This window comes from Odontesthes bonariensis, chromosome 22 (genome assembly GCF_027942865.1).
Source record: "Odontesthes bonariensis isolate fOdoBon6 chromosome 22, fOdoBon6.hap1, whole genome shotgun sequence".
NCBI lineage: Eukaryota > Metazoa > Chordata > Actinopteri > Atheriniformes > Atherinopsidae > Odontesthes > Odontesthes bonariensis.
The window spans coordinates 981,598-1,049,624 of NC_134527.1; the positions used below are offsets into that span (position 1 = coordinate 981,598).

Consider the following 68,027-nt stretch of genomic DNA (forward strand, 5'->3'; position numbering starts at 1 on the left):
TGTTATGACTTTTCCTAAAGGGACCCCATCATTAGAAAAAGTCATTCTTTATTTTTGTTTATGTTTCCATGTGGGCTGTACACCACTAGGGTACAAAGATTGTCTTATGGGTCATTTTTGACCCGTGAATTATAAAAACATTTAAACAGCAGAAAAAAGTTCACTGTTTTTTTTCCCTTTCAATATAATTAATTCAAAAGTAATTACTTCACATTTATATAATAGCAATAATAAACCTTTATTATGTAAAAGAAAACTGAGAAAACAAGAAAACTGTTGGTCCAACTGACAGTTGGTTTGTGGTAAAAAAAAAAAAAAGAAAGTGTAATCCTGGAAACTGGTGATTGTCTTTTTGTATTGTGTAACAAAAAATACATGATAAAAAATGTATTGAGTTGAGTTGAATAAATAAATAACAGGTGGTTTCATCATACTAAATAGATTTTGGATTTAAAACTCAAAGTTGCTTTATTTTGGGGCTTTGGTAGGGCGGGGCATTTCTAACCCGTAGCCTCCCCAACAGGCTGCCCAACATCAGCACGCACTCCTCCGTTACTCACCAGGAAGTAGTTGGTGACGGTTCTCATGCGTTTGTGCGCCAGAATAATCCAAATCACCACCAGGTTTCCGACCACGGACACCGCGACGATGCTGCAGTAGGCGGCGGCCCAGAGCGCGACCCGCCAGCCCGGCTGGACGAACTGGTTGAAGCCGGCGCTGCAGTTACCGGACGCGTCGGTTCCGTTACAGCCGGAGGTGTCCGCGTCCGTGTCCGTGAGCGGGTCCATGTTCTGGGCCTCAGCGAGTCTGGGTGCTGGGGGGGCTAAAGATAGACCGGTGTCCTGTTACCGGGAGAATTCCTCTCAGAGGAGCCGCGCCTGGAAAAATGGAGCAAGCTCACTGTTAAGCGAGCGTTTTACGCGCGGTGGAAGCGCGTGCCAGAGGACACCGTGGCACCGTCACCATCCACTGAGGCGCCTCAGGCTGTACCCCCCCCCCCCCCCCCCCCCCTCCCAAACACACACAGACTGGCATTGTCCATCCAATATCACCTGTGTTGGAATTAATTCTGCAGCCAGCTGATCTGCAGCATTATCTATAATAATAATATATTTCATCTCAGCAGGATTAGTTCTGGGTCAGTCTGATGATACTGCTTTATATAATGTGATGGGAAAATAAGGTAAAAGGAGGCAGAAATCAAGATTAAACCCAACATTAATATAGCTAAATATCGGGGAAAACCGACCAGCTGTATCCACATGGAAAACAGATATTATACTTTTTAATCTAAAGATTTACAGACTCTCCCTTTGGGTGAAACTTCATTCACTGTGTTTGAATGCGTTTTTAATGTGTTTTAACGCGTTTTACTGTGCTTTTGATGTGTTTTAATCCGTTTGAATGTGTTTTAATGCGTTTTTAATGCGTTTGAATAGGTTTTAATGTTTTAAAGCTCTTAGATGCTCCAGACACTAACTGATGGGAGCTGATACTGAAGGCTACACTCAGATTTTCCACCACTGTATTTAGAAAGTATATCACAGTCTTGTTTATTCATTACATGCTTCAACTTTTGATAAATACCAGCACCTTTTGACATTTTGAATAGCCAGAACAACATGATTAAACATCTCATGCTCAGTGGGTGACTTACAGTCTATAGTTTAAGCTCAATGAGTTTGTGTTTTCTGTCACCAGTTTGTGTCCTTCTGAGCCAAACTGCATGTCAGCCGATCAGAGTGGTGGAAAAACAGATGAAAGGGAGAGTTTTTGTCTCTCTGCAGCTCATCTGATCAAAGCCATTAGAGTCCACAGCAGGGAGAAGAGGAATTCAATCTCATCCGTCACCTGCTCCCTCACAGCTGCTGAATCTCCCTCTGCTCGTCAGCACTCATGTTCCAACAAGTGATGGAAACACAAAGAGCGGCAGAATTCACCCGAGAATAACGGAGGGCCTCCTTCATTTCTGTTTATCCGGCTCAACAGCTGGTTCCAGAAAACTCAAATTAAAAAGGTGAGAACGTGTTAATGCAACGAGGAGGCTGCGACCTGCAAAAGTTCTGGAGACGCCTCACCCACAGAGTCTGTGGCCTGATCAGACACCTTTCCCCGGCTTTCCTTTCCTTTCCCCGGCTCATAGCTGATGCTCATCCTGCATGAGTTTAGCTTCTAACAAACCCAAGTTATGAAGTTATGCAATAGGCCCTCGGGAACTCGGGACCACGGCCCTCAGTTCCTGGAACCATTTCAGCTCCTTCTCCTCAGCTGGGTCTGTTCTGGGTTCTATAGAACGCATCTGACGGAGGTGTTTGGTGGTTGGTAGCTCCGCCCCTTGTCATGTTGTCAGGCTGAAATGTTTCCTCATATGACACAACCATTTCGGCCCATTTCAGCATGTAAATGCAGGACTGATTTGATCTAAAATGCTTCCAAGCTACACATAAAACATCCTGATGAATTCGGTGATCCTGACTCCATCCTGAACGACTGTTTTTAAAAGAAAACAATGAACATTGGGCTTAAAATGAAAGCGAAATAATGAAATATTTTGGGAAAGGACAGATTAAACATTGCCTTTGATCTCATTTCAAAGGATAACTTCCTTTGTTCTTTAAGGTTTTGCTTCAGAGAGCTCACAGAGGAGAAAACCTTTGGCCCGAGGCGTCTTCTGTCCACATGTAGCTTCAGATAAGAGGAAGTGTGAGCGAAGCCAACCTGACACGGTCACATCTGATTACTCCAGAGGACTCTTCAAACACAAGATGAATCCTTTTCTATCAGACGTGCAGATGTGATGAAGCTCTGCAGCAGACGTTAGCTCCATGTTGTCAATACATTAGATATCACACTATAGCATTTGGATTTATATGTCTTTAATGTATTATTTCCCCAGTATTACAGGATGGTGACTGTAGTTTCACTGTGGGAGCAGAACATATATAAAGTTAATTTCCAGCATCATTTATACAGTAAATACAGTAAAATGCATTAATTATATGGAATTCATTTAAACTTAGTGAACACTTTGACTATAAACACCTTGGATATCAGTGATGCTTCAGGCCAAAGTCTGAATCAGCACGTTTACATGATGATAGAAAACACAGAATTCTACTGTTAGTCCCACTGAAACTGTATTTTAATATAAATGTAAACAGCTGGACTCACATGGACCAGGATCCCCCACAGAGAGAGGTACAGGCAGCAGGAGGTCCGGAAGCTTTTCTCTCTCAGGCCACAAGAATCTGGAGTCAAACAAACATTCAACCTGCAGCCTGTAACTAAATGTACCAATGATGGAGGGATGGATAGATGGATGGATGGTTGGATGATTGGATGATAGATGGATGATTGGATGATAGATGGATGATGGATGGATGGATAGATGTTGGATGATGGATGGATGGTTGGATGATGGATGGATGGTTGGATGATAGATGGATGGATGGTTGGATGGTTGGATGATGGATGGATGGTTGGATGATAGATAGATGGATGGTTGATGGATGGATGGTTGGATGATGGATGGATGGTTGGATGATAGATGGATGGATGGTTGGATGGATGATGGATGGTTGGATGATAGATGGATGGATGGATGGATGGATGGTTGGATGATGGATAGATGGATGGTTGGATGGATGATGGATGGTTGGATGATAGATGGATGGTTGTATGATAGATAGATGGATGGTTGGATGGATGATGGATGGATGGATGGTTGGATGATAGATGGATGGTTGGATGATGGATGGATGGTTGGATGATGGATAGATGGATGGTTGGATGATAGATGGATGGATGGATGGATGGATGGTTGGATGATAGATGGATGGATGATGGATGAATGGTTGGATGATAGATAGATGGATGGTTGGATGGATGATGGATGGTTGGATAATAGATGGATGGATGGATGGATGGATGGATGGTTGGATGATAGATGGATGGATGGATAGATGGATGGATGGTTGGATGATTGGATGATAGATGGATGGATAGATGTTGGATGATGGGTGAATGGTTGGATGATAGATGGATGGATGGTTGGATGGTTGGATGATGGATGGATGGTTGGATGATAGATAGATGGATGGTTGATGGATGGATGGTTGGATGATGGATGGATGGTTGGATGGATGATGGATGGATGGTTGGATGATAGATAGATGGATGGATGGATGGATGATGGATGGTTGGATGATAGATGGATGGATGGATGGTTGGATGATAGATGGATGGATGATGGATGGATGGTTGGATGATAGATAGATGGATGGTTGGATGGATGATGGATGGTTGGATGATAGATGGATGGATGGATGGATGGATGGATGGATGGATGGATGGTTGGATGATAGATGGATGGATGGATAGATGGATGGATGGTTGGATGATTGGATGATAGATGGATGATGGATGGATGGATGGATAGATGTTGGATGATGGATGGATGGTTGGATGATGGATGGATGGTTGGATGATAGATAGATGGATGATTGGATGATAGATGGATGATTGGATGATAGATGGATGATGGATGGATGGATAGATGTTGGATGATGGATGGATGGTTGGATGATGGATGGATGGTTGGATGATAGATGGATGGATGGTTGGATGGTTGGATGATGGATGGATGGTTGGATGATAGATAGATGGATGGTTGATGGATGGATGGTTGGATGATGGATGGATGGTTGGATGATAGATGGATGGATGGTTGGATGGATGATGGATGGTTGGATGATAGATGGATGGATGGATGGATGGATGGTTGGATGATGGATAGATGGATGGTTGGATGGATGATGGATGGTTGGATGATAGATGGATGGTTGTATGATAGATAGATGGATGGTTGGATGGATGATGGATGGATGGATGGATGGTTGGATGATAGATGGATGGTTGGATGATAGATGGATGGATGGATGGATGGATGGTTGGATGATGGATAGATGGATGGTTGGATGGATGATGGATGGTTGGATGATAGATGGATGGATGGTTGGATGATAGATGGATGGATGATGGATGGATGGTTGGATGATAGATAGATGGATGGTTGGATGGATGATGGATGGTTGGATGATAGATGGATGGATGGATGGATGGATGGTTGGATGATAGATGGATGGATGGATAGATGGATGGATGGTTGGATGATTGGATGATAGATGGATGGATAGATGTTGGATGATGGGTGAATGGTTGGATGATAGATGGATGGATGGTTGGATGATGGATGGATGGTTGGATGATAGATAGATGGATGGTTGATGGATGGATGGTTGGATGATGGATGGATGGTTGGATGGATGATGGATGGATGGTTGGATGATAGATAGATGGATGGATGGATGGATGATGGATGGTTGGATGATAGATGGATGGATAGATGGTTGGATGATAGATGGATGGATGATGGATGGATGGTTGGATGATAGATAGATGGATGGTTGGATGGATGATGGATGGTTGGATGATAGATGGATGGATGGATGGATGGATGGATGGTTGGATGATAGATGGATGGATGGATAGATGGATGGATGGTTGGATGATTGGATGATAGATGGATGATGGATGGATGGATGGATAGATGTTGGATGATGGATGGATGGTTGGATGATGGATGGATGGTTGGATGATAGATAGATGGATGGTTGATGGATGGATGGTTGGATGATGGATGGATGATTGGATGATGGATGGATGGTTGGATGATAGATGGATGGTTGGATGATAGATAGATGGTTGGATGATAGATAGATGGATGGTTGGATGGATGATGGATGGATGGTTGGATGATAGATGGATGGTTGGATGGATGGATGGATGGATGGATGGATGGATGGTTGGATGATAGATGGATGGATGATGGATGGATGGTTGGATGATAGATAGATGGATGGTTGGATGGATGATGGATGGTTAGATGATAGATAGATGGTTGGATGATAGATAGATGGATGGTTGGATGGATGATGGATGGATGGTTGGATGATAGATGGATGGTTGGATGATAGATAGATGGATGGTTGGATGGATGGATGGATGGATGGATGGATGGTTAGATGGTTGGATGATGGATGGATGGATGGATGGATGGATGGATAGATGGATGGTTGGATGATGGATGGATGGTTGGATGATAGATGGATGATAGATGGATGGATGATAGATGGTTGGAAGATGGATGGATGATTGGATGATGGATGGATGCTTGGATGATGGATGGATGCTTGGATGATAGATGGATGGATGGATGGATGGATGGATGGATGGATGGTTGGATGATGGATGGATGGATGGATGGATGGTTGGATGATGGATGGATGGATGGATGGATGGATGGTTGGATGATAGATGGATGGATTGATGGATGGTTGGATGATAGATGGATGGATGGATGGATGGATGGATGGTTGGATGATGGATGGATGGATGGATGGATGGATGGATGGTTGGATGATAGATGGATGGATGGATAGATGGATGGTTGGATGATGGATGGATGGATGGATGGATGGATGGTTGGATGATAGATGGATGGATGGATAGATGGATGGTTGGATGATGGATGGATGGATGGATGGATGGATGATAGATGGATGGATGGATAGATGGATGGTTGGATGATGGATGGATGGATGGATGGATAGATGGATGGTTGGATGATAGATGGATGATAGATGGATGGATGATAGATGGTTGGAAGATGGATGGATGATTGGATGATGGATGGATGCTTGGATGATGGATGGATGGTTGGATGATAGATGGATGGATGGATGGATGGATGGTTGGATGATAGATGGATGGTTGGATGATGGATGGATGGTTGGATGATAGATGGATGGATGGATAGTGAATGGTTGGATGATTGGATGATAGGATGATGGATGGATGGATGGATGGTTGGATGATAGATGGATGGATGGATGGATGGATGGATGGATGGTTGGATGATAGATGGATGGTTGGATGATGGATGGATGGTTGGATGATAGATGGATAGTGAATGGTTGGATGATTGGATGATAGGATGATGGATGGATGGATGGATGGTTGGATGATAGATGGATGGATGATGGATGGATGCATGGATGGATGGATGGTTGGATGATAGATGGATGGATGATGGATGGATGGATGGATGGATGGATGGATGGATGGATGGAAGGATTATAGATGGAGGGATGATAGATTGATGGATGGTTGGATGATTGATGGATTGATGAATGGATGATGGATAGATGGATGAAAGATGGATGGTTGGATGATTGATGGATGGATGATGGATGGATGGATGGATGGATGGTTGGATGATAGATGGATGGATGATGGATGGATGGATGGATGGATGGTTGGATGATAGATGGATGGATGATGGATGGATGGATGGTTGGATGATTGATGGATGGACCTTTTTCTTGAAAGAGATCCCAGGTTCAGATTGGTGGATCTAGTTTGTTTAGGTGAGTAATCCGGCAGGCGCAGGGTTACACTGGATGAGCAGCAGGGATCTGTTACTCCTCCCTCTGCTGGAAAACAGAGGAGCCACCTACTGGTGACACTCAGTACTGCAGGTGAACAGACAGCAGAGGAGCCACCTACTGGTGACACTCAGTACTGCAGGTGAACAGACAGCAGAGGAGCCACCTACCGGTGACACTCAGTACTGCATGTGAACAGACAGCAGAGGAGCCACCTACCGGTGACACTCAGTACTGCATGTGAACAGACAGCAGAGGAGCCACCTACCGGTGACACTCAGTACTGCATGTGAACAGACAGAAGAGGAGCCACCTACTGGTGACACTCAGTACTGCATGTGAACAGACAGCAGAGGAGCCACCTACTGGTGACACTCAGTACTGCAGGTGAACAGACAGCAGAGGAGCCACCTACTGGTGACACTCAGTACTGCAGGTGAACAGACAGAGGAGCCACCTACTGGTGACACTCAGTACTGCAGGTGAACAGACAGCAGAGGAGCCACCTACTGGTGACACTCAGTACTGCAGGTGAACAGACAGCAGAGGAGCCACATCCAGCATGGCTGCATGAAGCTTTTCTTTTCTACATCATTTTAAACTGGACATTTGTGGTTTTTGGACTGCTGATCATATAACAGGAGACGTGTAAACTAATTTAGCTTTCACCCTGGGGAGGTGCAACTGAAACTTTTCAGATGATGGCAGATGAGATAAACTATTCATGAACGCATCATTTAACGTGATCCGGCTCTTATATTTTACAGGTTTAAACAGATTAAAAGGCTGCTTCAACCATACAGAGGTGAGAGCTCAGGTGTTATTTCCTGCCTGACCTGCAATCATCACATTTCAGAAGATGGAAACAACAGATGTTTGACTTTTTGTTAAAAAATGACTTCTCAGGGGTGGTTGGTGGCGTAGTGGGTTAAGCAGACACCCCATGTATATAAACTATATTCCTCGCTGCAGCCCCGCATCGGACGGCCCTGTGCTGCGTGTCTTTCCCCCTCTCTCTGCCCCCTGCTTCCTGTCTCTCTTCAACTGTCCTATCTATTAAATATTAAAGGCATAAAAGCCCAAAAAATAATAATAATTAAAAAAAAAATGACTTCTTTATGTTAGTTATTGAAAAGTTCCAGAATAATTATGAACGTCTGAAAAAGAAACGCAGCTGTCAGGTAGGGTGGGAGGAAGGATGCAGAATTCTTTCAAAAAAACAAAACTTGATTTATTTTCAAAAAAGGTTTTAACAAAAAGCCGGATATCAAAAACTAAACTGACAAAAATAAAACATGACTAAGGTTAAACAAAACATGGCTATGGCAATGAATACAAGAAAGGTACTTAACTGAAGCGAGTGACAAATGAGGATCTGGCCCTGAACATGGAAAAACCGGGAGACTAAATACTGTGGAGGGTGATTGAGTGCAGCTGAGGGGGAAAACAGGTGAGGGAAGTGAAGCTGATGGCAGGAGAAAGAAGGCATGTTAAGGCAGAACTAAAATGACAACCTGAACCTAAAACTTAACAAAACAAAGACGTGGTAAAAAATAAGAACTAAACACAAACTAAAAATGTGGCAAAACTCCTCAGACATGACAGCAGCATTAGTTCAGGGTTGCCAACTCTCACGCATCTGCTGTGACACTCTGTCACGATCCGTGTTTGGTCACCTTGTTCTCTCCTGTGTTTTTGGTTTTCCCTGGTTAATTTGCCCCAGATGTTTTGAGTTCCCTTGATTACCCTCATGTGTATTTAAGTCCAGTTCTGTCCCTTGTTCCCTGTCGGATTATTGTACGTCTCCATGTGCTTCAGTTCGGTGTATGTTTGCTCCCTTTTCCTTGGATTATTGTTAATAAAATACATTCCTTTTCCACAACGAGGAGTTTCCTGTCGCTTTTGGTTCCTACTCACCCACACACCGTGACACTCACTCTTTCAGACTTAGTGTCACGCTCTCACACTTAACAAAGAAATCTCACGCTAGATCATTTTTTCTTTCTGTGTTGGTTTTTTTCACTCTCGTTCTATAATTTCCGAATGCTTAAACTCCTGATTGGACCACAGCAGAGTGTCTAATCCCTCTCTGATTGTTGATTCGCTGGAAACGGCTTGTCATCACATCAGTCGGTACGTCAGTGACGTCGGTCTGCCAAGGCGAAATCTGATTGGTAACTAGTCACCTTAAAATCGACTAGAATGGAAGAAATTGCATTTAAGAAATGCTAAATTTTCTAGAGGAAGGCCCCACACTCTGCATGATTGCATATTCATAAAATGTATACATGTATCTACATCATATCTACACAGATATATATATATATATATATATATATATATATATATATCTGTACTGTGGAACAACTTCTGAGATGTGTCGCGAACTGACCCGCTGAAATCTCACTCCAAGGTTTTTGGAAAAGTTGGCAACCCTGATTAGTTTCAGTCTCATAAATGATAAAAAAGTAAAAAAGTAAACACTCTCACACGGCTCAGGACCTGCAGCCCGTCACAGTTCTTTAATTATCCTAAAGTTTCGTGGTCTCTGGGCCTCGCATGCAGCGATAACCTGAAGTACACGATGCTCTGCGAACTCTCCGTGCACAGCTGTACTCTCCGTGCACAGCTGTACTCTCCGTGCACAGCTGTATTCTCCGTGCACAGCTGTACTCTCCGTGCACAGCTGTACTCTCCGTGCACAGCTGTATTCTCCGTGTCTCAGTGACATGGTTTGCATTTAAACTTCAGAAATATTTTTTTTGTAAATATGTTTTATTGATTTTCTGGAATTTTTTACCCCACAAGAATACAGCACATGTACACGTTATTTCCATTTACACAGGACACAATGTTCATCAGTTACATTGGCCAATTGAGTTTGGATTTAAAATTCAATTAAGTTGCTTTATTTTGGGTTTTGGTAGGGCGGGTCTTTGTTGACCCGTGGGACAAAGGGGAGTAAACACAATGTTAAGACCGCACATAGGGTTAATAAATAGGCCTTGTATTCCAAAATGTTTTCTAAATTGAGCCCAAATTCTTATAGAATGGTTAATGAACCTAAGTGATATCGCCATGATGGGAGTTCTAATTGCCCCCAGTCTGCCATTCCTGTGATTGGTTTACCTTCAAGCCAGGAGATTAACTTTAGAAAGTTGCATGCCCAATAATAAAATAATAAAATAATAAAAAAAGGAAATTTGGCCATGCTAGCCTAATGCTAGCCTAATGCTAGCCTCTAGTTTTTTGGTCTTTGGAGGTGGATCTTAATGTTACGTCTGGGTTTACTGCCCCATATGAAAGACGTAATGACTTCATCAAGCGTTTTAACCCTTGGATGCATGAACGACCGATTCCTACACTCTTCCATGAGTGGGCTCAAAAATGACCCCAATTAGAATCAATGGGCCTCATGCAATGAATTTAAAAAATGTCTTTCATTTTTCGTTAAAGGTGATTATATTTATTATATTTGAGTCAACAAAAAACTGATTTTACATTTAACAAGTTTATTTATAACTTTTTTTTTTACAAGAAATAACATCAAAAATCTTTAAAAATGATCAGAAATAATCCAATGACATAACAAGAAATTAATAGAAATGAAACTGACATGATGGAATACCTGATGGCAGCTTTACAGTCATCTTTGGTCAATTAATAACACAAATATGAGCTCTTGAAAGAGTTTTATGGAACATTGTTTGTGTATTTGTAGGTCATTTGATTTGATATTTCAATTGCATTTTATCATATTCACCTTTTTTCCACAGACTGTTTTCCTCTACTACCAAACACGTTTTAGTACTGAATTATCAGTGTTTCCATCCAACAGTATTTAATATTCAAAGATAAATGATTGAAGAAGAAAAGAAAAGAAAAGAAAGGTCAGCCAATAAATATTAATGAGCAGCGTGTGTAATTGTTTCGGAGGTATATTTCATGCAGGTACTTTTTTCCTTATTTTAACAAACTTGGCCCTATAAGTAGACTATTCTGATTACACAAAACTGGGAAATGTTTACATCTATTTCTGAAGAACGTCTGAATTACTCACTTGAAAATCGGGTGTGCCAAGAATTTTGACCGTGACTGTACAGTCTCAGGGTACGTCATAAAAAAAACAAGTTTTGGATGCAAATGTGTGACATAAGAAGAGTTTTGTGGGCCGCTTCAGAATTTTTTATTTTTTTATTTTTGAGTGCCACTTCAGATCCAGATTTCCCCTCGCAGGAGTACGCATATTTTCTTCCAGGCAGGAAGCCTCTTATTTCTATCCTTCTGATTATTCTTATTTTGTTTCATTTTACTGCATTGTTATATCTAGATAGTCGTTATCATTTCTTCTAACTTTTGTTTAGAGCCAGTCAGGTTTCAGCCACAGTCAGACTCCGCCTCCAAGTTGACTGAGCCAGTCAGATATCATTTTTGACCCCGCTTATGAAAAACTGGGGTAGTGACACAAAAACTGCAATTTCTTAAAATGTATAAAAACATTTGAAGAAATTCAAATGGCCTCAAGTCACAAACATGTTTTATGAGGAATACCTGGAATATGGAAGCGTAAAAACTTTTAATGTCAGAGATTTTGAAGTCATTTTTGACCAAAGGGTTTAAGAAAGATTTTTTAAATAAAAGTCGGGATGTTTTGGAATAAATAACTTCAGAACTCCAACAGCAACACTTCCTTCATATGGAAGCATTAAAAGCTAAAGTTCAGGCGGCTGTTATTTAGCACAATAATCAGTAAATGTACATCAATAGTTTTCTCATTATAGAAAACTAAGGAAAATGTGAATGGATCCCGATTGACTGAATCGATCTGCCCCCCCCCCCCACACACACACACACACACAGAGTCCCATCCAACACTCGATACTCAGCATGTGTTTGCAGTGGCGTATCGAGCCTGCCTGTGTTCAGTTGCAGCATTTCGCTCCACAGATTACCTTCAGAACAGCAGTTTGATCAGTTTTATTCTGTATTTTCTGCTCTTCATCCTGCAGTGAGACCCTCAGCTTCATCACTGGCAGCAGGTAAGACGAGACCACTGAAACACCTGCATGTTCACATCAGTTTCTGACCTTTGATCTGTCTGAAATGGGAATAACAGCTAGCTTCTCCGCGTTAACATCTGTGTAATAATCCCATCTGTGTAATAATCCCATCTGTGTATTAATCCCATCTGTGTAATAATCCCATCTGTGCAATAATCCCATCTAATAAACACATCTGTGTAATAATCCCATCTGTGTAATAATCCCATCTAATAATCCCATCTGTGTAATAATCCCATCTGTGTAATAATCCCATCTAATAATCCCATCTGTGTAATAATCCCATCTGTGTAATAATCCCATCTGTGTAATAATCCCATCTGTGTAATAATCCCATCTGTGCAATACTCCCATCTGTGTAATAATCCCATCTGTGTAATAATCCCATCTGTGCAATAATCCCATCTGTGCAATAATCCCATCTGTGTAATAATCCCATCTGTGTAATAATCCCATCTGTCCTCAGCAGAAGTTTGGGGACATGTAGACTTTAGAAAGCCGTTTTCTTTGGTTCTGATGCTTAATTTGGACCATGAATCATCGGTGGAAACAAAATGGTTGAATCTTTTGTTTTTCTTTGTTTAAGGCGAGACAGGTGAATAGGGTAATATTTTAAAATAATAGATATCAACATGAAACTTCCTCAGTTGATTACTTATACAAGAATGAAAAGAAAATGTATTACAAGTTTTAGAAATGTGAATGTTTAATTATGCAAATTAGGCATTATCTCATTAAATATGCGCACATTTGCATATATTTCCTGAAGATAGATCTGAACATATGATAAAGCCAGGTGCAAAATTCTGTTTTCATTTTGTTTACACACAAAGTGAAAAGAAAATTACAGAGGGATTTCAGGATATCTGCTTTAATTTCCTAGGAAATCAAAATATGCTGCCCATAGCCTAAAAAACATCAATTGTCGCCATATTTTTTTATTATAATGTCACATAAATGAGGCCAGGAATGATTTATCAACAAATCCTTCTGTATTTATCTTCAGAATACTGCTAAGTGTATAACTGGAAAGTTTGGTGTGAGTAGGTGCTCCATAGGCTGAGATACTGATACTGGGAAAATACAAAAAACTGGTTTTGAGAAAACGGCATTTAAAGATTTAAATAGTAAATTTTGGTAAATTTGGGCGAAACGTACTGCCGCGATTAAACAAAATGTGATGAAATAAATATTTAAATTTATGTTTTGAAATAACACATATTGAAGGAGCAGGCGGCTGCTTTGTATGAACTGACCTCAGATCAGCTCAAAGTGACTCTGTTTCAGGAAGGTCACGTGCACTGCTGCCACCTGTAAAAGTAAAAGTGGGATTTACTGGCTCCAGACTTTTATTTGTTAGTTCATAAACCTTAAAATGAAGACAGGATAACATATCAATATGATGAAAGGATGCATTCTGTGGCATGAAATGCTCAGTTTAGTTCCCTGTTACCATCTCTTATGCTAACGGTTCGGTTTTGACCCGTGTTTTAATTTAGTTGTAAAATACACTAAAACAATTATCTAATAATCCAATTTGTTTCTCATCTCTTGGTCACCTTGTTAGGCTTCCTTATCCATAAAAATATTGGTTTTAGTATTTTTGGTGTGGGCCCTTGTTTTTGTCAGTATACCCCTCAATTTCAATTTTAAAAAAAAATGGGTTAGGGTTAGGCAAAATGAGCTGGCTGTCAGTGTGTTGGCTGACAGTGAACTTGTGATATCAGTTTTGGCTCTAATTATTGCTTTATAATCTTATTTTTATAACTGGGTCGAAACCGACCCTAACAACACAAAGGTCTTAATTTTAACTAGAGCATTTTATAATTTAGTGAAAACAGTTTTTTTTTGTTGAAATAGAGGTTCCTGACAAAGTCATAAAGCAATAAACAAATTTATATGGTTATTTTATGCATTTAAAACCTAAAAACGGGTCGGTGCCGACCCTAATTAATAACCCTCATTGTAATAATTATGATTCCAATTAATTGAATTCCAATTGGCTTGAATTGGACTGTATTATTTAAGTACCTTGAGATGACATTTGTTGTATTTGGCGCTATATAAATGAAAATGAATTGAAAATTGAATTGAATTTAACACAAGACAAAGGTTAAACAGTGTTGCAGTACCTCAGACGCCCACTAGGTGCTGTCTCTGACTTCAACAAGACTCCCATTCAAAAAACATCACAAAATGCCAAGTTTGTGGATTTTATTAGAGTTTCCGTGTGGTCTCATTAGCACGATTAGCTCGTGATCAGTGTGTTTGTGGTCCAATCCGGTCAGAAATTCCAGTTAAGACCCGCTGGACCCCAGTTAATGTGTTTGTGTGGCATTCAGAACCAAGTTAAGGGACTCGTGCAGGTGTCACAGCACCAGTGCAGAAAGGTCTACAGGTCTCAGGTCCAGACAAAAATAAAAACCAACCTGATTATCTTTTATTATTATTAAAATGATGCACCACAGCCTGCAGGTTCCAGATCTCAGGCCTAAACCCGGTCCCTTCTGGCTCTAAAAGTCCGATAAGTTAAGATAACTATGGCTGCCAGTTTGAACCGGTTGTTAGGGTATCTGCTCTTTACGAGCTTTTACTAAGTCATTTATAACTAATAACTAATTTAAAATAATTTATTTTAACAGTGACTGCTGAGTTCTTCTCAAATTGATTGTTTTTTTTTATTTATTTGTTTATTTAGTCATTTATTATTATTATTATTATTATTATTAGTCAGTAGTAGTATTTTTACTAGAATTGGTATTATTATTGTTGTTGTTAATACAATCATTGTAAATATTTAAAAAAAAAAAGATTTGAGCTATTTGAATTTCCCCCATTTGGGGGATGAATAAAGTATTTTTCTATTCCATAAGCACCAAACTTCTGCTCCACTTAAAACAGCCGGTTAGCATTCTTCTTCTATGTAAAGAATCTTGTAAAAAAAAGCACATTTTTACCAGATTAAATTGTCACTGCAAAGAAAATCTTTCAGCATATTTATTTAGGCGTATTTATTCAGGGCCCATCATGAAAATAAGCCTTTAAACTCCAACATTTGTCACATGTAAGCGGCAGTCCTCCTGCTGCCTTTGAGTTGTCACTCAGCTTTATTTCAGCATGCATGATATGTTTGATAAAAGCTCTTCAAACACTTTGAAGGGGACGTTTCTGTTTTGGTGGCCTGCAGGTTTGCGGCTGCACAGATTAGCAGAATAAAACCCAATTTGGTGATAATCCCAAACATTACAGCTGAAAAATGTCCAGTATGTGCTGAGAACGCTTCCCATTAGCCCGTGTGTGCGTCGGCCGTGCACATGAGTGCATGTGCATGACTGCACTCATGTGACTGTCCTTCACAGTTACTGATCAGCTTTCAGGAACTGGAAAGCGATCTGAAATGACATGTATCGATCCGCCCTGCAAACTTCCCCCAAATCCGCTTTAAAAAGGAGAAACCTGCGTCATGAAGGGATCCACCAGCTGATGATCCACGTCTGTGTCGCAGGAAGTTCCAAAAACAGTTTGACAGGGACAATAATAACAATAATAATCATAATTTATTTATATAGCACCTTTCATACACAAAATGTAGCTCAAAGTGCTTTACAAATAATATCAATATACAAAGTAAATAAAGTAAAATAACTACAAGAATAACAAAATAGAGTACAATAGAACATGTTACGGGGGGGGGGGGGGTAATTTAGATATAAATTAAAGATAAAATACTAAAAATAGAAAAATGAATTTACCAATAAAATAGAGAAACAATAAATGTAATATATAAATAGTAATAATAATAATAATAGTAGAATTTATAAAACTAGTAGAAGGCGAGGGTGTATAGATGTGTTTTTAGCTGCTTTTTAAAGTTTGTAATATCTGTTGACTGGTAGAGAGTTCCAGATTTTTGGTGCTTAAAAACAGAAAAAGCAGCTTCACCTGTCTTTTTGTATATTTCATTTTAGGAATATTTAAGAGGCCAACAGTTAAAGTGTCCTGAAGCAGGTGATTGGAAATCTGATTCGGTCCCATTCGGTTCAATTCATTTTTATTTATATAGCACCAAATTACAACAAATGTCATCTCAAGGCACTTATATAATAAAGTCCAATTCAAGCCAATTGGAATTCAATTCATTGTAATCATAATTATTTATAAAATAAGCCGATTCGTTCATATAGAGCCAATTCAAAAACAATTTCCTCGCTAAGGAAACCAACAGATTGCACTGAAACTTGTCTTCAGTCCAATCTCCCGTCCTGAGCGTGCCTGAGGCGACTGTGGAGAGGAACCACTCCCTTTGAACAGGAAGAAACCTCTGGCAGAACCAGAACCAGGAAGGGTGGCCATCAGAACCAGACTCAGGAAGGGAACCAGAAGCCAAACTGGCAGCTGGTTCCACAGAGAGGGGCCTGATAACTGAAGGCTCTGCCTCCCAAACTGGCAGCTGGTTCCTCAGAGAGGGGCCTGATAACTGAAGGCTCTGCCTCCCAAACTGGCAGCTGGTTCCACAGAGAGGGGCCTGATAACTGAAGGCTCTGCCTCCCAAACTGGCAGCTGGTTCCACAGAGAGGGGCCTGATAACTGAAGGCTCTGCCTCCCAAACTGGCAGCTGGTTCCACAGAGAGGGGCCTGATAACTGAAGGCTCTGCCTCCCAAACTGGCAGCTGGTCCCACAGAGAGGGGCCTGATAACTGAAGGCTCTGCCTCCCAAACTGGTAGCTGGTTCCACAGAGAGGGGCCTGATAACTGAAGGCTCTGCCTCCCAAACTGGCAGCTGGTTCCACAGAGAGGGGCCTGATAACTGAAGGCTCTGCCTCCCAAACTGGCAGCTGGTTCCACAGAGAGGGGCCTGATAACTGAAGGCTCCGCCTCCCAAACTGGCAGCTGGTTCCACAGAGAGGGGCCTGATAACTGAAGGCTCTGCCTTTCCACTTCTGTGATGGTAGCCTTAAAGGGACATTTCGCCTCTTCTGACATGAAGCTGTGTAACATCCCATATCAGCAGCATCATTTCTGAACATCTTCTTACCCCCTGCTGCGTCCTGTGAGCAGAGTTCCAGCCTCGTTTTGGTGTTGATGAAGGTAGTCCGGCTAGTTGGCTGGGGTTTAAAAAATAAAGCGTTTTGCTTCTCATTCATATAAGGTAAACACAAGAAACTTGTGCTAAAGAAAAAAATGGACCAGACTTCTATAGAAATAAAAGAGGTAAAGATAAGTAGGATTGGGATTCAAACCCTGGTAGGGAGTAATGAAAGTATAGAGGGTGCCAGAGGTGGAGGCAGGACAAGACACACCAGCAGATTCAGCAGACAAACTCACCTAAACAGTCTTACAATCACTAAAAATGCCAGCAAAAACAAAGCCATACAAGCCAACTCACCCAAAATGGCCGCTTGGCTTCAAAAGGCTCACATGGGCCACATCCTCCACTTAAATATCCTGAAATGTCTTCTTTGCTTCTTCCAAAAGTGTGTTTACTCTAAGTGCTCCCCCTGCTGGGCCCCCAGCCCCCAGACTTTTTCCTGGAGAACGATTTTGTGTTGCAAATGTATTACTCTTTTGAACGCATATTGTTTTGAGAAACAGACTTTTACAATAATAAAATAAATAATAAAACAGGGGTGGTCCGTGGCGTAGTGGGTTGAGCAGGCGCCCCAGGTTCGAGTCCCGCATCGGACGGCCCTGTGCTGCATGTTGTTCCCCCTCTCTCTGCCCCCTGCTTCCTGTCTCTCTGAACTTTCCATTAAAGGCAAAAAAGCCCCCAAAATTTATTTATTTATTTTTCAAAATTAAAAAACAAAAACTGCGTTAATGCGTGATCAAATATTTATCGGCGTTAAATAATTAATGAGTTAACGCGATAATGACGAGTTAACTCGCCCAGTACTAATTGTAACAAATTGAATGGAGATGAGAACATGAAACATGTTGGGTTCACACTCTCTGTAATGATTTAGATAAGAGAAATTAAAAAGTACACGCTGTCTGATGTTTGCTGGTTTTCTGTAGCTTTTAGTCACTGTCTGCAGGATACAGTTGCATACTCCATCCAGCTTAATTTAGAGGTTGTATAAGATATCTGATCTTAAACAGAACCTCTGGTTTGCATGAGATGACCCATCCAGCAGCAGTTTCACAGTAAAATGACCCATCCAGCAGCAGTTTTACTGTAAAATGACCCATCCAGCAGCAGTTTTACTGTAAAATGACCCATCCAGCAGCAGTTTTACTGTAAAATGACCCATCCAGCAGCAGTTTTACAGTAAAATGACCCATCCAGCAGCAGTTTTACTGAGTTCATGTGGATCCCGGGTGTCTTGTGTGGTTGTTGGTTCTGCTCTCAGCAGCAGCCCCGTCCTGAAAGGCCGGCCTGGTTTGTTTTCCATTGACTTTTCCTTCCGTCATGCATCGAGCTGTTGAAGTTTTGGTGGCACATGCGTTTCCATGTGGGCCTGCAGGTCAAATGATACAGTCAGAGCTACTGTAGAGCCAGGATTCCCCGAGCCGATGAACCGATTGCTTTAGGTCCATGGTGAGAAAAGGCAGCGACCACTTCCTGTTCTCTGTGTCTGTTTCAGGATGGACCATCATGACTGGCAGCAGGGACGGAGCAGAGGCCACCGGCACTGTGAGGAGGAAGATGGTGAGCTCTGCTTTCTGCTTCAGAAACATCTTCAGCTGTAACTCTGTATGAACTACAGAGTCAGGATAGAGCTATCTGACTACCTGCACTGAATAAAACAACTCATAAGATTTACTTAAAAAACCCTTTGGAAGTATTAAAAACCCATGGGGGATCGGGGTGTTTCCCACACCCCCACTTTTACAGCAAGATGATTTCACCTTTTTGAATTTTCAATGACCAAATAAAGTTTTAACAAATCATAAAATGTATTTTAAAGACTCTGTACCCTCTTTAGAATAATTCTATCCAGATTTGAGCAGTCTAACTAATGTAGTTTCCATAAAGGACATAGTTTAGGGCGATCAAAATGCTAAAAAAAAATACAGTAAAATGGCCCTGTTCTGCATTTTCACAAATCAGAAAAAGGTTTCACAAATCCCAAACAAGGCTTTAATGAATCTGTAGCCTCTTTAGAATAATTAAAGCCAGATTTGAGCAGTGTAACTAATGTAGTTTCCATACAGGACCTAGTTTAGGGTGATCAAAATGCAAAAAATGCAGTGAAATGGCCCTTTATGCCCATCCATTTAATTCGGGAATCGGATGCCAACTTCAGCATCGTGTCTATGGGCTTGATGTGGCGCTCATGTGCCCCCCCCCCCCACATTTAAAATCACTGCTCCACCCCTGATTTGCACCCAAATGATTTAAGTAATATTTAATGCTGCGATATCAAGTAAATGTTACTCACCATAAAACATAACAGTTTTGAAGATATTAAGTAACATTTACTTAATGACATCTAAGTTTTAAGTTATATTTATTTAAACAAATGAAGTAAAGTCTACTTGTTTTTCATAGGCAGGAACATAATTTTACTCAAAATTTTAAGTAAATTTTATATATCTGCAGTATTTGCTGTTATGAAGTAACTTAGTAGATTTTAACGATACACTTTCAGAGTAAAGTTTATGTAGTATTTCTAGGTTTATGTACATACAACTATTAAACATTTAAATTGTATGAGGAAACCTGAGTAAAACTTACTCTTCCCCCATAATTCATGTATTACGTTAATAAAATGTTTAATTTCACTTAAGAAGCTCGAGTTCTTCCTGAATCTTAAAAATACAAGGTAGAGATTATGACAGTTTTTCGGTGTCTGTCCATCAGCCAGTCAATCCAAGCTGAATAGTGTGCCTTTAAAGGTTCAGGATGAGCAGCGTTTTGCCTGATTAAAACATCTGCAAACTTCTGAACTCACAGCTAACATCAGCGGGAGTTATTGAAGCAGCTTCCTTTACTTGTCATTGACATTAAACATTTATATAATGCCTGCCTAGTGGCTAATCTGGCACTCCCCTGCACAGAGGATCGATCCATTGACCAGTCAGGGCTGACAGGGCCGTTCAGAACGGGGCCCTTAAAGGGGCCCATGTGTGTCAGACCGAAGGCACAAAGCAGGCTGCAGAGATTAAAGGAACATTTCAGGAAATAGTGTGAAACACACTCATGCAGGAAGGATCCAAACATTATCTGGGTCTGTTAGCTTCTGGTCGGCTTGGTTTCAGTCGGACCAACATGTTTAGATGTGTCCTTCATTTCCTTTGTACATGGGCCGGTTCTGCCCGGTTCTGCCCAGGTGGAGGTGAACACATCCCAGAAGGATGTGAGACCACCCTAACTGATGTTCTGCACCTTAACCTTGTAGCACCCAAGCATATGAATAATCGTTGAAAAAAATCATTTTGGCTCTTCTTGCATCTTTTTGGGTGGGAATAAACCAATATTTTTGGATTTTTTGGAATTGGGCTATTTTTTTTAATCATTTTAGGCAATGTTGCATATTAGCAACTCTGGGCTTTCCTGATTAATTTTGTTTACAAAACAAAGTCAATCTCTGCAGATTGTTTGATAAAAAAGGTATAGTGAAAGTTCACCAGTAACTGCTGCTACCACAATAAAATGTATATAATAGAGCTTTATTGAACATTCTTAATACAAAGTGCGGAACGCAACCATCATAAACTTTCCATTCAACAACAAATCAAACAGATTTCACAGATCTTTGTTGTGAGAAAGTGAAGCACATATAAAATGCAAAACATGTAATGTAAATAAAAATGTGCACATGAAGCTGATAAAAAAATGCAAAAAAATAATGATAATAATACAATTTGGAGAGCTGAGCTCCCATTAGCGCTGTGAAAGGTGGACAAAGCAGAGCACACCAAACGAGAGCAGAAGGAACCAGAACAGAGCACCGCAGAGCAGAGTGTAACTCACTGAGCCAAGAAAATGATGCTGTGACAACTGTCGGCACATAAAATGTAATGTAAAAAATATTACACATGAATGTAAATTATGTATGTCAATTTAAAAAATCAAATAATGTAATATAAATAAAAATATAAATAAAAAGATAATGTAAATAAATAATGTAAATAAATAAAAAGCTTGTTGCATATCTGCAACTGTGGGTGCTACAACATTCAAGATGAACCCTAACCCTACCGGATCTGAACCCTCTAAATGTTTCCTCCCTCAGATGCCCAGCCGTACTACATCGGCGTTCCGGTTTCCCGCCGACGGAAAAGGCGCCGACATCACTCCTACGCCAGCGACCCGGACCGCGACTCCAGACACATGCACTACGACCACCACGCACAGCACGAGCACGCCCACCAGGGGTATTACCCCGAGAGGCAGGAGCCCTCCGACGAGGACGAGGGCAACATGGAGCACCTGGACCTCACAGGTCAGAACCGGGTCCAACTCACAGCTTTAATCAGTTCTGCTTCAGTTCTGCGCAGGGTCAGAAAAAACTACCAAAATTCCTGTTTCCCCCATAGATGACAAACAAACATCAATAAGCTCAATGAGAGTCGTGTTGTTGCAGCACCTGAAAAACAGCCCAAACAATTACCTACAATAACGCTTAATGAAGTCTCTAGAGCCAAAATCAATAAAAAGTGCCGTATGGCATCAGTAAAATAAAGTGCTGGCATGAACGTGACCTTTAGGTCCTTCATCTCGTTGCCCTCGACCTCTTCATGTTCCTGCTCATCGTCAGTGGGCCGATCCTCCGACCTTTCTTCAGTTGGCCCTGGGGTGGCCTCTCCAGCAACGTTTTTGTCATAGCTGCGGTGGCTACTTCCACTTGCACTAACACAAGCGGCACCACGACTGGCAGCAGCAAACAAATTGTCTATTTTAAAACATTTGGCAGCGTCGGCCTGAAGGGCTTTTTGCTTTTTGTCGCGGATCTTCTCCGCTCCCCCTTTCCTCTTCTTGGAGCCTCTGTCGTCCTCCATAATAATTTAGCCTACTCTGATCATTTAAAAAAAAAAATTTTTGGGGCCTTTTTATGCCTTTAATTATAGGACAGTTGGAGAGAGACAGGAAGCAGGGGGCAGAGAGAGGGGGAAGACATGCAGCACAGGGCTGTCCGGTGCGGGACTGGAACCGGGGCCAGCTGCAGCGAGGACTGTAGCCTCTGTACATGGGACGCCTGCTCAGCCCACTACGCCACCGACCGCCCCGAGTCTGATCATTTTTAAGTAAAACATAGATGATGCCTAATGGCGGTATGGACAGATCCCCTTGAGGGATGGGGGCAGGGGGTGCAATCGTAACACGCACCTGCTTCTGAACTTGTCCTGAAGAGCCATGGTCTGTGCAAAAATGTATACAATACATTACGAGCCACAGGGCCGTTAACGGGCTGCTAGCAAATGTAGACCAGATAAATACATTTAAAAATCGGCCCACCGGGCCAGTCCGAGCCTGCTTCTGCGTCAGTTCTGCAGAACCCATCCTCTGTAACCTGTGTGCATGCAGACATGTTTCAGATGATAGACGGCGACGGTGGAACCAACAGTCGGATATAAAAGTGATAACGAGCAGTAACTCAGGGATGTGTTAACTTGTTCTGTCGAACAGGAACGTTCCACCAGAACAAGTCCACCTGGTACCGGATTTAACTTCACCCAAAGCCAAGTGTTGGGTCACAGAAACACCAGAATGTGTCCACAGCTGACGCAGTCCTGGTTCTGGAGGCCCAAAGCTGGAGAGCAAACCCCAGATTTACGTTCTCAGGAGCAGCTTCTGAGCTTTCCTGGAGAATTCCTGACTTATTCAACACTTTCTCACTCTGAGAGGCAGCTGACTCGCTCTGATGTTTGCTGCCGGGCAGATTATCCACAGATCTGCCTGCGCTCACAGCGTGTGCACGTATGTGCTCAGTGTCCTGCAGCATGGTCCCCGAGGGACCATGAAGTCTGCAGCCCGTAAGCTGCTTAGCCGAGCAGCTCCGGGCCGTGCGTGAGCACGGCGTGCACGTGCTTTTTGAAGTGCCTGGAAGTGTTTTCTGTTTTTAAAGTTCATTCCATTCAGGATTCGTAAAAATATGTAGAGTAAGCTGCAAAGATGCAGAGCTGCAGAGCTTCAGAGCTGCAAAGATGCAGAGCTACAAAGCTTCAGAGCCTCAGAGCTTCAGAGCTGCAGAGCTGCAGAGCTTCAGAGCTGCAGAGCTTCAAAGCTTCAAATCTTCAGAGCCTCAGAGCTGCAGAGCTTCAGAGCCTCAGAGCTTCAGAGCTTCAGAGCAGCAGAGCTTCAGAGCTGCAAAGATGCAGAGCTTCAGAGCTTCAGAGCTTCAGAGCAGCAGAGCTTCAAAGATGCAGAGCTTCAGAGCTTCAGAGCAGCAGAGCTTCAGAGCTTCAGAGCTTCAGAGCAGCAGAGCTTCAGAGCTTCAGAGCTTCAGAGCAGCAGAGCTTCAGAGCAGCAGAGCTTCAGAGCTTCAAAGCTGCAGAGCTTCAGAGCAGCAGAGCTTCAGAGCTTCAGAGCTTCAAAGCTGCAGAGCTTCAGAGCAGCAGAGCTTCAAAGCTTCAGAGCTTCAGAGCAGCAGAGCTTCAGAGCTTCAAAGCTTCAAAGCTGCAGAGCTGCAGAGCTTCAGCTTCAGAGCAGCAGAGCTTCAGAGCTGCAAAGATGCAGAGCTTCAGAGCAGCAGAGCTTCAGAGCTGCAAAGATGCAGAGCTTCAGAGCTTCAGAGCTGCAGAGCTTCAGAGCTGCAGAGCTTCAGAGCTTCAAAGCTGCAGAGCTTCAGAGCTGCAGAGCTTCAGAGCTTCAGAGCCTCAGAGCTTCAGAGCTTCAGAGCTGCAGAACTTCAGAGCTGCAGAGCCTCAGAGCTGCAGAGCTTCAGAGCTTCAGAGCTGCAGAGCCTCAGAGCTGCAGAGCTTCAGAGCTTCAGAGCTTCAGAGCTTCAGAGCTGCAGAGCCTCAGAGCTTCAGAGCTTCAGAGCTGCAGAGCTTCAGAGCTGCAGAGCCTCAGAGCTGCAGAGCTTCAGAGCTTCAGAGCTGCAGAGCCTCAGAGCTTCAGAGCTTCAGAGCTGCAGAGCTTCAGAGCTGCAGAGCCTCAGAGCTGCAGAGCTTCAGAGCTTCAGAGCTGCAGAGCTGCAGAGCCTCAGAGCTGCAGAGCTTCAGGGCTTCAGAGCTGCAGAGCTTCAGAGCTGCAGAGCTTCAGCTGCAGAGCTTCAGAGCTTCAGAGCTTCAGAGCTGCAGAGCCTCAGAGCTTCAGAGCTTCAGAGCTGCAGAGCTTCAGAGCTGCAGAGCCTCAGAGCTGCAGAGCTTCAGAGCTTCAGAGCTTCAAAGCTGCAGAGCTTCAAAGCTGCTGAGCTTCAGCACTGTTGGAGTGCTCAGTCAGCAGGTGGAGCAGCCGTGGAGCTCTCAGCTTTTCCGGTGTGTGAGCAGCTGCTCTGTGGTGTGTGTCAGCCCTTAAAGCTGCTGGCACTTTGCTGCTCGGGAGATTTTCCTGGATTTCTAGCACAGAAGACTTTGTCTTAGCAACAGAAAGGTGCTTTAACCGCACGCCAGTCGTACACGGTGGGCTGAAATAACCGCGGAATAATCCCGGAGAACACGGCGTCTGAGCAGAGAGACTCATGGGAGAAGCTGTGGAAGTGAGAAACTTCTGTCCACTCATGGTGGGACGCTCCGTTTAAATCAGAGGACAGGAAGCAACAGGCCTGTTTTCCTCCCAAAGCAAACCCGAGGACGTCCCTTTAGGTGGCCTGGACCTTATTTCAGCGGGTCAGAGAGGATCCAGGGAGCATGCAGAGCCCACAGGGCTACGTGCCCTCCATCAGAGCCTCCTGCTGGACCTTACCTGGCTCCCAAATAGGTAAAGACGGCAGAAATGAAGAAGAAAAAAGAAAGTAAATGTTTGCGCGCTTTATGATTTTAATGGCTGTGTCACCCAGAAGACATTTAAAGAACAGCATCAATGATAAAATGATAAAAGTCAGTTAATTAGCAACAATATGTACAAATTATCATCGTATAGATAATAGGGCCGGGCAACGATTAAAATGTTTAATCTAATTAATCACATGATTTCCCTGATTAATCACGATTAATCTCATTTGAACGCCAAAAGTAGCATATAGCTTTTAGCATTTAGTTTTATTTTAAATGTGAATCACAACATTTGAAACTAGTTGATCACAGACTTTTACAAAATAAAAGCCTCTGAGCGACAGACTTACAAAGGCACAAAAGCCCCCCCCCCCCCAAAAAATGCATTAATGTGCAATAAAATATTTATCGCCGTTAAATAATAACGAGTTAACTCGCCCAGCCCTAATAATTATGTGTCAGCAAACGTGGATCATCACCAGCACAGCTACTTTACTTCAGTTTGAGTCTCCAAACCAGAAAATATCAGATCTGCAGCTGCTGAGGACTTCACACTTTTACCACCTGCCACTTCTAACAAATGATCAAATATATATATATATGTGTGTTAATATCTCTACATATATATATATATATATATATTTGTTAATATCAATATATAATATATAATCTATATATAATATCTTTTATCATATTTAAAGGCAGGACTAGCGTGGAGAACACACGTTTAAAAGCACACATGCACTCACACGGGGTGGGATGCTCCTCCGGGCTCAGGATGTTAATGGAGATTATTGATCTGCAGAGTAAATTTAGAAAAAGCAGTCAGCTGATAGATCATTAGAGGGCCGGCTGCTGTTGGGTTGTTATAGATGCGTAACAGGGACTGTTTAAATTAGACATCACATTTCCTGCTTCTTCCCTCATCTTCAGCCCAGTCCTTGTACCTGAGCATCTTCAGAGGAATGTGTTTTTTCTTTGTTAAGCCACTTAACTCTGAGCTGTGAACCATTCAGGCAGGAAAAAGGCTCCTAACTCAAGGGATGAACCAGTGCTGTGTCCACATTTTAAACTGGATCTTTAGGCACTTTGTTCCCAGCAGCCTGTCACAGAGACACATCATTTGTTCCCATTTCTTTAGCTGCATCTGTGAAAAACAGCTTCATAGTTTCAACTTTTTGTACATTTGCGTTAAAACTGCTTTCAGTTACCAAAAGAATCAAATTAATATAAGAAATTCAGTTTAAAAAAAATCCTAATCCCAAAATAATGAACGTTATCGCGTCTAAAAGTAGGAAAAAAACAGACAATAATAAGAATTATATGTTATTCAACATCAAGAAAAAGTAAATAAGATTCAATTTAAAGCTCAAAAAGGAATATAAGATATAATCTAATTACTAATTATGGAACAATTAATATAAATTAAATGATCAAACTGTTTTATGCCACCAGAAATGAATAATCTAGAAGCTCTTTGTGGGTTTTAGACTGGAATTAAGATTTGTTCCCATTTCTTTAGCTGCATGTGTGAAAAACAGCAAAGATAACACAGTGTGACAGACAGAAAACAGGATTTCTGCAGCAACAAGGTGATTCCCAAAGAGCTGTTAGCTGAAAACTTGGCATATCTCAGCATGGTGTGCAGTGTGTCCTTAAAACATTTGAGGAAACTGGACAAAAGAAGAAGTGTCAGGCCTAAAGAAGTGTCTCCAGCAGCATTGATAAAGCCTGAACATGTGTTTTTTCAGTGTCCCCTGCTGCAGAGCGGCTGCGACACATACTGGGGGAGGATGACAGCACCCCCACACCCACCATATTCACTGAGATGGACACACTACAGCACGAGGGGGACGAGTTGGAGTGGAAAGAGTCTGCCAGGTATGCACACACACATGCGCAGCAGTGTCAGGACTTTCATTAGTTTAGGATTTGGGGTCACTTTTAATCGGATTCAGAGGTTGAAGGTTGGGTTTGTGACTTCAGTAGCAGGACTATAAAGCTGCATGTGACTGAGGCGGTGGGCATTATGTAACAGCATCCGGCTGCACAGGACCTGGACAAATCCATCCTTTAACTGTTGTCGTAAACGGGGTCTAACTGGCTAAATTCAAGCTGTAAAACTGTCTGATCTGGTTTGTCTGTAGGTGGGTGAAGTTTGAGGAGAAGGTGGAGGAGGGGGGAGAAAGGTGGAGCAAGCCCCATGTCTCCACCCTGACCCTCCACAGCCTGTTTGAGCTCAGGACCTGTCTGCAGACAGGAAGCATCCTGCTGGACCTGGAGGGATACTCCCTGCCCCAGATCGTGGGTGAGTCGTCTCTGCATCAGTATCTGCACATGTAAACAGGAAGTAGCGTCTGTAAACAGGAAGCAGCGTCTGTAAACAGGAAGTAGCTTCTGTAAACAGGAAGTAGCGTCTGTAAACAGGAAGTAGCGTCTGTAAATAGGAAGCAGCTCCTGCAAACAGGAAGTAGCTTCTGTAAACAGGAAGCAGCGTCTGTAAACAGGATGTAGCTTCTGCAAACAGGAAGTAGCTTCTGTAAACAGGAAGTAGCGTCTGTAAACAGGAAGTAGCGTCTGTAAATAGGAAGCAGCTCCTGCAAACAGGAAGTAGCTTCTGTAAACAGGAAGCAGCGTCTGTAAACAGGATGTAGCTTCTGCAAACAGGAAGTAGCTTCTGTAAACAGAGAAAGACTGGAAGGGATTCTCATATTTCTCAGAGATTAAGACACCTTTCCAGCCACTGAACCACTGCTCAGAGGCAGATGAAGCAGATGAAGCAGGAACCCTTTAAAGTGGATGTAAAAAGGAAGCAGATTCTGTCAACAGGAATCAGCTTTAGGAGGTAGCTTTTGTATACAGGAAGTAGCTTCTGTAAACAGGAAGTAGCTTTAGGAAGTAGCTTTTGTAAACAGGAAGTAGCTTCAAGAAGTAGCTTCTGTGAACAGGAAGTAGCTTCAAGAAGCAGCTTCTGTAAACAGGAAGTAGCTTCAAGAAGTAGCTTCTGTAAACAGGAAGTAGCTTCTGTGAACAGGAAGTAGCTTCAAGAAGCAGCTTCTGTAAACATGAAGTAGCTTCAAGAAGTAGCTTCTGTAAACAGGAAGTAGCTTCTGTAAACAGGAAGTAGCTTCAAGAAGTAGCTTCTGTAAACAGGAAGTAGCTTCAAGAAGTAGCTTCTGTAAACAGGAAGTAGCTTCTGTAAACAGGAAGTAGCTTCAAGAAGTAGCTTTTGTAAACAGGAAGTAGCTTCTGTAAACAGGAAGTAGCTTCAAGAAGTAGCTTCTGTAAACAGGAAGTAGCTTCAAGACTGAACTGCTGCTCAGAGGCAGATGAAGCAGGAACCCTTTAAAGTGGGATGATGCTGCATGCATCCACAACAACAGGCCGCCCTCGTTGCTCTGAGATAACTGGGCTGTGTCCTCTCCCTCCAGAGGAGATCGTGGATCGGCAGATAGCGGACGGCCTGGTTCCTCCAGAGCTGAAGGAGAAGATCATCTTCGTGCTGCTCAGAAAGCACCGTCACCAGACCAAGAAGCCGATCCACCGCTCGCTGGCCGACATGGGGAAGTCCAACGCGTCCTCCAGTGAGTGTGTGTCCGCCGTGCGCTCGCCTTCATTCACCAATCAGCAAAGTCTAACTGTACATCCTAATGTTTTCTGCTGTGCTGATCTGTTTGGCCTTTCCTGGTGAAATCACCTCTTCTGCTCACTGTCTTCACATCTGCTGCTGTTGCTCTGTAGGCCATAGTCCTCAGCTTAATCTGAATCGTAACACTAGTACAGCTTCTGGGATCCACCGCTCCACAGAAGACCTACGCGCTCGGCAGTCAAGCAGCCTTGGCCGCCTGAGTGAGTGTCAGCACACCACACAACACACACATGCAGTACATGCACTTTTTAAGCTTTATCAACACACAGAAGTGCATTAAGTACTGTGTTTCCCCATTTAAATCACAGTATTAACTGAACTGTAATGTGTTGAGGCTACACGTTGTGAAGCTGGTTAAATATTGATCTTTAAAGGTGCCATGGCATGAAAATAAATGGAGGCTTTTATATATTTGTATAGGCTTTAGTGTTCCCCTAATACTGTATCTGAGTTTTTTTCCCCAAAATTCTGCCTTGGTGCAGAATTACAGCCAGTCCCAAAAATGAGCTTTCCTTAGGATCCTCAGAATGAGCTGTTTAGGGTCTGCAGCTTTAAATGCAAATTAGGAGGAGAAAGGCGGGGCAAAGATTCATGTAGCGCGAGTCATTTCAATCAGGGGAAAGGCAGATATCGTGCGCGCCATAACACCAACAGCAGGACGGCTATCAAAACAACAAATAAGTACACAACACTCGCGTTACAGTAAATGAGGTGTCCACTCGCATTCCTCATGCTATTTACCGTTACATTAGCGACAGTGACCGAGCTATTAGCTGCAGAGCTAACGACACAGACAGACTGACCGTTTTGACTCTGGAACCATGAATGAATCATTATCCTGATGAAATGCACTGAATTTGCGGATTCATTCTTCTTCAGGAAGCTTGAAGTCGGGGGTTTTGGTCTAAAATGAGCGAGCTAACCATCTCATGGGCATGCAAACACCTCCAACAGCCCAGTTGATGCTATTAGCTGCATAGCTAACGATACAGACACTTTCTTGTGGTAACAAGCTATGTAACTATACTGTACATACAGGAAAGCAACACAATTATAGAGCGTTAAATTACTTACTTGTCCGAGGTCTGTAGTTGGGCCAAAGAGAGTTGGTACTGATCCAGGGTTCATTTTCAGACGTTCGGCAATGAGCAATGAGGTGGCCAAAGAGCTGTGGGCGGGGAAAGGCAGTTTTGGCATAGCCATATATGGGCTCTGGGGGGAAATAACCTCAACGCCATATGAGGCAGCTTTCCCGATCAGGCCATCTGCATGGTCACATTACCAAAGGCGGAGAATCATTTCCAGTGCATGGTTTAGGTCTATCGTAATTTTCAGCCACTGGGGGACCGCAGGCAGGCTAGAGGAACTCATATTAATGTTAAACAACCTTAAAAAAGTGAAAATTTCATGCCATGGCTCCTTTAACGGAGGACCGTGGCGCTCTGAAGCTCTTCCTCTCTGGTTGGAATAAGATCAGGACTGAATTATCTGGTGATTTGGGCAGAAAGAAGCTTGTTTTGTGGTGACAGCCGCTCAGTCATTGGCTGTGTTCGAAACCGCCTACTTCATACTACATACTGCATACTACATACTGCATACTGCATACTGCATACTACATACTGCATACTACATACTACATACCAAATACTGCATACTGCATACTACATACTGCATACTACATACTGCATACTGCATACTGCATACTGCATACTACATACCAAATACTGCATACTGCATACTACATACTACATACTGCATACTACATACTGCATACTACATACTGCATACTACATACTACATACTTGCAAACTGCATACTCAATGATCAGACAGTATGCAGAGTGTTTACCAACAATGCATTTCGCTCCTGCCCGAGCCGAAATCAGCCGGCCTGAAGCTGATTTCCCTTAAGCTCTAAACTCTGTAAACTTTAGCAACATTTGAAACATTTTCAGGAGAGAAAGTAGTCGTTTAGATCCCCAACGTGTTGAAAACCTGACAAAATACCGGCTATTTACAATTTTGTTCCCACGAATTCGGCGCTACTAAAGCTAGCCGCAGTGAGCAACGCACTTCCGGTTATTTTCACAAAATAAAATACCCGTTGCCTTTTATCATAGGGAAAGCCATTACCATACAATTGGTGCTTTTGTTTTGAAAACAGGAAGTGAACCTACCCTCGTTGTAGCTAGCTTGAAACTGCCGTTTTGACAGGAAATGACGATCGGCGACGTCACGTTACGTTGCATCTTGGGTAGTTTGAGTATGAGTAGTAACCTCATGATGCATACCCAACATTTAGGAGAATCTAGTATGCATCCGGGAACTTAAAAAAAGTTAAAATTAGTATGAGTAGTGGGAGAAGTATGCGGTTTCGAACACAGCCATTATCTCAGAAACTGAGACCGTTTGGGTGTTACAACGACTCCATTTCTGTTGTTTTCCAACAACAAACGGGGGATTTCTGAGGATGAGGAGCTGAGCGGTTATCACACAGAAGCAAGCTTTGCTGTCTGAGACAGAATAATCGGATCTTAATGGTTTCCGCTCACACTCAGCAGATCTTTAACTCTCTTAGCTTCACGGCTAACTCCCAGCTACTGCATGATTTCAACGCTTGAGATTGCTTTCTGTGTGCGTGTGCGTGTACTTCAGCAGATACACTCGCCGGGACTCTAATGTGTGTTCACTTAAGAGATTTTGTGCCCTACTGTGTGTACCTTTGCTGATTTCTGTGAGCCCACCTGGGTAATCAGAGGACTTTCTGGGGCTCTGTGTGGTTTGTTCTGGTCCACGTTCTGTCTGATGGCAGCACCATCAGGATATAATCCCTCACAGAAACATCTGGCCACAGCAAAGTCTTCACCTGACGCTCTGCAGACCGTTTAATTTCTCTCAGCTAACTGAACTGAAACACACCTCAAGCCTTGAAATCTCTTAAATTTTGCTCCTTCTTCTCTCGTGTGAACCCACATGTTGTGTGTTTGCGCTTCACTGTGTGTGCTTCACTTACAGATCCTGCTCAGAGCCGAAGCATGAACGATATTTCAGACACGCCCAGCTCAGTCCAGGTAAATCCTGTTCATCTGTGGATGTTTTTATTCTGTTTTACGACCCTTTAAAGACCCCAAAGTGTCATCAAGGTTTGAGCAACTTTCTGTTTTCCAACTGAGTAACGTCCCAGTTGCCCTGCGGCCGCTGTTCTACACTCCAAAACGAGCGTAGGACAATCTGATGGACTCAGTGGGTCAGAACACTTTGGGCCGTGATGATCTTTGTGGAAGTGAAGCTTCAGGGTTCTGTGCTGTGAAATGATTGAGGTTCAGGTTGTTTCAGATCATTTCCTCTTCTGTGTGCCCATTCTGAGAACCATATCACTGCCTAATCCCACATAAAGCAGATGTATTGGGGGCCAAGCATAGAACCTTGTGGAACTCCACGACTAACTCTGGTTTGCATCACTTAACCCGGTGATTCCTTAAATCCCAAAAACACCTTCAAGCCTTTGTGGCTGTGATCAAATAGTTTCAAATGTTGTGATTCTTTAGTGTTTTGCTTTGAAACTGAATCCATAATGTTAATGTTAATAGTAAGTAAGTAAGTTTTATTTGTACAGCGCCTTTGACAGACCAATGTTACAAAGCACTTTACAGTTACAACAGAAACACACAGTTAGGAAGTTTAAAAGGCAACTCAGTGACACTCATAGCAGCCCAAGGCAATCAAGCAAAAACCTGAACCAATAAATAGGTCTTAAGTTGCCTTTTGAAGGCGTTGACAGATGGTTCCAAAGCCTGGAAGGATTGGTCTCCTCTGGTCTGGCCCCATCAGTAGGTTCTGATCCACAGACCTCAGATCCCGAGCTGGGGTGTAAGACTGGATCAGATCTCTGATGTAGTGTGGAGCCTGACCATGCAATGCTCTGAGAGTTAAAACCAACATTTTAAAATCGTTTCTAGAGGAAACTGGCAGCCAATGAAGAGCTTTAGGAACACAGTAGGGGTTTAGTGATTCCTCCTTTAGAGGACGGGTCAGAGTTCTGCACTAACTGCAGAGTGAGACGGCTCCTTCCCAGCCAGCATGTCCATGTGGGGCCCATAAGGTTTAAATTTGGGCTGCAGATAAGGGTCCCAGGTGGGTTTGTCCATATGGGTTTCAAGTTGCCAATTTGAATGCGAACATTCTTTTACTTTGTGTGATGTGTTTATCTGTATTGCCTTTGGAACAATTTAAGGCTTAGGATAACCCTAACCCCTAACCCTTCAAGTTGCACTTTGAACGAAAGTGTGTGACATCTTAACATACAACAGCCTTCCTGCAGGATAAAGATGTTAGACATTAACAAACGTGCAGGAGCAGCTGCAGAGATCTTTGGGTCTGAGTGAAACTAAATGTTTATCGGTGCTTAAGACCGAGAAGTTAGGAGAGAGTGAACGAGGACCAGCTGGGAAATGACTCTGAAAGCAGCATTAACAGATTATGAGGAGATTTTAATTTAAGCAGCGACCACCCCGCTAACACGTGGTGAGGAGGAGGAGGAAGACCAAAGGAGCTGCAGCACGCCGTTGTGTAATTTCCTCCAGTAAACAAAGAGTCGGCGGCCATGTTTTTAATGCTGAGTTACACTGGAAGACAAACTAAACTTTTCCCTCTGAACGGGTGACTCTGGTCATTCTTCAACATTTCAGAACATGTCGCAGTGTATAAAAGAGAGAAACGCACCTTTCCTGATGAATGGCTTTGTTAAAACGCCAGGAAAACACATATTTGATCAGATTTAAATAAGTTAATGCTCTTAAAGATTAAAAATAAGCATTCACATTGCACTAAAATGAGCTTAGTTCATTAACAATCACAGGAAGTATTAAACCAGTTACTGGTGTGCCTTATGGATCGATTAAAAGCTCTAAAGTAAGATTAGAATAACACAATTCTATGAAAAAAAACAAAGCAGGCTCCATAAAAATGATAAAAAAAGAGGCTGTTTAAGCCATTTCTTCATCACCATCCCGCAGCAAAGGTTCGTGGATCAGAAACAGACTGAATGCAAAGCGATCATCATGAAAAAGCTGCATCGCTCCAACAGTAAAGATGCAGCTGTTTCATATTTAATGTCCCAAACTGCCTCCTTACTTTGTTCCAACACAAAACATTTAGTCACATCAAAGCAAACTTTGGATTTAATGAACATTAAACCAGAGTTTTTTGCTTTATTCAGTCTGAAGAAGCAGGGAAGATTCAGGACACTAATCAGCAAATGAGCTCAGAATGTGGACAGTTTCAGGGAGGATCATTACTTTTTCTTGTCAAAGTTGGGGGGGGGGCAGGACACGGATGCGGACTCCAGAGGTCTAAAAGCAGACTTGGTTTATTCACAAAAAACAAAAAGTCAAAACAAAGCGCGGCTGAGCCGGATGATGAAAACTAAGCTGTGGGACAAAACATGAAAAAGACTGTGACAAGAAACAAAAGACTTAACATGACCTGAATGCACTTAGCTTAGCTTAGCTTAGCTTAGCTTAGCTTAGCGAGAAAGGAATGGTGAAATTGGGGAAAGGATTTCACCAAACTAATGGGAAAACCTGGAAACTAAATACTGAACTGGGAGTGATTGGTGAATGGGTGCAGCTGGGGACAAAGAATACAGGTGAGGTGAGTGAAACTAATGAGCAGAACATGGGGACCGAGGGGAAAAACATGGCAAAACCTAACTAAACATGGGCTGTGTTCGAAACCGCCTACTACATGCTAATCGATCAGATAGTATGCAGAGCGTTTACCCACAATGCGCTCCTGCCCGAGCCGAAATCAGCCGGCCTGAAGCTGATTTCCCTTAAGCTCTAAACTCTGTAAACTTTAGCAACATTTGAAACATTTTCAGGCGAGAAAGTAGTCGTTTAGATCCCCAACGTGTTGAAAACCTGACAAAATACCGGCTGTTTACAATTTTGTTCCCACGAATTCGGCGCTACTAAAGCTAGCCGCAGTGAGCAACGCACTTCCTGTTATTTTCACAAAATAAAATAGCCGTTGCCTTTTATCATAGGGAAAGTCATTACCATACAATTGGTGCTTTTGTTTTGAAAACAGGAAGTGAACCTACCCTCGTAGCTAGCTTGAAACTGCCGTTTTGACAGGAAATGACGATCGGCGACGTCACGTTATGTTGCATCTTGGGTAGTTTGAGTATGAGTAGTAACCTCATGATGCATACCCAACATTTCGGAGAATCTAGTATGCATCCGGGAACTTAAAAAAAGTTAAAGTTTGTAGGAGTAGTGGGAGAAGTAGGCAGTTTCGAACACAGCCATGGACTTAAAAACTAACACATGATAAAACATAAAACGAAAAACATGGGGAAAATGAACGTGACATTCCTGCAGGTGGATGGTTTACGTAGAGCTCTGGGTTTATTCATCTGGTGGGAGACACGTCGGGGTCTTATTGTTGCACATAATGCTAATCTCCTTCCCTGACAGCTCTGCTGCTGTCCGTCTGAATAAAACTGGAAATAAAACCGGATGAATGCCACTGTGCTCAGTCATAGTCAGAAGACTAAATGTTATGTTGGCTGAAGTGGTTCCTTTTACAGCAAATAATCCGATAATTGTGGAGAAAGTTCAGACTTATGATGTACTCTGTGCCAGATTGTTTGATTATTTTTCCCATTTTTCTCTTAATTTGGGGAGTTTTGGACCACCCGCTCAATAATAATGTGCTGCATCATAATAATAGTTCCTGCTCGGAGTCTTTGTGGTTGCTCTACCAGCTCAACCAAAGTGACCTGATCTGTGAGCAGCCGATACATCAGCCAGGAAGGATCCTCTGATGTGAAACTAACCTTCTCTCCCTCCTCGGCCAGATGAAGAACAAGTTCATGAAGAAGATTCCTCGAGATGCCGAAGCCTCCAACGTCCTGATCGGCGAGGTGGATTTCCTGGATAAACCGTTCGTCTCCTTTGTACGTTTGGCTCAGGCCACGACTCTGGGAGGCCTCACCGAGGTCCCCGTGCCCACCAGGTAGGCTTCCTCTCAGCCTCAGGCTCCACTGGCTCTTTGGTCAGCCTCCTTAATGTCCCCCTGTTGCAGGTTTCTGTTCATCCTGCTGGGACCTCAAGGAAAAACCAAGTCCTACAATGAGATTGGCAGAGCCATAGCAACGCTCATGGTGGATGAAGTAAGAGACCGACCTCCCCCTGACCACCACCCCCGGTACGCACATCACCTTTCATAGCTCTTATTGTCTCTCCCCTCTCAGCTGTTCAGTGATGTCGCCTACAAAGCGAGGGAGCGTGAGGACCTGATTGCAGGCGTCGATGAGTTCCTGGATGAGGTGATCGTCCTTCCTCCGGGTGAATGGGACCCGAAGATACGCATCGAACCTCCCAAAAAGGTTCCATCAGCAGAAATGAGGCACGTAAACACGTTTTCCTGCGTTTTTTTGTATTTAGAGTTCTTTAACCTTGTAGCACCCAAGCATATGAATAATCGTTGAGAAAAATCATTTTGGCTCTTCTTGCATCTTTTTGGGTGGGAATAAACCAATATTTTTGGAATTTTTGGAATTGGGCAATTTTTGATCATTTTAGGCAATGTTGCATATTTGCAGCTCTGGGCTTTCCTGATTAATTTTGTTTACAAAACCAAGTCATTCTCTGCAGATCGTTTGATAAAAAAGGTAAAGTGAAAGTTCACCAGTAACTGCTGCTACCACAATAAAATGTATATAATAAACCTTTATTGAACATTCTTAATACAAAGTGCAGAACGCAGCCATCATAAACTTTCCATTCAACAACAAATCAAACAGATTTCACAGATCTTTGTTGTGAAAAAGTGAAGCACATATAAAATGCAAAAATGTCATGTAAATAAAAATATAATGTAAATAAAAATGTAATGTAAATAAAAATGTGCACATGAAGCTACTAAAAAAAATAATGATAATAATACAATTTGGAGAGCTGAGCTCCCATTAGCGCTGTGAAAGGTGGACAAAGCAGAGCACACCAAACGAGAGCAGAAGGAACCAGAACAGAGCACCGCAGAGCAGAGTGTAACTCACTGAGCCAAGAAAATGATGCTGGGACAACTGTCGGCACATAAAATGTAATGTAAAAATATTACACATGAATGTAAATAATGTATGTCAATTTAAAAAATCAAATAATGTAATGTAAATAAAAATATAATGTAAATAAATCAAAAGCTTGTTGCATATCTGCAACTGTGGGTGCTACAAGGTTAAGTCTTCGTGCTGGTTTACGATTAGTTTTCATATTGAGATGAACGGCACCGATTGGCTGGTCAGATCCACCTTATTCTAACACAAGAGTCTGTTAGAATAACAGACCATTTACTGGTTTTTACAACATTTTATAGTGAACTTTTTAAAATAAAGTCATTACATTACAATTACGGCTGGGTAGCGATTAAAATGTTTAATCTAATTAATCGCATGATTTCCCTGATTAATCACGATTAATCACATTTGTACGCAGAATCCAAAAATGAATCCAAAAGTAGTGCATAGCTTTTAGCATTTAGCTTTATTTTAAATGTGCTGCCATATGAATGAAAGTGCCATAACATTTGTTGTGCAAACACACTTTTAACATCAGCATCTTTCTGTAGTTTTTATGTAGAAGCCTCGCTCCACTGTCTGTTTCCTTGAATGACTTGCTGCTATCAGTTGTGTGTTTTGCCTTTAAGTGATATTTTAGACTGGAACTACTACGCTGAGAAGACAATTCAACTTGCCTGTAAATGCAGGAGTTTTTTAAAAATTTATTTTGAAATACGTGCTTTCATGTTGAAACAACTAAAACAGGAAGTAGCGCCGGTTAGCTCTGTGAGCACACCGAGGAGGTCCCAAAACTGGACACTGGGCCTTTTTGGGAGGTCTTAAGTTATCTTTTACTTCTTTTTGGTTCTTTTGGGTCATGGATGAGCCGGCTGCCTGGGTTGGGTGCACACCTCTATAAATACCAAAATCAACACCATCCACATCATGTGGTTAACGTTGTGGCTTTTCTGAATATGAATTGTGTTTGTTGAGTTGAATGAAATCCAACTGTCCCTACTTTCTTCATCCCAGGAAGTCGGTGCTGAACCTGAATGAGCTGGGTCAGATGAATGGCTCGGCCGGTGGAGCCGCTGGAGGGGAAGATGAAGAGCTTCCTGCTCCCCACGAGCTGGGAGAAGAGCTTCAATTCACTGGGAGGTGAGGACAAACTGGGATAGGACTGAGGAAGTGTCACAACGTAGTTCTGTGGAGGCCCCAGGAGATCCACAATCAGTCAGATTTAACCTAAATCTTCAAAAGGCACAGCTAAGGACCGGCATCCATTACAGGATTCATTGACAGGACATTAAGGGAGACTTAATGAGATGCAGAAAGTTAAATCTGTTGTAAAACAGGAAGTAAAGTGAGCGAGCACAGAGTCCAATGAAACAAAGGAAAAGAAGCTGGATTGTTCTTATTTAGTGCTTATCTGACCACTCACAGTGCTTTCACACCACATTCACTCACTCATACAGGGTTAGGGTGCTTTGTTCCAATCCTTCAGCACATCCACACACAGCTGGAGGCGTCGCTAGGCAACGTGGGGTTCAGTCTCTTGCCCAAGGACACTTCAACATGTGGCACAAAGAAGCCGGGAGTCGAACCGCTGACCCCCTGATTGGCAGGCGACTGCTCTTCCAATAGCAATAATCAAAAGATCTGAACCAAGCGAATTATGTGTTTATTACAAGATAATAAAGCAGGGAAACCGGTCAGCTCAGTGGTGAGCTAACAAAAAGGAAACAACCCTAACAGGAATGTAGAGCTGCGATGGCGCTACACCAAGGCTGTGTACGAAACCGCCTACTACATACTGCATACTGCATACTACATACTGCATACTGCATACTGCATACTACATACTGCATACTGCATACTGCATACTACATACTGCATACTACATACTACATACTGCATACTGCATACTGCATACAACATACTACATACTACATACTGCATACTACATACTGCATACTGCATACTACATACTGCATACTGCATACTACATACTGCATACTACATACTACATACTGCATACTGCATACTACATACTACATACTACATACTGCATACTACATACTGCATACTGCATACTGCATACTGCATACTACATACTACATACTGCATACTACATACTGCCTACTACATACTGCATACTGCATACTGCATACTACATACTGCATACTACATACTGCATACTACATACTGCATACTGCATACTGCATACTGCATACTACATACTGCATACTGCATACTGCAAACTGCATACTACATACTACATACTACATACTGCATACTGCATACTGCATACTGCATACTACATACTACATACTGCATACTGCATACTACATACTACATACTGCATACTACATACTGCATACTGCATACTGCATACTGCATACTGCATACTACATACTGCCTACTACATACTGCATACTGCATACTGCATACTACATACTGCATACTACATACTGCATACTACATACTGCATACTGCATACTGCATACTGCATACTACATACTGCATACTGCATACTGCAAACTGCATACTACATACTACATACTACATACTACATACTGCAAACTGCATACTACATACAACATGCTACATACTACATACTACATACTGCAAACTGCATACTACATACAACATACTACATACTGCATACTACATACTACATACTGCATACTGCATACCAAATACTGCATACTGCATACTTCATACTGCATACTACATACTGCATACTGCATACTGCATACTGCATACTGCAAACTGCATACTACATACTGCATACTACATACTGCATACTACATACTGCATGCTACATACTGCATACTACATACTACATACTGCATACTACATACTACATACTACATACTGCATACTACATACTGCATACTGCATACTACATACTGCATACTGCATACTACATACTACATACTGCATACTGCATACTGCATACAACATACTACATACTACATACTGCATACTACATACTGCATACTGCATACTACATACTGCATACTGCATACTACATACTGCATACTACATACTACATACTGCATACTGCATACTACATACTACATACTGCATACTACATACTGCATACTGCATACTGCATACTACATACTGCATACTGCATACTGCAAACTGCATACTACATACTACATACTGCATACTGCATACTACATACTGCCTACTACATACTGCATACTGCATACTGCATACTACATACTGCATACTGCATACTGCATACTACATACTGCATACTACATACTGCATACTGCATACTGCATACTACATACTGCATACTGCATACTGCAAACTGCATACTACATACTACATACTACATACTGCAAACTGCATACTACATACAACATGCTACATACTACATACTACATACTGCAAACTGCATACTACATACAACATACTACATACTGCATACTACATACTACATACTGCATACTGCATACCAAATACTGCATACTGCATACTTCATACTGCATACTGCATACTACATACTGCATACTGCATACTGCATACTGCATACTGCAAACTGCATACTACATACTGCATACTACATACTGCATACTACATACTGCATGCTACATACTGCATGCTACATACTGCATACTACATACTACATACTGCATACTACATACTGCAAACTGCATACTACATACAACATACTACATACTGCATACTACATACTGCATACTACATACTGCATACTGCATACTACATACTGCATACTGCATACTGCATACTACATACTGCATACTACATACTACATACTGCATACTGCATACTTCATACTGCATACTGCATACTGCATACTACATACTGCATACTACATACTACATACTGCATACTTCATACTGCATACTGCATACTGCATACTGCATACTACATACTGCATACTACATACTGCATACTACATACTACATACTGCATACTTCATACTGCATACTACATACTGCATACTACATACTGCATACTGCATACTGCATACTACATACTGCATACTACATACTGCATACTACATACTGCATACTACATACTGCATACTGCATACTACATACTGCATACAGCATACTTCATACTGCATACTACATACTGCATACTACATACTACATACTGCATACTGCATACTACATACTGCATACTGCATACTACATACTGCATACTACATACTACATACTGCATACTACATACTGCATACTACATACTACATACTGCATACTGCATACTACATACTGCATACTGCATACTACATACTGCACACTACATACTACATGCTACATACTGCACACTACATACTGCATACTACATACTGCATACTACATACTATGTAGCAGCCCTCGGAATGAAACGTGGTTGGAGTCTCGAAACGGGTGCATTCTGTTTCTTTATTGTAGCTCCTTCAGCACCGTGAAACTAAAATTTAATACACACAAACAATATGGTTCTCAAAAACACACAATAACTATCCTAAAATCTTATGTCCGTATACAAAACATAATTCATCACATTCACCTAAGGCATCCAACAAGTTACACGCAATAGTCCGATAAAAAGTCACAAATTGTCACAGTTACACCTTCATCATAACGCTATCTACATTCAGCATTTTACAACATCAATAAAAGCATGAAAACAAAGCATACCTCGCTCCACTTTCCAAGGGTGCAAAACTAGCAGTCCATACAAATCCATACGATAAGCAGTCCGTACGATGAGCAGTCCATACGATACAATAAACAGTCCATACTATAAGCTGTCATCAGTAGTCCATCATGGAATTTCAACACCACAAAGTGTGTGCGCGCTGATCCCTGTGTGCGTTGTGCTCAACCGCATGAAGAAAACGCCAATATTTCTTTCTAGGAGGCCGCCATGTTGGCACCCTCCACTGCGGATGTGTGCGTCCTACGTCGTTTCAAAATAAAGGTCTAACACACTAAGTGGTCAGTTACATACTACATACTGCATACTGCATACTACATACTACATACTACATACTGCATACTACATACTACATACTGCATAGTGCATAGTGCATACTGCATACTATATACTGCATACTGCATAGTGCATACTGCATACTACATACTGCATACTACATACTGCATAGTGCATACTGCATACTACATACTGCATACTACATACTGCATAGTGCATACTGCATACTACATACTGCATACTACATACTGCATACTACATACTACATACTGCATACTATATACTGCATACTGCATACTACATACTGCATAGTGCATACTGCATACCACATACTGCATACTACATACTGCATACTACATACTGCATAGTGCATACTGCATACTACATACTGCATACTACATACTACATACTACATACTGCATACTACATACTGCATACGACATACTACATACTGCATTCTGCATACTACATACTACATACTACATACTGCATACTGCATACTACATACTACATACTGCATACTATATACTGCATAGTGCATACTGCATACTACATACTGCATACTACATACTACATACTGCATAGTACATACTGCATACTACATACTGCATACTACATACTGCATAGTGCATACTGCATACTACATACTACATACTACATACTGCATTCTGCATACTACATACTGCATACTACATACTACATACTGCATTCTGCATACTACATACTACATACTACATACTGCATACTACATACTACATACTGCATTCTGCATACTACATACTGCATACTACATACTGCATACTGCATAGTGCATACTACATACTGCATACTGCATACTACATACTACATACTGCATACTACATAGTGCATACTGCATACTACATACTGCATACTACATAGTGCATACTACATACTACATACTGCATACTACATACTGCATACTACATAATACATACTGCATAGTGCATACTACATACTAATCGATCAGACAGTATGCAGAGCGTTTACCCACAATGCATTTCGCTCCTGCCCGAGCCGAAATCAGCCGGCCTGAAGCTGATTTCCCTTAAGCTCTAAACTCTGTAAACTTTAGCAACATTTGAAACATTTTCAGGTGAGAAAGTAGTCGTTTAGATCCCCAACGTGTTGAAAACCTGACAAAATACCGGCTGTTTACAATTTTGTTCCCACGAATTCGGCGCTACTAAAGCTAGCTGCAGTGAGCAACGCACTTCCTGTTATTTTCACAAAATAAAATACCCGTTGCCTTTTATCATAGGGAAAGCCATTACCATACAATTGGTGCTTTTGTTTTGAAAACAGGAAGTGAACCTACCCTCGTTGTAGCTAGCTTGAAACTGCCATTTTGACAGGAAATGACGATCGGCGACATCACGTTACGTTGCATCTTGGGTAGTTTGAGTATGAGTAGTAACCTCATGATGCATACCCAACATTTAGGAGAATCTAGTATGCATCCGGGAACTAAAAAAAGTATCAGGAGTAGTAGGAGAAGTATGCGGTTTCGAACACAGCCCAAGAGTTAAATCCAGCAGGAATATGCTGGGTGAAACCAACCAGCTGTGGAGCGAGCTCATGCATTTAAACACCAACCTGAGCACCAACAGGAGCATCACACTAGCCCTCGCTGTCACCTGGTCCAGTCTAACTTTGTTCTGTATCCGTTTTTTTTACAGGTTTGGTGGTGGCTTATGGCTGGACATCAAAAGGAAGATCCCATTTTATTGTAGTGACATCTACGATGGCTTCCATATCCAGTCGATCTCTGCGGTGCTGTTCATCTACCTGGGCTGCATCACCAACGCCATCACCTTTGGAGGCCTGCTGGGAGATGCTACTGACAACTACCAGGTCCTCATAAGGGCAGCAACCTGACGAAGGCCACTGCCGGGACTCAGGTGTGTTTGTCTGACTGTCCCGTCTTTGTCTCCCAGGGGGTGATGGAGAGTTTCCTCGGTACCGCTTTGGCAGGAACCGTCTTCTGTGTGTTTGGTGGACAACCTCTCATCATCCTCAGTTCAACTGGACCGATTCTCATCTTTGAGAAACTGCTTTATGAGTTCTGCAGGTAAGACGTGCACGGGCCAAAGAAGTGTCCCCACGCCATGGTGATACCTGTGGGCTCACCTCTGCTTTGGCTGCCCTCACAGGAGCAATGAAATAGACTACATGGAGCTCCGTTTGTGGATCGGCATTCACTCATGTCTGCAGTGTTTTCTGCTGGTTGTCTCGGACGCCAGCTACATCATCAAATACATGACCCGCTTCACCGAGGAGGGCTTCTCCAGCCTCATCTCCTTCATATTCATCTCCGATGCCATCAAGAAGATGGTGGGTAACATGCTGAGATAGCTGTAGGTATCTGTGGTATCTACTAGGGCTGGGAGACTTAACCCGTTATTATCGCATTCTCTTTATTATCACGTTAACTCGTCTTTTTGTTTCACGCCGATAAATATTATTGCGCATTAACGCATGTTTTTTATTTTATTTTATTTTTTTTTACTATTATTTTGTTATTATTTTTGGGGAATTTTGTGCCTTTAATGGATAGGAAAGTTCAGAGAGACAGGAAGCAGGGGGCAGAGAGAGGGGGAACAACATGCAGCACAGGGCTGGCCGATACAGGTTTTTATTTTGGCTTTTACTTTGTAAAAGTCTGTTGATCACAGGCTTTTATTCTGTAAAAGTCTGCTGCTCACAGGCTTTTATTTTGTAAAAATCTGTTGCTCACAGGCTTTTATTCTGTAAAAGTATGTTGCTCACAGGCTTTTATTTTGTAAAAGTCTGCTGCTGTGGAACAGGAAAAGAAAGTAATCGGCGGATCCACCAAACATGGAGAAGGGTACGGAACTTTTACTCGGCCATTTTCATGTTAAAGTTCTTCCAGACGGCGGAGTCGACAGAACCAAAGTCATCTGTAAACTCTGCCAAGTTGAATTGTCTTCTCAGCGTAGTAGTTCCAGTCTAAAATATCACTTAAAGGCAAAACACACAACTGATAGCAGCAAGTCATTCAAGGAAACAGACAGTGGAGCGAGGCTTCTACATAAAAACTACAGAAAGATGCTGATGTTAAAAGTGTGTTTGCACAACAAATGTTATGGCACTTTCATTCATATGGCAGCACATTTAAAATAAAGCTAAATGCTAAAAGCTATACACTACTTTTGGATTCATTTTGGGATTCTGCGTACAACTGTGATTAATCAGGGAAATCATGTGATTAATTAGATTAAACATTTTAATCGTTGCCCAGCCCTGGTATCTACACATGAACTGAATCTGCGCCGTTTTGCTTGCCGCAGGTGGGATGCTTTAAGTATTACCCAATCAACCGAGGCTTCAAGCCTGATTACATCACGTCCTACAAGTGTGAATGCATCGCTCCAGACCAGGGTGAGTCTTCAGGCTTTAGGTCATTATTCTGAAGAATGTTTTTTCTGTTTCATAGTAAAGATGCTTTAAAAATGACTTTAACTCGGGGGTACAGCTTCACAGATGTGTCCATCCACCAGACTGTGGACTGCTGAATGTGATCAAGTTTAGACTCAGTTCTCAGTTTATCTCTATTCCCCATCGCAGTTAACTTTGTGTCCATTAGCACAGAAAGACTGATCAAATTTAGAGCATCGACACACTGTGTGTTTGAATTGCCCCGCTAAGGGACAATGCTTGCTGTTTCTGAACACGCTTCCAGTCCAAGTTGGAGTTTCTTGGCTCAGAGACACAGAGAGGACAGATATCGGGCTTCTCTTCTAATTGTAGCATCTTTGGATGCTTAATTTGACTAATAGATCACTTCTAAGTTATGATTATTTTTATTAAAGAATGAAAAGTTGTGGCTGTAACATCCACATAGATTCTTTGAGGTATTTGTAATCAGAGGAAAACATCTTTACTCTGTGATGATTTCTGTGTATCTTCTGTGTTTCTGCCTCATTGCGGATGGCATCTGATAAAGTGAGTACTCGTGTAAAGTGATGAAATCCAGACGGATTGTAGCATTCAGAAAGTCAACTAAACGACTTGTGTTTCCCCTCCTCAGCATCTGCTCTGGGTTTGAATGTTTCAGCTCCGCTCGCAGATGATAACATGACTCTGCTGGTAAGTGACAAACAACAGAAAAGTTTCATGCATCCTTGTTGTTTCCATCTCTGAGGATTATTCAGGCTACATTATTAAAGGTTTGAGCAACAGAAACATGGGCCAACAAATCCACCTTTTCCTCACAGTGATTCTCTAAACTCTGATGGTGTTTCGGTAGTTATTCCGGCAGAGATTTTGGCTAATTTAAGGTTTAGACTTTGAGTTACTCAGTGGAGTCACTTGGCCCCGAAAGGATCGGATTATTGGCTAAATTACAATCGGACTGAGTTATTAAGGGTAATTGTCCTTGGATATCTGGCGGTGAATGAATGGGATCAGAGTCACAAAGCGTGTCATACCCCGGTATGATAGGTGGCGCTGTACCCATTCCAGCTGTTGCTAATAGAGCCACTTCCTGTTGACCTCTTCACCACCAAACTCAGAGTGCAAAGTCCAATTCACCACGTGCTTCAGCGTCTACAAGCACGTTTATTTTGACTTTCAACCCAGTTATCTCAGGGTCTTAATCCGATCCGATTCTTAGTCAGATTAAGGTGTCTACATGCACTTAATAACTCAGTCTGATTGTAATTTAGCCAATAATACGATCCTTTCAGTGCCATGTGACCCCACTGAGTGATGAAGAACATGTTGCTGTCGATGTTGCTAAAAACAACTTATCATAAAGACAGGAGCCCCATTGCAGCCATTGGATCACCTGAAATAAGAGATGGTCGATCACCACTAACAGTATGATTTAGTAAAAAGAACCTAGGCTGTGTTAGAAACCGCATACTACATACTACATACTTGCATACTACCATACTACATATTATATACTACATACTACCGAGCCGAAATCAGCCGGCCTGAAGCTGATTTCCCTTAAGCTCTAAACTCTGTAAACTTTAGCAACATTTGAAACATTTTCAGGTGAGAAAGTAGTCGTTTAGATCCCCAACGTGTTGAAAACCTGACAAAATACCGGCTGTTTACAATTTTGTTCCCATGAATTCGGCGCTACTAAAGCTAGCCGCAGTGAGCAACGCACTTCCGGTTATTTTCACAAAATAAAATACCCGTTGCCTTTTATCATAGGGAAAGCCATTACCATACAATTGGTGCTTTTGTTTTGAAAACAGGAAGTGAACCTACCCTCGTTGTAGCTAGCTTGAAACTGCCGTTTTGACAGGAAATGACGATCGGCGACGTCACGTTACGTTGCATCTTGGGTAGTTTGAGTATGAGTAGTAACCTCATGATGTATACCCAACATTTAGGAGAATATAGTATGCATCCGGGAACTTAAAAAAAGTTAAAGTTAGTAGGAGTAGTATGAGTAGTGGGAGAAGTAGGCGGTTTCGAACACAGCCCTAGAGCTCTCCCAATGGTCCTCTTGTGGATGTCCATCGCAGCGATTGTTGTCTTTTTCCTCAGAACTCCGAGCTGAGCTCCACCCTCTGGTGACAGTTCTGTGTTTTCACTTAGATAACTTTAGTTAGTTTAGTTTCTCCAGCGGCGGCGCCACAAAAGGAGCAGATTTTCTGTTCTTCGGCAGTAGGAGGATGTTTGAGTGGGAGGGTTTTGTTCTCACGGTCAGTTTGAGGACACCAGCTTCCGTTTCTTTGACTGCATTCCTTTTTCTACTGTTATCGGTTGTCTTTTCTCTCTCTTGTGTCTGCTCTGTCTGCACTCCCCCGTCCACCTCCACGCCTCTCCCGTCCCCTTCTTCTTCTCTGCTTCTGCCCCGTCTTTGCAGTATAACTTGACAGACCTGGACTGGAGTCAGCTGAGTAAGAAGGAGTGCGTGAAATACGGCGGCGCGCTGCTGGGGAACTCCTGTAAGTACGTTCCCGACCTGGCCCTCATGTCCTTCATCCTCTTCTTCGGCACCTACTCCATGACCGTTTCTCTGAAGAAGTTCAAGTTCAGCCGCTACTTCCCGACAAAGGTGAGACGCCGCCGGTCGTTGCTGTGCATGGAGACTCAAAAGCTTTGCATGTGCGATGCTGGATTCCTGCAGTTTGTGAACATATTCATTGTTTCATCATGTTTGTGTTGCCATGTTTAAAGGAAAAGGCTGGCAGTGTCCGTCACATGTGACAGAATATTCTATTGCTACCCTTAAATTCACCTTTCTGTCCACTATTATGCAGATGATCTACACATTTATCTACCATTGAAGCCAAATAGTAACAGTGCACAAAGTTCTTTGTTTAATTGTATAGAATAGAATAGAACAGAATAGAATAGAAAAATACTTTATTCATCCCCCAATGAGGGAAATTCAAATTAGTCAAGTAGCTCAACATTTTTCTAAATATTTACAATGATTGTACCAATAACAACAATAATAATACCAATTCCAGTAAAAAAAAATACTTCTACTAACTAATAATAATAATAAATTACTAAATAAACACATAAATAAAAAAAATAAAAAAATAAATCAATCAATTATTGCTGATATTAAGCAATGGTTGGCCCAAACTTTTCTTCATTTAAATGATGACAGAACTGAATGCATTGTGTTTGGGGACACTTGTTTTTATTTGTTTTTACTTCTTCTTCTCTTTATTTATTACCTGCTGTAAAGCACTTTGGTGCATCATAAGGATTGGCTGCTGTAGAAATAAAGTACATTTACATTTACAAATTTATTTAAATTCACAGTAATCGGGTAAAAAACAACCCATATTTCAGCAGCTGCAGTACATACCTGCAAACATTCCTGAAACCTGTGGAACACCGCCAGCCTTTTCCATTTAAACCAGAGGAAACTGCCCCCGCCTGCTGTTTATCTGCCCCACACCTCCTCATTTTCCCCAGCATTCCTTCTCCCCCTGTTCCCCTGATACCTCCCCTGATACCCCCCCTGATACCTCGCCTGATACCTCCCCTGATACCCCCCCTGATACCTCGCCTGATACCTCCCCTGATCCCTCCCCTGATCCCCCCCCTGATACCCCCCCTGATACCTCGCCTGATACCCCCCCTGATCCCTCCCCTGATACCCCCCCTGATACCTCCCCTGATACCCCCCCTGATACCCCCTCTGATACCTCGCCTGATACCCCACCAGATCCGCTGCCTGATCAGTGACTTTGCCATCATCATCTCCATCCTGGTGTTCTGCGGGCTGGACCTCCTGCTGGAGCTGCACACGCCCAAGCTGCATGTTCCCACAGAGCTCAAGGTTCCCTGATCCTCGCCTTTCTCAGAGCCCTGTGTTCATGTTAGATGTTTTTATTATTATAAAATAATATTTATTATTTTTATTCATCTTAATTTCTAATCAGCTGTTTGATTGTTAGTGTGCATTTATGAGTGATAATGATTATTTTTAGATCTCTTTCCTCTCTGTCGGGTGGTTTTTATGCATTTCCAATCAGTTTCATTGTTTATGTGGATTTATCTTCATTTCTAATCAGCTGTCTGATCGTTTATGTGGATTTATCTTCATTTCTAATCAGCTGTTTGATGTTTATGTGGATTTATCTTCATTTCTAATCAGCTGTTTGATGTTTATGTGGATTTATCTTCATTTCTAATCAGCTGTCTGATCGTTTATGTGGATTTATCTTCATTTCTAATAGCTGTGTGATCGTTTATGTGGATTTATCTTCATTTCTAATCAGCTGTCTGATCGTTTATGTGGATTTATCTTCATTTCTAATCAGCTGTTTGATGTTTATGTGGATTTATCTTCATTTCTAATAAGCTGTTTGATTGTTTATGTGGATTTATCTTCATTTCTAATCAGCTGTGTGATCATTTATGTGGATTTATCTTCATTTCTAATCAGCTGTCTGATCGTTTATGTGGATTTATCTTCATTTCTAATCAGCTGTCTGATCATTTATGTGGATTTATGAGTGATAATGATTCTTTCACTCAGTCTTTTCTCTCTTTTTCTGTCCGGGTGTCCTCTTGTCTGCACCTCTGTCTGTTTCTCTCTCCTCCTGCTGTCATGTTTCCTGTTTCTCTTCCATCCATCATGTCCTCTGTGTGTGTTGGCGTGTTGCTGGCTGTAGATGAGGAAGCTCATCAGTGATTTTTCCATCTTCATGTCAATCATGTCCTTTGTGGGTCTGGACATGTTGATGGGGTTAGACACGCCCAAACTAATCGTTCCAACAGAGTTCAAGGTATTTGATTTCTCACTAAAGCATGTGTCAGATTACAGGATGTGTGAAGAATCATGTGTTGTTTCCTGTGTGTTAAATGTCTTTACAGTTTTAAAGTTCTTCCTCTTTAGTGGAGCCGTTAAACATCTGTTAAACATCTGTTAAACCTCACAGCTCAGCCATTAAGAACAGCATCTCTGTCACATTTAGTTTAAGAAGAAAAGAAAATATTTCCTCCTTTATCTGACTTTATCTGATGTTTATGGAGGAACTGGATCATGATATAACGCTGCTCAGAGCGCCACAGGTGGAGTTTCATCCATTTACAATAACAACCAGTGTTCCATAGAACTGGGGACTTTGTGTAACATGTAGAATCTCACAAACCAACATTTACTTCACATCAGAAAATGTTAACTTGGTAACATTTATAACAATAATAATAATAACAACTCGGTAACATTTATGATTATAATAATAATAATTTAACAGGGTTATATTTAACTGGTATGTCCAAAGTCGACCCAAAACAAATTAAATGTCTAAATTTGACTTGATAAAGGCTGATAAATTCTCCCTTTAACACAGAACTTAAACTTAACTTCATACCCAGCTGTGCATGCTGACGTGCTGGCTGTGCAGTTCAGTGGCCCCCTGGGACCCTTTGCTGAGTATTTATCGTTCACTGATGTTTGTGTGCCGCAGCCCACCCGCCCGGACCGGGGCTGGCTGGTGCTGCCCTTCGGTAAGAACCCCTGGTGGTGGCACGTGGCCAGCTCCGTCCCAGCTCTGCTCGTCACCATCCTCATCTTCATGGACCAGCAGATCAGCGCCGTCATCGTCAACCGGAAAGAGAACAAGCTAAAGGTCAGAGTCACAGAGGAGATCCAGCTCACTTTGGGTTGGATGTATCAAACAGAAACGTTGTACCCAGATGTTTTGTTCACCATGTCACTGCGTCCCACTGCAGAAAGACTGCGGCCAGATGTTTTGTTCACCATTTCACTGCGTCCCCCTGCCGAAAGGCTGCGGCCAGATGTTTTGTTCACCATGTCACTGCGTCCCCCTGCAGAAAGGCTGCGGCCAGATGTTTTGTTCACCATGTCACTGCGTCCCCCTGAAAAAAGGCTGCGGCCAGATGTTTTGTTCACCATGTCACTGCGTCCCACTGCAGAAAGGCTGCGCCCAGATGTTTTGTTCACCATGTCACTGCGTCCCCCTGCAGAAAGGCTGCGGCCAGATGTTTTGTTCACCATGTCACTGCGTCCCCCTGCAGAAAGGCTGCGGCCAGATGTTTTGTTCACCATGTCACTGCGTCCCCCTGCAGAAAGGCTGCGGCCAGATGTTTTGTTCACCATGTCACTGCGTCCCCCTGAAAAAAGGCTGCGGCCAGATGTTTTGTTCACCATGTCACTGCGTCCCCCTGCAGAAAGGCTGCGCCCAGATGTTTTGTTCACCATGTCACTGCGTCCCCCTGCAGAAAGGCTGCGCCCAGATGTTTTGTTCACCATGTCACTGCGTCCCCCTGCAGAAAGGCTGCGGCCAGATGTTTTGTTCACCATGTCACTGCGTCCCCCTGCAGAAAGGCTGCGGCCAGATGTTTTGTTCACCATGTCACTGCGTCCCCCTGCAGAAAGGCTGTGCCCAGATGTTTTGTTCACCATGTCACTGCGTCCCCCTGCAGAAAGGCTGCGGCCAGATGTTTTGTTCACCATGTCACTGCGTCCCCCTGCAGAAAGGCTGCGGCCAGATGTTTTGTTCACCATGTCACTGCGTCCCACTGCAGAAAGGCTGCGGCCAGATGTTTTTTTCACCATGTCACTGCGTCCCCCTGCAGAAAGGCTGCGGCCAGATGTTTTGTTCACCATGTCACTGCGTCCCACTGCAGAAAGGCTGTGCCCAGATGTTTTGTTCACCATGTCACTGCGTCCCCCTGCAGAAAGGCTGCGCCCAGATGTTTTGTTCACCATGTCACTGCGTCCCCCTGCAGAAAGGCTGCGGCCAGATGTTTTGTTCACCATGTCACTGCGTCCCCCTGCAGAAAGGCTGCGGCCAGATGTTTTGTTCACCATGTCACTGCGTCCCCCTGCAGAAAGGCTGCGGCCAGATGTTTTGTTCACCATGTCACTGCGTCCCCCTGCAGAAAGGCTGCGGCCAGATGTTTTGTTCACCATGTCACTGCGTCCCCCTGCAGAAAGGCTGCGGCCAGATGTTTTGTTCACCATGTCACTGCGTCCCCCTGCAGAAAGGCTGCGGCCAGATGTTTTGTTCACCATGTCACTGCGTCCCCCTGCAGAAAGGCTGCGCCCAGATGTTTTGTTCACCATGTCACTGCGTCCCCCTGCAGAAAGGCTGCGGCCAGATGTTTTGTTCACCATGTCACTGCGTCCCCCTGCAGAAAGGCTGCGGCCAGATGTTGTGTTCACCATGTCACTGCGTCCCACTGCAGAAAGGCTGCGCCCAGATGTTGTGTTCACCATGTCACTGCGTCCCCCTGCAGAAAGGCTGCGGCCAGATGTTTTGTTCACCATGTCACTGCGTCCCCCTGCAGAAAGGCTGCGGCCAGATGTTTTGTTCACCATGTCACTGCGTCCCCCTGCAGAAAGGCTGCGGCCAGATGTTTTGTTCACCATGTCACTGCGTCCCCCTGCAGAAAGGCTGCGGCCAGATGTTTTGTTCACCATGTCACTGCGTCCCCCTGCAGAAAGGCTGCGCCCAGATGTTTTGTTCACCATGTCACTGCGTCCCCCTGCAGAAAGGCTGCGGCCAGATGTTTTGTTCACCATGTCACTGCGTCCCCCTGCAGAAAGGCTGCGGCCAGATGTTTTGTTCACCATGTCACTGCGTCCCACTGCAGAAAGGCTGCGCCCAGATGTTGTGTTCACCATGTCACTGCGTCCCCCTGCAGAAAGGCTGCGGCCAGATGTTTTGTTCACCATGTCACTGCGTCCCCCTGCAGAAAGGCTGCGGCCAGATGTTTTGTTCACCATGTCACTGCGTCCCCCTGCAGAAAGGCTGCGGCCAGATGTTTTGTTCACCATGTCACTGCGTCCCCCTGCAGAAAGGCTGCGGCCAGATGTTTTGTTCACCATGTCACTGCGTCCCACTGCAGAAAGGCTGCGCCCAGATGTTGTGTTCACCATGTCACTGCGTCCCCCTGCAGAAAGGCTGCGGCCAGATGTTTTGTTCACCATGTCACTGCGTCCCCCTGCAGAAAGGCTGCGGCCAGATGTTTTGTTCACCATGTCACTGCGTCCCACTGCAGAAAGGCTGCGGCCAGATGTTTTGTTCACCATGTCACTGCGTCCCCCTGCAGAAAGGCTGCGCCCAGATGTTTTGTTCACCATGTCACTGCGTCCCCCTGCAGAAAGGCTGCGCCCAGATGTTTTGTTCACCATGTCACTGCGTCCCCCTGCAGAAAGGCTGCGGCCAGATGTTTTGTTCACCATGTCACTGCGTCCCCCTGCAGAAAGGCTGCGGCCAGATGTTTTGTTCACCATGTCACTGCGTCCCCCTGCAGAAAGGCTGCGGCCAGATGTTTTGTTCACCATGTCACTGCGTCCCCCTGCAGAAAGGCTGCGGCCAGATGTTTTGTTCACCATGTCACTGCGTCCCCCTGCAGAAAGGCTGCGGCCAGATGTTTTGTTCACCATGTCACTGCGTCCCCCTGCAGAAAGGCTGCGGCCAGATGTTTTGTTCACCATGTCACTGCGTCCCCCTGCAGAAAGGCTGCGGCCAGATGTTTTGTTCACCATGTCACTGCGTCCCCCTGCAGAAAGGCTGCGGCCAGATGTTTTGTTCACCATGTCACTGCGTCCCCCTGCAGAAAGGCTGCGGCCAGATGTTTTGTTCACCATGTCACTGCGTCCCCCTGCAGAAAGGCTGCGGCCAGATGTTTTGTTCACCATGTCACTGCGTCCCCCTGCAGAAAGGCTGCGGCCAGATGTTTTGTTCACCATGTCACTGCGTCCCACTGCAGAAAGGCTGCGCCCAGATGTTTTGTTCACCATGTCACTGCGTCCCCCTGCAGAAAGGCTGCGGCCAGATGTTTTGTTCACCATGTCACTGCGTCCCCCTGCAGAAAGGCTGCGGCCAGATGTTTTGTTCACCATGTCACTGCGTCCCCCTGCAGAAAGGCTGCGGCCAGATGTTTTGTTCACCATGTCACTGCGTCCCCCTGCAGAAAGGCTGCGGCCAGATGTTTTGTTCACCATGTCACTGCGTCCCCCTGCAGAAAGGCTGCGGCCAGATGTTTTGTTCACCATGTCACTGCGTCCCCCTGCAGAAAGGCTGCGGCCAGATGTTTTGTTCACCATGTCACTGCGTCCCCCTGCAGAAAGGCTGCGGCTACCACCTGGACCTCTTCTGGGTGGGCGTGCTGATGGCCGTGTGCTCCTTCATGGGTCTGCCTTGGTACGTGGCCGCCACCGTCATCTCCATCGCACACATCGACTCTCTGAAGATGGAGAGCGAGAGCAGCGCGCCCGGAGAGCAGCCGCAGTTCCTGGGAGTCCGGTGAGCGTCTCCCGACCCCGAAAGAAATTTATCTTCTCTCCGAGTTTTTAGTCTTTACGGTTATTAACAAGAGAAACAACAGATTCCTGCAGATAAATGTAGCGAGTTTGTTCAAATTGTCCTGAAACAAAGTGTTTGTGGTTCTTTAAATAACTGAAAAATGTTGTGTTAATAATGGTGTTATAATGATGTTATAACGATTTTATAAAAGTGTTATTGATGACGTTATTAATATGTTATTAATGATGTTATAATCTGTTATAAAGATGTTATAATGATTTTATAACAATCTTATTAATAATGTTATAATGATGTTAATAATGATGTTTTTAATGGTGTTATTAATTACGTTATAACGATTTTATAATGACGTTATGATTTTATTAATTATGTTATTAATAATGATGTTATTAATCATTTTATTAATAATGATGTTATTAATGATGTTATAATCATGTTATAACGATTTTATAACAGTGTTATTAATGATATTATTAATTATATTAATAATGATGTTAATAATGATATTAATGATGTTATGACGTTATCAATAATGTTTTAATTATGTTATAATAATGTTATTAATGATATTAATAATGTTTTAATTATGTTATTAATGATGTTTTTAATGCTGTTAGAGAGCAGAGGCTGACGGGCATTCTGGTGTTTGTTCTGACTGGACTCTCGGTCTTCCTGGCTCCGGTCCTTCAGGTCAGTGTCGTGATGCTTTTTCCTTTCCATCAGTTTTCCTTTGAGCCTCCTTTAACACTCTGCTGTTCTGACTCATTCAGTACATCCCGATGCCGGTGCTCTATGGAGTCTTCCTCTACATGGGAGTGGCCTCGCTGAGCGGCATCCAGGTAAACTCAAGGTTTAAATACATTGTTGTAAAACAAGTCAAACTTTTTGGGTCAAGGCTTTAAATCCAGCTTGTACGGGGCATAAAATGCAGGGTGGAACTGAAATGTATCATAGGATTATTTCAGTTGAAGCATTTCAAACCTCCAAATGAAGGCTTTTGGGTTTTAAAAATGACTAAAATCCAAACAATTAATGGTCAACCTAACAAATAATGTTTAAAACAAGTCAAATAGGAAGTGAAGCATCAGGTAAGTGCATAGAACACTTCTATCCCTGCTTTAAGGGATTCACTTTTACACAATTTAACGCTCAGTCACGTTTCTTTAGCTTTTGACATCAGAGAAAACTTTGAGCCTATCTCAGAGACACCAGAGTTTTGTGGCCACCAGCTGAGCTTTAAACCACAAAGTGAGCCCGATTGTCCCCAGCAGTCAGTCAGAACTGAAGAAACCTTTCAGATAGCAGCTGGAATATCTTCAAAAACCAGAAAAGAAGCCCAGTTTCCTTCTGTTCGAGCACTTAAGGCTACCACCTCCTGAATAACTGAAACTCTACACCAACACACATGACGGGCAGACTTCCCACATCTGAGACCACCAACACAAACACCAAGCAGAGAGCCGGAGACGATGGATGCTCCTTCAGGCATGCATTAATAATAATAATAAAAATAACTTGGACTTATATAGCGTCTTTCAGGGTACCCAAGGTCGCTTAACAAGAGAAAAGAAGGGGGGAAGGGTAGGGCCGGAGGGGTGGGTTTAAGAAGAGTAGGACATGGAGAAGAGATGTGTTTTTAGATTCTTTTTGAACTGTAGCAGAGAGGGGGCAGAACGGATGTGAAGTGGCAGATTGTTCCATAGGGTAGGGGTTTTCAAAGTGGGGGCCCCCCAGGGGGCGCTAGGGGGGGCTCATAAAATTGGAGTGAAGATAAGAAAAAAATAAAAAAATAGAATTCAATTTTTTTTTAAACATATATATATAATGATATATGTTATTTGCCATGCTTGTCTTTCTGATTGGCTGCCAGTCAAAACATGGTAGACCTGGCGGTTTGCGCCTGTTCTCAAGCTGCTCTGCTCCTCAAGCTAGCAGGTAGCTAGCTTAGCCTAAATGGACAGATTTTTGACTTGGAAGAGACCGAAAGAACTGGCCGACTAAAATCAGAAAATATGAGGCAGCATACATTAAGTTTGGCTTTACAGCGTCCTCTTTCTGGAGACCCTCTCAAACGAGTGTTTAAAACCTTCGAAACTTCAGCGTCACTTGATACAAAAACATCCGTCAGACTTCTTCAGACGTAAAGAAGAGCATTTAGTCAGGCTGCATTCACACAGCGAGCTGCTGTCCGTGAAGAAAAGAAAGAAAATACGTTCTAAAAGTTGATGTTTCTTTACATATTTTGTAGCATTGTCTGTGGTTTGCAAAGGGGGCCAGAAGCTGATGCTGCTTGGGGGGCCTTGGCATGGAAAAGTTTGGGAACCCCTGCTGTAGGGTAGGGGCAGTTGAACAGAAGGCCCTATCTCCATTTGTTTTTAGTCTGGTGCGAGGAACAGAAAGTAGGTCCTGGTCTGAGGAGAAGCCGTGACTGGGAGTAGGGGTGGAGGAGATCAGAGATGTGCTCAGGTGCGAGTGAGTGGAGAGATTTGTAGGTCAAGAGAAGGATTTTCTAAGTGAGGCGTGCTCACGCCATAGATGGAACAGCCATCTATGACCAGGGCCAGACCACCAACCTTCTTCAGCAGGGGTGCCGGAGCCACCACCATGAGCTCTGCTGTTGAGTTTCAGGAGGTCAGAGGTCAACCCAGCTTTGATTGACCCACCTGAAACGCTGACCACCTGCTCTGCGTCTCTCTTCCAGTTCTGGGAGCGTATCAAGCTGTACCTGATGCCCCCCAAACACCAGCCGGACTTCTCCTTCCTGCGCCACGTCCCCCTGAGACGGGTCCACCTCTTCACCCTGGTCCAGATCGTCTGTCTGGCCGTCCTCTGGATCCTCAAGTCCACCTTCCTGGCCATCATCTTCCCAGTGATGGTGAGCGTGTTTTCCTCTGTTTGTGGTCGATAGTCTCAGTGTTTTATTTCCATCTGCATTCCATTTCCTTTTCCTTTGGCTTCTGCACCGGCTCAGAGAGAAAGATGACTCAGAATGCAACTAAAAGCCAAACATGAGTGTGTTGATATGCCGCTGATTGTTCTCCCCTGAGCGCAGATTCTGGGTCTGTTGCTGGTGCGGAAGCTGCTGGATCTGATCTTCTCCCAGCACGACTTGGCCTGGTTGGATGACATCCTGCCCGACAAAGACAAGAATAAGAAGGAAGATGAGAAGAAGAAGAAGAAGGACAAGAGGACGGCTGAGCCGGAGAGCGACGAGGAGGTGAGGAAAACGCTGTGGAGTAAACACAAACAGTGGAGTCACATGGCCCTGAAAGGATCGGATTATTGGCTGAATTACAATCAGGGTTAGGGTTCCGATCCAATCCAATTCTTAGTCAGATTAAGGTGTCTACATGCACTTAATAACTCAGTCTGATTGTAATTTAGCCAATAATCCAATCCAATTCTTAGTCAGATTAAGGTGTTTACATGAAGTTAATAACTCAGTCTGATTGTAATTTAGCCAATAATCCGATCTGATCCAATTCTTAGTCAGATTAAGGTGTCTACATGAACTTAATAACTCAGTCTGATTGTAATTTAGCCAATAATCCGATCCGATCCAATTCTTAGTCAGATTAAGGTGTCTACATGCACTTAATAACTCAGTCTGATTGTAATTTAGCCAATAATCCAATCCAATTCTTAGTCAGATTAAGGTGTCTACATGCACTTAATAACTCAGTCTGATTTTAATTTAGCCAATAATTTGATCCAGTCCAATTCTTAGTCAGATTAAGGTGTCTACATGAACTTAATGACTCAGTCTGATTGTAATTTAGCCAATAATCCGATCCTTTCGCTGCCATGTGACCCCACTGAGTGTCCCCATGTGTCTGCCATGGCTCCGTCTCTGCAGAGTCGGACCTCTTCTTGGTATATTCAGTGTTTTTAAATGTCCGTCACTGCTTCTGCTGTGGATCTGTCGCTCCTGGGTTTGTTCTCTCTGGCTAATTCTGTGCGTTTCTCCTCTTTGTTTCACAGTGTTGCTGAAAAGGCACTGTATAACACTTACTTCGGTCTTCTTGTCCACCCGTCCTGCCTCTCAGTGTGTCTGTAGAAACAGCATGTCTGCTTATCTGTGCCCATCATGTCCTCCTGTGCCTCAGTAAGAACTTGTAATCTGTGTTTTTGTTGCTGCTGACCGAGCTCTTTAACTATCCTGCTCATTAACAATGAGTCCATTTCAGACCGTTCTGTTCTCTGATTGAAGAAATGAGCCATTAATCCAGATTTAATGAGTATTTGGTGCCACGCTGGTGAGTTTTTAATGAGCTCTGAGGCTCAGAGGAGCTGACAGAAACACAGAGTGCATCTAGCCTTTCCTCTGAAGGAACTTTTATTCACTTTAATGTGAGATGCCCTAAGATTCCTGTTCCACCTGCATGCTGACTGCTTCCTGTTTCCCTCAGCCCCACAGCTCTGCCCCCCCTTTATAGCACATGGTCAGAGTCAGACCCCCCCCACCTGTGAGTGAGTACCCACCATTTCCTCCAGCTGTTGTTGTGTCAGCATCACTTGTGTTTTACATGTTTGGTGCAGTTTCTGCACCTGTGACAGGAGAAGTAAAAGTAACACAAAGAGACGAACTGTCCCTTTAAGAACAAGGTGTTCAGAGGCTGGTTCTGATATTTAATTATATTTATTGATAATTAATTATATTTAATAATATTTACTGATACTTAATTATATTTAATAATATTTAAGGATATTTAATGATATTTACTGATATTTATTTACTGATATTTATTTAAGGATATTTACTGATATTTAATTATATTTAATAATATTTAAGGATATTTAATAATATTTATGTACTGATATTTACTGATATTTATTTAAGGATATTTACTGATATTTATTTACTGATATTTACTGATATTTATTTACTGATATTTACTGATATTCTTTTAAGGATATTTACTGATATTTACTGATATTTAAGGATATTTACCAATATTTAAGGATATTTAATGATAAAGCAGTTCAATGACTGCCGTCAGTTGATTTTCAAAGCTCAGAATAAGTTTCCGTGGCTCTAACCCTGTTTCCGTGTCTCTGTGTGTGTATCCACGTGCACGCCCGCCCGTGCTGGCTCCGTGGCGTTCCGTGCACGCCCTCTCTGCGTCCGTCTGCCTTGCAGGAGATGAACCCGTACTCCACAGTCACGTCCGATCAAAACGAGCTGGACCGCAGGTACTGTGTGCTGAAACTGCACGTCCCCTACAGCGATCTGATGCGTTGCCCTGACAGCAGCGCTGCCCGGGACCACTCCAGACCACCCAACACATAGCTGCACGCACCCAGCTCTCAGCTGCTGTAATACCTGTATTATATGTACAGTCTGTCGGAGCCTTTTACGGAAGAGTATTAGGGCCAGGCATAAGAAAAAATATTTACATTTTGCCTGTCGAGAATAAAGTCGAAATGTCGTTTTCTGGAAAATTCTACTTTATTCTCGACATGTGGACTTTATTCTCGACATGTGGACTTTATTCTCCACATGTCAACTTTATTCTCGACATGTCAACTTTATTCTCGACAGGCAAAATATTATTTATTTTTCTTATGCCTGGCCCTCATACTCTTCCGTAGCCTTTAGACCTTAGACTTTGTGTTTTTATTGCTTTCATTGTTTTTGCTTTGCGAGCATGTACAGTAGAGTTAATGTAGAGCCGGTTCACTGTGTGCAGGGCAGGATATGCAACTGTTCGTTCCTCTTATGGCTCAGGGGTTTTCAAAGTGGGAAACTCTCAGGAGTCCCTCCTCATTTTATCTCTGCGTCAGCACCCAGCGGAGCTGAGCGGCTTCTACCTTTACCTGAACTCCACCTGCTCACCGGCTCTTCCAGCCAAAGTCTCGTCTCGGTTCAGGTCTTAGTTCTTAGACTCCTCGATGTCTCAGAGTGGCTCAGATCCCATCACAGCATGCATGAACACACCAGTAAGCCTCTCCACTCCGTCTGTGCTCCTGCGTCATGGAGAAAAAGCTCTTTCAGGCCTCAGATAAACAACATTAACGGCCTCGTAGCCACATAATAATCCAGATTCCTGAGGCAGAAAAACAGATCCAAGCAGCTGAAAACATCACTGTTGCACAGGTTTTAGCTTTTCAATAACTTTTAAATAACTTCAGAACCAACAGCAACTTCCTGCTTACTGCAATTAAAACCAGGGCTGGGCGAGTTAACTCGTTTTTATCGCATTAACTTAAATATTTTATCGCGCATTAACGCAGGTTTTATTATTTATTTTATTTTGTAAAAGTATGTTGCTCACAGGCTTTTCTTTTGTAAATGTGTGTTGCTCACAGGCTTTTATTTTGTAAAAGTCTGCTGCTCACAGGCTTTTATTCTGTAAAAGTCTGTTGCTCACAGGCTTTTATTTTGTAAAAGTCTGTTGCTCACATGCTTTTATTCTGTAAAAGTCTGTTGCTCACAGGCTTTTATTTTGTAAAAGTCTGTTGCTCACAGGCTTTTATTTTGTAAAAGTCTGTTGATCACAGGCTTTTATTTTGTAAGTCTGTTGCTCACAGGCTTTTATTCTGTAAAAGTCTGTTGCTCACATGCTTTTATTTTGTAAAAGTCTGTCGCTCACAGGCTTTTATTTTGTAAAAGTCTGTTTCTCACAGGCTTTTATTTTGTAAAAGTCTGTTGCTCACAGGCTTTTATTCTGTAAAAGTCTGTTGCTCACATGCTTTTATTTTGTAAAAGTCTGTTGCTCACAAGCTTTTATTCTGTAAAAGTCTGTTGCTCACATGCTTTTATTTTGTAAAAGTCTGTTGCTCACAGGCTTTTATTTTGTAAAAGTCTGTTGCTCACAGGCTTTTATTTTGTAAAAGTCTGTTGCTCACAGGCTTTTATTTTGTAAAAGTCTGTTGATCACAGGCTTTTATTTTGTAAGTCTGTTGCTCACAGGCTTTTATTTTGTAAAAGTCTGTCGCTCACATGCTTTTATTTTGTAAAAGTCTGTTGCTCACATGCTTTTATATTGTAAAAGTCTGTTGCTCACAGGCTTTTATTTTGTAAAAGTCTGTTGATCACAGGCTTTTATTTTGTAAGTCTGTTGCTCACAGGCTTTTATTTTGTAAAAGTCTGTTGCTCACAGGCTTTTATTTTGTAAAAGTCTGTTGTTCACAGGCTTTTATTTTGTAAAAGTCTGTTGCTCACAAGCTTTTATTCTGTAAAAGTCTGTTGCTCACATGCTTTTATTTTGTAAAAGTCTGTTGCTCACAGGCTTTTATTTTGTAAAAGTCTGTTGCTCACAAGCTTTTATTTTGTAAAAGTCTGTTGCTCACAGGCTTTTATTTTGTAAAAGTCTGTTGCTCACAGGCTTTTATTTTGTAAAAGTCTGTTGCTCACAGGCTTTTATTTTGTAAAAGTCTGTTGCTCACAGGCTTTTATTTTGTAAAAGTCTGTTGTTCACAGGCTTTTATTTTGTAAAAGTCTGTTTCTCACAGGCTTTTATTTTGTAAAAGTCTGTTCCTCACAGGCTTTTATTATTGTAAAAGTCTGTTCCTCACAGGCTTTTATTATTGTAAAAGTCTGTTGCTCACAGGCTTTTATTTTGTAAAAGTCTGTTGCTCACAGGCTTTTATTTTGTAAAAGTCTGTTGCTCACAGGCTTTTATTTTGTAAAAGTCTGTTTCTCACAGGCTTTTATTTTGTAAAAGTCTGTTTCTCACAGGCTTTTATTTTGTAAAAGTCTGTTGCTCACAGGCTTTTATTTTGTAAAAGTCTGCTGCTCACAGGCTTTTATTATTGTAAAAGTCTGATGCTCACAGGCTTTTATTTTGTAAAAGTCTGCTGCTGTCTGCTGTGGAACAGGAAAAGAAAGTAATCGGCGGATCCACCAAACATGGAGAAGGGTACGGAACTTTTACTCGGCCATTTTCATGTTAAAGTTGATTCAGGTCACTAAGAGAAGCTAAAAGGGGAAGCTCTGAGGGTCGAACCAACGAAGAGACGATCCACTTCCTGAGCGGAGAACGGGCAGACCGGACAGAGAGCAGCAAAGCAGCAGTAGAGACTCACATCTGCTGCCCACGTATATTTGTCTGTTTGCACACAGCTAACTGCTAACAGCTAACAGCTAACAGCGCGCTGTCGTTAATCCCTTTAACTCCACGACTTGTGCATCAAAGCCACTTCTGGTGAGATCACGGAGCCAAACATCCGACCCCTGAGAGGCGTCTCACAGTTTGAAAACCTCTGGATCCACTCTGTAATCTGACTGTACTCCATGTTGTTAACGTAGATGCTGTATGTTAGAGTCACTGCTTTTAACCTCGGCATGTGCATATCCTGCAGTAGCTGCTGTCATCTCTGAAACAAAGCGGTTCTACGGCTCTGAACAAAGCTTTTAATGGTTGTCTGTGAGGCCTTCAGCTTTTTATTCTTTGCACACACCATCAGTTTAGTTTCCTTTTGTTTTAGCAGCTGAAGGACCAGAGAAGTGTGCAGGATAGCAGCATCTCATGCCAGACTCACTGATTTCATAGTTTATGCAGCAGAAACAGCCCATTAAGACCCAAAGGTTTTTAACTTTGCTGCTTTCCAAGCTGGAGACAACAGAAGGAACAGAAGGTCTCTGACTCGAGCTAAACTGTAGACGTCTGTATCTGTGAGTTGTTTCTCCTCATGTTTCTGTTCACTCTAAAGCTGCAAACAGATTGTGTATTTGCTCCATAACATATAAACTATTGGCTCAGTTTTCAGTGGAAGGAAGTATGTTTTCTTCTTTTTCCAGACGGATAAACCTCCCCGCCTATCCTTAATGTTCCATCCAGTTTCATGACCCAAACAGCTGAAACGGGACATTTACTGAGGGCAAATGTTCCATACTTCTACACTAAAAGTTCCTTTATTTCACACTTATAAACACCAAATAAAAGATATTTAACACTGAAATGTGGCTGCTGACAGATAAAAGCTTCAGAAACAACAAACCACTAAGGTTCCTCTAGTTCAGTGGTTCCCAAACTGTGGTACGCGTACCCCCAGGGGTACGCAACGTGATGTAGGGGGTACACGAAAAAATGCATAAAAACATAGTTTGCAAAGAGCCCGATTACATTTTTAAACTGGCATATACTGGAGTGCCTGTTCACAGTGCCAAAAACACAAGATACTGCCATGCATAGATAGGCTATCCTCTAGTGGTCAGCGAATTAATTGCACTACCGAAATGCTAGGACCGAGGCTAACCGCCAAAAATGGATAAATGGCTAAAAAGGATAAATTTCCCTTCCAGAGGGACATCAACTGCTACCACAAGTCAGCCCACAGTCAAAGGTGCACCTTCCACATTATTCTTCACCTTCAACGTCTACCTTTGACCGGGATGCACCTGTGGCGGGCCAAGCTAACAACCTCGTCAAAAAGGCGAAAATGTGCCACTACGTACTTGCGTGAGAGTGGATTCTCAGCTCTAACAATTATGAAAACAAAATGGAGAGCGAGACTTTGTGTGGAGGATGATTTAAGACTCAGACTTTCTGAAATTCAGCCCAATATTGCAGACTTATGCGCGTCCTGTCAGGCTCAGCCTTCTCATTAAAGCTGCGGTGAGTTTGCTCTTCAGTTTCAGGTGATTTATAACTGAATGTGTTCTAGAAATGAAGAAATGTTTGGTAGATTATTTTTTTCAAAAGTGAACTGGTGTTGCTCACTGGAAATGCCGGTAGAAATTGACCTGTTTGGTGAAGAATGAAATAATAATTTAAGTGATTTCTGATGTGTTAAGTGCTGTGTGTGTGGTGATGGTGGTGGGGGGGGCTTACAGAATGTGTGTGCAGGAGCAGGGGGTACATGGCTGGAGGTCATATGTCTGAAGGGGTACGTGGCTGTGGAAAGTTTGGGAACCACTGCTCTAGTTTGTGACGGATGTGAGCATTAATGAGGCTAATTAATGAATAAAGCTGTTTCCAGCTGCAGCTTCAGTGTGTTAGAAACCACATGTTTATGAGGACTTAAATATGTGCGATTAAAGCCTCCTCGCTGCTCTCAGAGTGTCCCAGTAGAGTTCTTACAGGGTTCTGGTTGTTTCAGGCTCCTTTAAAGCTGGATCATCTCTCTCTGATGATTGATTTATGGAAGCAGGGATCCCTCATGTGTCCGTCTCAGGTCCTCTCACTTAACCCGTATCGTCTGAAATCTCCCCAAAGCTTTTTGGCATCCTGCATGCGTCTTCTTTTTCCCGTTTACCGCCCCTCGTCTTCCACCAGCTGCACTGTGAGATGTTGTAATACCTGAGGAGCAGCGCCCTCTGCAGGCCAAACGCAGAACTGAGAAAAGCTTCAGTTTTTATGCACCTTATAAAATATAAAACGCAGTTTATGGTCTTTACTGAATGCAGAAGCATTATTTTACTGGACTCAGTGGACTTCATTTAGAGTCTAACGTGCACTGAATCTTCCTTTTTACTTCTGCTTCCTTCAGACTGACAGATAATGTCCAAAATTATTCAGATAAACTATGAAATACTGTGAGAAACGTGTGCATTTCACCAGCCTGGATACAGAAGTTCTGCAGCTGTATTCTAAGAGTCAGTAGATTCATGAAACAGCAGCAGAACTGGAGTTTATCGCCCTCTGCTGGTAAAAAGATGCACATAAAATCCAGCCTGTCAGACTTCCTGTTTCTACCTTATTTAGATGTTTTGCCTGATATTGCAATAATTTACTGGTTATATTTAAAGCTATCGGGGACTTTTATGTGGGGCTACAACAGTCAGTCAGTTAATCCAATCAGAAAATCAAAGATTCCTGCTTTTCTTCTTCATGTGTCGGCAAAGAAAATCTCTTTGAGCTCTGGGAAACATCCCAGCTGAAGGTTTAGACACATTATACTGATTTAGAATTGGTTTTTAATTGGTTGCATGGCCAGATTTCTCTGTAAAATGAGATTCTAACCTCAGGGAGACTGGTTGAACACCTGATTTAACCCTTTGTGCGGTCTTAACATTGTGTTTACTCTCCTTTGTCCTACGGGTCAGAAATGCCCCGCCCTACCAAAGCCCCAAAATAAAGCAACTTAATTGAATTTTAAATCCAAAATCTATTTTGTATGATGAAACCACCTGTTATTTATCTATTCAACTCAACTCAATACATTTTTATCATGTATTTTTTGTTACACAATACAAAAAGTTTCACCAGTTTTCAGGATTACACTTTTTTTTTTTTTAACCACAAACCAACTGTCAGTTGGACCAACAGTTTTCTTGTTTTCTCAGTTTTCTTTGACATAATAAAGGTTTATTATTGCTATTATATAAATGTGAAGTAATTACTTCTGAATTAATTATATTGAAAGGGAAAAAAACAGTGAACTTTTTTCTGCTGTTTAAATGTTTTTTATAATTCACGTGCAGTGACGGACTGGGGTAAAAAAACGGCCCTGGCATTTTGCACCCACAAGCGGCCCGTAGACCAGCATTTGCCAACCCCCCCCCCCCCCCCCCCCCCCCCCCACACACACACACACACACACAAACGCACACACACTTCGCCACATGACGCATTCTGTAAGCATTTATTGACGCGCAATGTCATATTACATCAATAGGCAAAGAAGATGGAATGATGTGGCGATTCTCAGTAGTAATTACTTGCAACACACAGACATATAGAAAAATGGTGACGCGCACCTTCAATACAAACATTGGTGACAGCGCACCACATCCACATCTAAACTCAAGTTTCAGAAACCAAAATTAAGCTTCAAACTAGAAACAACAGGCACCGTGCATCAAACTTGCCTGCACGCACGCACAGACATACACACACACGCACAGACAGACACGCACAATCGTCGACTTGTTTTTGATGTCCACTTCGCTCCTGCACCCTGTGTTTATATGCAAAAGTCCCTTCTTTAGATCGCTGTTCACTCGAGAGAGACCCAGCTAATACTTCATGACAAGACAGTTATGGTAGTCCAACTAACCAGTCCAGAGCTAAATACAAAGCAAATTGTCAGCAAGACAAGCCGTCAAATCGAGAACCCATTGTCATGAAGTTAGTAATAGGAATAAGAACAACTACAACAGCCCTGCCATAGATTACCAGGCAGTTACCACAAGCTAAACAGGTTTACACATCGTGAAAAGTGTGCCTTGTATTACTCTTTAGGTTAGCCAGACTAGCCACAGACTAGCTTATGACAGTAGGCTACACTGATATAGAAAAGTGAGTGACAATACAGACAGACCCTACGTCAAAGAGATGAGATGAAATATAAAAATAAATAGTGCCACGGCGGACACAATGATTAGTGGAAATCCTTCGGCCCCTACCTTGTCTTGTTCGTAGCGTCTGTGCAACACATCTTGTTAATATCCATATTTGTGTAGTTGCTATCCCATTGTGAACGTATTTCTTGGCGATTGCAGAGACAAAACTTCGTCATGTTCTTTTTTTCAAGCAAGCCAAGAAGGCATACTACAACATAGATTATAAGTTATTTATATTTACTTAGTTATAACTCTTTTCAATTTGTCCCTCTTTTTCTCCGCTCCGGCGGGAGCCGGGTAAATGAAATTCCCACAATGCATTGCTTTACTCCAGTTGTCTCAAAAACATACAGAACATAGATAGGTATACATTTCTTTTATTTTAAACATTTTTACATCGTACGAAGATATATTCAGATAAAATAAAATAATGGAATGTAAATTAACCATAATAAAACACATCATCAAGGTCCCACCGTCAGTGTGTAATGTATAGCGATTTTAGTGGTATAAAAAGCGAAAAGGTTCCACTGAAGGGTCAGTAAGAAGGAACTTTTAGGATGACTAGGGAGCGTGATGACCGACCGTGACTGCGGGCCCGGGATGGGTATTGTCGGGCCCGCGATCAGCATTGTCAGGGCCGCGGCCCTTCGGGCATGTGCCCAAATGCCAGACCGCTCAGTCCGTGCCTGTTCACGTGTCAAAAATGACCCAAAAGACAATCTTTGTACCCTAGTGGTGTACAGCCCACATGGAAACATAAACAAAAATAAAGTGTGACTTTTTCTAATGATGGGGTCCCTTTAGGAAAAGTCCTAACATTTCAGGATGGAAAAAGATAGTTTAAGGTATTTTTTCTGCAGCTAAACATGGTGGTGGCTCACTTTTGACCTGCAAGACAACAGGAAGGGTTTAGCTCCTAAAACTGTCCCACCAACACTGTTCCAGCATCACTCTGCACCT

General features: G+C 42.6%; 2 protein-coding genes across 2 annotated transcripts in view; one reads left to right on the plus strand and one right to left on the minus strand.

The window, feature by feature from the left end:
* Nucleotides 1-804, minus strand: part of tacr1b (tachykinin receptor 1b) — a 20,386-nt gene extending 19,582 nt beyond the window's left edge. Inside the window, exon 1 of the mRNA XM_075456157.1 lies at nucleotides 561-804. Coding sequence (XP_075312272.1) covers nucleotides 561-788 — 228 coding nt within the window. The 5' untranslated portion in view covers nucleotides 789-804. The remainder of the gene's footprint in view (nucleotides 1-560) is intronic.
* Nucleotides 805-19,150: 18,346 nt separating this feature from the next.
* slc4a5b (solute carrier family 4 member 5b) lies at nucleotides 19,151-60,125 on the plus strand. Its single transcript, XM_075456500.1, has 26 exons — nucleotides 19,151-19,214; nucleotides 21,745-21,954; nucleotides 27,139-27,268; nucleotides 27,535-27,695; nucleotides 28,819-28,971; nucleotides 29,129-29,236; nucleotides 32,051-32,106; nucleotides 35,898-36,055; nucleotides 36,125-36,212; nucleotides 36,294-36,448; nucleotides 38,133-38,258; nucleotides 43,760-43,934; nucleotides 44,018-44,151; nucleotides 44,234-44,414; nucleotides 45,392-45,482; nucleotides 46,132-46,190; nucleotides 47,932-48,123; nucleotides 49,255-49,368; nucleotides 50,207-50,320; nucleotides 51,005-51,166; nucleotides 54,636-54,814; nucleotides 55,453-55,525; nucleotides 55,606-55,674; nucleotides 57,537-57,710; nucleotides 57,888-58,052; nucleotides 59,976-60,125. The coding sequence occupies exons 1-26, from the start codon at nucleotides 19,151-19,153 to the stop codon at nucleotides 60,123-60,125; spliced, it is 3,441 nt and encodes a 1,146-aa protein (XP_075312615.1).
* The last annotated feature ends 7,902 nt before the right edge of the window (nucleotides 60,126-68,027 follow it).

Excerpts from the sequence above, each read along its gene's own strand:
- slc4a5b (XM_075456500.1), top strand. The coding sequence starts at position 19,151 with ATGGACCATCATGACTGGCAGCAGGGACGGAGCAGAGGCCACCGGCAC. Across the intron at positions 32,107-35,897 it reads ACACGCCCAGCTCAGTCCAG|ATGAAGAACAAGTTCATGAA; the intron begins GTAAATCCTGTT and ends CTCCTCGGCCAG. Across the intron at positions 44,415-45,391 it reads CCGATGCCATCAAGAAGATG|GTGGGATGCTTTAAGTATTA; the intron begins GTGGGTAACATG and ends TGCTTGCCGCAG.